This window comes from Anas acuta, chromosome 2 (assembly GCF_963932015.1).
Source record: "Anas acuta chromosome 2, bAnaAcu1.1, whole genome shotgun sequence".
NCBI classification, from domain to species: domain Eukaryota; kingdom Metazoa; phylum Chordata; class Aves; order Anseriformes; family Anatidae; genus Anas; species Anas acuta.
Window position 1 is genome coordinate 129,168,440 of NC_088980.1, and position 65,428 is coordinate 129,233,867.

The following is a 65,428-nucleotide window of genomic DNA, read 5'->3' on the forward strand; positions in this document are numbered from 1 at the left end:
GATTACATAGGCATTTTCCTCACAAAATAGGCTACTCCCTGCAACTTCCAGTCTTTGTCCAGTCTACTGTTCCTTCTTTCCCTACATGGTATTCTATATCTTCATTGTTGTTACCTTCTTATTCTTGCAGATAAGGTAGTAAATGATTTCATAACTTCTTCCCTGGACCTATTTCTATTATTTCTATTTTAAAATCGTGTAAAACAACTTTTAATAAAATAATCTCATATATATAATTAAATATACATATGCATAAATGTATGTACAAGTAGTGTACATATATACATAAATATGTTAAAAGCACATATCATCTAGTTCTTTTATGTATTCTTCAATTTTTTGCACAGGAAAGTTCCCAAAATATGATCAACCACCTTGCTTGAGAAAATAAAACAACAGTTTTGCCAGCATAATCCAAAGGGAACATATTTACAATCTGTCCCCAAGTGTCCCTACACATGCAACACATAGAAAATTATGTTTTCTGATTATGATATGTGCTACTTTGTCATGACTGATGGAAAATGTGCCTCAGAAGTCAATTCACAAGCACTGTTCTTTGACACCTTAATCTTCACCCTGCAGTATTTTACTTTTACCATACCTGGAAGCATTCAGGAAAGTAAAACAACCTAGTTGAGGCTGAAGAGAAGTGCCAACAGGAACCAAACACAGCAGTGCTGGGTCTGCTTCCTGCTCCTTCACTCTGCTCATCCAGACATCCAAAGCCAAGCTTAGATAAGCAAGTTTGAAGTTTTGTAGGAAGTCTGATGATGGTGGGCTGGATTCCCAAAGGCAATGGAAGTTCAGTGCTCTGGTCCTTGGCTGAACAATAGCAAGAAGCAGGAGATGGATGGAAGGTCACATAAGGAGATGTGGGGATACTTAGTAAATGAGAGTTTAAGATGTGGCAGATGAAGGCTTAAGGCTAGTTTACAGTGATGCACAAGAAACAACAAAAAGTAGAGGAAGAAATGTGAGTTAATAAGAAGGTAAGAAAACATGTTTCTGAAAAGTTGATTCCACAGGACCGAAAAACATTTCTGGAGCATCTGAAATACAAAGGGTGTGTGTGTGTGTGAAATATCTGGGAGACTGGGGAGAAAGAGGTTGGAGTTGAAAATGAGGTGGGGGGATTCAAGGATCTGCTGGAAGTAGGGAAGAGATGAGGTCACTTTTGGATGTTAGCAGCAAACACAAAAAGAATAGTACAAGCATCAAGAGCTCTGCTTGAATAGTCTGAGTGGCTGGGGGAAACCTGCCAAACACAGTTTCAAAAATCCCATGAGTTAAAAAGAGCTGGGAGTTATCCAGACAGGATTCAAGGACTTCTCTGTGTAGTTGCTGGAGATGCTGTAGTCATGAGCTGAAAGCTGTCTCTATATATTCAAATAGTAATTAAACTGCCCCTGACTTTTGCTGGTGCTAAATGTTTTTGGTCTGGGTTTTGAACCTGCTTCTCTTTCCACTGCAACATCGGAAGGATGGGGCTGGGAGAGCCGACTGATGGCACTAATCACTGCCAAAGGGGAAAGTCACATCTCAAAGCAGCTTTTAACAGCCTTTCCTTCCTTCCTTCCTTCCTTCCTTCCTTCCTTCCTTCCTTCCTTCCTTCCTTCCTTCCTTCCTTTTTTTTTTTTTTTTTTTTTTTTCTGCAAAGGTCAGCAAGAAGGTGATTGAATGAGATTCCTGTAGAGAAACTAAAGAAAAAAACAAAACAAAAACAACATATTTGCTAAGTAGAAGAGGGGTATACTGAAACATCATGCATGCTTCTATTGCTCCAGTCCTTCCCTGGTGCTAGAAGTGGTAGCTCATTCTGTGATCCTCTACCATCATTATGTGGTTGCTTTTTCAACTATTTGAAATACAACAGGGAGGTAATATCTTTAATTAGACAAACTGAAATAGCTGAGGAAAAAGAAAAAAAAAAAATCCACAACTCTACTCATGTAAGGGTTTTCTTCATATCTGAAATGGAAGTAATGGTCTGGAAACCTAAGAACAGGTTAGAAATAACAATGTTTTCTCATAGGAATTTCTTACTGCTGTTGAGATGTATTTGGTTTTGTTCCCTGCTGCCAGTGAAGCACCATTCCCCCCTCCCACCCTCCCCCCCCCGCATTTTAGGTTCCAGAGTTTTTTATAATCACATAGCACAGTAGAAAATCAGTGTTTCCTTGGGAGTGAACTTGAAGGGTTTTTTTGATGTCTGGGTTACATCAGATCAAACCTATCACTCTATAAAATCTGATGTGATGCTGAGGGTGAGCATAGCCCATCACTGTGGAGGTTTAGGAAGCTGTGTTATGTCTATGCCTGGGGAGAAGGTTTGGGTGACCCTCTTCTCAATCCTGGAGTCACCTGAGGACACCAGTGCAGGCCTTGTGTCCACAGGAGAAGGCTGTCCAGGCTGATCTGGGTAGTCACAGGCACTAACATATATTAATACTCCTGCTGAAGGACTGTAGCCCATTACTCTCTGTAAAAGGACCTAGGAATATCAGGTGTGTTGGAACGTAATCGGTATGAGATGCATACCACTGTAGCTAATATTGGCCTCTTATTCAAGCTACCGATGTATTATTTCTGGTGGCCAGTTCTCCATGCCCTTAAAGTTTCTCTAATCTTCTTTCCACTAAATTCCATTCTAAACAATTACTTAAGAGAGAAAGTGGTACTGGGTAGAGCAGGATTAAAATACTGATCTTCTCAATGAGCTGAGACTTGGGAAAATGAAGGTATCTCACAAATATAAAAGTCACTAAGGCTTAGGCTTACTTCTACTGAGTAGGATTAAAAAGAACTTGACAACCTGCTTATGTTTCACCTAAGTCTTTTGCACCCAGAACACTCCCCTGGATGAATACATAACATAAGGAATTGCAGAAATTTATTGAAGAAATTGAAGGTTACTCCAAATCTGAAGTTTTGAAATGAATCCTTGACTGGTGAGAGAGTGAGAGCTATGGACTTTGCCTGTAAGAAACATTGAGCTGCATCTATCATGGATAAAGTTTTGAGACATGGTAAAAACTTGTTATTCAAGGATACTCCCTTTAAACTGTGGTTTTATTACCCCTGAGGCATAACAGTCCAAATACGGCTTCCCACCCTTTCACAAAGCGTGAGTGGTTTGCCCTTGAGAATATACCTGGAAAAATCCATGCAGTTTCAGTACCTGCTGGAAGTCTTACCTGCGCAGGCAGGGTTGGCTGATAGAAGTCTCACAAGTACCAGCAAGGCTGGCAGATTGCTGCCATAACGCTTTCTCTCTGGGGCAATGAAATTATATAAAAATCCAGAGCGTCTCTTTCTAAAAAAAATGTAATTCAAGTAATGAACCACAGACCTGACAGGAATTGTGAATGAAAATAGCCTTTGAATCCACCTTTGGTGACTGTAGCTGTGTTCTGGAAGTCTTGTCACTAAGGGACAAGGAAAAGGGAAAGGGAGAGGGAAAGGGAGAGGGAGAGGGAGAGGGAGAGGGAGAGGGAGAGGGAGAGGGAGAGGGAGAGGGAGAGGGAGAGGGAGAGGGAGAGGGAGAGGGAGAGGGAAAGGGAAAGGGAAAGGGAAAGGGAAAGGGAAAGGGAAAGGGAAAGGGAAAGGGAAAGGGAAAGGGAAAGGGAAAGGGAAAGGGAAAGGGAAAGGGAAAGGGAAAGGGAAAGGGAAAGGGAAAGGGAAAGGAAAAGGGAAAGGGAAAGGGAAAGGGAAAGGGAAAGGGAAAGGGAAAGGGAAAGGGAAAGGGAAAGGGAAAGGGAAAGGGAAAGGGAAAGGGAAAGGGAAAGGGAAAGGGAAAGGGAAAGGGAAAGGGAAAGGGAAAGGGAAAGGGAAAGGGAAAGGGAAAGGGAAAGGGAAAGGGAAAAGGGTCAGTTTTGGTGATAATTCCCATAACAACTGCACAGAATATTTCTACCCTGCTATGAGAGTTGCCAGTTGATGGGTTTACCTGCATCTCTCAACATCTACTAGCTTCCTTCGTGTCCCATGGGAGACATAACATTTCATTTAAAATCTGAGTTTCTAGCTTTGATGACTTTAAGAAAAAATAAAAATACCTGAAAATGTGTACTCAAAAAGAAATAAAGCCTCATTTATATATTTAAGTCTACAAACCATCTGTACCATCAGAAGGCAAATCAGAAGGCAAATCAGAAGGCAAATCAAATTTTTGCCAATCCAGTTGTCTAAGAGAGTGACAATGTTTGTAAGGACAGAAACAGTATTTATAGACCGTCTGATCTTTAGGAAAAAAAATGGACAAACATCTGAGCACTTCATGTCTTCCATGGTCTTCTTTTGCTGAAGCTCTTGGCCTTCTGTTCCTGCTTGAAAAAGTACAGAGACCAAGCTACTGCCCTCTGATTTTGTTGAGTAAAGGGGCAGGGATTCTTGCATTTCAGAGACAAACTGACAGAGCTTTCAGCAAACAGAAGAGAATAAAACTCAAACTAAAGTTTACTCATGTCTTGTATTCTCACCTCTGTCTCCATTTCCCCAAATGAGATTCCCTTAAAAATAAACTTGAACTGAATTATATAGTTTGTTTTCTTCATTTACCTCTGGGCCTTCAGATTGCTCTGAATTTCTCTGCATTTAGAAGAGCTGGAAATACAATTTTCAGAGAGAAACTATAAGTCTAGTGCAACTGCTTGGCTCCTGGCTCAGTTTTGAAAACAAACAAACAAACAAAAAATGCAAAACAAGAAAACAATAAAAGGAAAGAGGAAAAAATATAAAAAAGAGCAAACATAAATACATGAAAAACTCTGCAGGTTGAGATAAGCACACAGAGTTAGCTGCACAGTGGCCATGAAAGAGGCTGCCACTCTTTATGAAGCCCAGTGATGCTGACGGATTAATGACTTGGGTAGGAAATTAAGGGTTTTGCTTTTTCTTGATAAATATGATGTATGCTATTGCCGAACTGATATACAGAAACAACTAGTAAAAGCAAAGGAAAGGCACTAGAGAATGGTCACAGCTCGCTGTGATGAACAGTTGAAAATAAAAAGGGCTGAACAAGGAAAAGCATTTATGAGTACCGTGAGCGACAGCCATCTCGTTGCGTGAGGGCTGCCCAGTCCAGGCAGAGCACTCACAACTGAAAGTGAACTTGGGTGTGATTCGCTTTGGAAATTATTGCTGTCAATCTCTTTTATGAGTACCTGAAACTGGTATCTGAACAGTGGAAGGGACTCCCATAAACCCACATCTCTACTTTCATCTTGTGCACTAATAGTATTTGTCACACTCAGCATTACCCACTCCTAATGAGCCAGGAGCAACAGATTTTAACAGCATTTTTTAGGGGATTCTCTTTCTAAAAATAACTGAATCTCAAAGATCTTATCCAGTAATCTTTTTCTCTCCTCTTTGGCCCCAAAATATGCCTCATACACAGTCAAACATTGTCAAAACAAAGGATGAGACAGAAACACCCTGCGGCTTTTCAGCTAGGTGATTTGTCTGAAAAGGAGTTTGCTGTGCCAAATTAGGGGTAGAAAGTACCGTAACCTGGGTTTCCCATTTCAGATTATTCCAGTGATGAAGATCCTTGGCAACAGGTTCCTCACTAGCTTCCCCTGCATGAGCAAGAAATGATCCAGCTCTTGAGAAGATTGATCTTTAGCTGGATTGGTGAGCCTTTCCCTGTCCTGGGCAAGAATCAGGTGAATCTGAGCTGCATGGGCCTCCTTCCATTCCTTTACTATTCTGTATTTCTTCCAACCACGCTTAGGCAGAAGACAATTCATGCTCTAGACAACTGGGAACAGGGTCCCTGGCACCTGCTGGGACATGTATTGGTCACCCTGTCAAGGTACAGAACCCATATTTCTGTGTATGTCTGTTCCTACTGTGCAACTTGGGTTGGATCCTATTATTTCTCCGTTTGTTCACTGAGCATCCTCAAGCCATCTCAGCCCACAGGCTGTGAAATCCAGCTGTGCCATAATACTTGTAAAATTCTAGTTCAAGAATTTTTCAAGTGGTCAAGACATGCTTATTTTTACAGAAACTTCTTTTTGTTCTTTTTCTGGATTGCATAACAGGAGGTGTTTGGTTGCATTGTGAAATGCCTGGGCTGGGCTGCTTGCATTTTGCTGCAAACGTGGCTGAGTCTGGAGGGAGGATGTCCAAAAGGCTGAGGTCAGAAATCAGCAGGTCTTGTTTTAACAAGACAGCTGAATTCATTACAGGCTTTTTGCTGAGCATGCAAGCAGCAGCAAAGGAAAAAATTTCCTCTCTCAAGTGGTGCAACTGCTCCTAGCTCTTCTCTGGTGGCTCATGTCTGATATAATGATTTTAACCTGCCATGCTGAAATCTGCAGATGAATGGGACTTCTTCATCCTTTTTCAGGAATATCTAAGAACATTTTTTCCCACCTCTTGCTGGTCAAAAAGCAAATGACAGCATCTGGTGCAGTGTACCTCTTAAAGATGAGGATTTTGTGTACCTGGCTTCAGTTCTACCATTTTGTTAGAAGTTTAATTAACTTTATAATTAATTTCTAAGATCCTGATGGTGCTGCCTCACTTGACTCACTTGACTGCTGCAGTAGTGATGCATACTAATGATTACAGAACTTTGTTCCCATTGCAGATATTGGGAAGCCTACTATTATTACCTGTTGTTGTAAATATTTATACATCTTCCAGCTCTGCTGCAACCCCAAGAATAATAAAAGATTCTGTTTCCATCTTCTAAGTGTCTTTATGCACTGAAGCAAGAGTTTTGTTTTCTGCTTCCATATTTTCTTTGCTTTTTATATTCAGACACTGCCTTGTGGAGCTTCTGTTCTCCTGAGAAACAACAGCGAAAGAGAAGAACCTGCTAAAGGTTTTTAGTAGTTGGATTTTCTTCTGGTTGCTAACATCTCCTGTCATATCTGCATCTGTTTTGTATCTTATCACAGAGGTACAGACAACGTGGCTGGAAGGGACATTAAGAGGTCCTTGTCCCTGAAGGGACGATCACTAACACCTCGTTTCAGATAGGTATCTGCATAACCTGTTCTTGACAACTTGCAGGTACAAGTATTTCCCAATCACTCTAAGCTTCTTTTTTTTTTTTTTTTTTTTTTTTTTTTTTTTTTTTCTAATGAGAATTAATATTTCTTGCTGTAACTTAAGCCTATTATTTCTTGTTCTATCACCAGTCAGTGTTTGTTTCCTTTTCTTTTTGCATCACCTGCATAACCATTTTAAATAACACTAAGTAACTCTTCAGATTTCTCATCCCTGTTTAGCAACCTTCCCTCTTCACAGCCCCAGTGAAGTATCTTCCCAGGTATCTTCCAAACACCTGATCCTTCCTGTTGCCTTTTCCTGAACTCCCACTGGCAAACACCTTGAGACAGGCTTCTCCAACGTGCTTGTTTTTCCATTGCTTTCAATGTAAAGTCATTTTAGTAATGACCAGCAATAAAGGCTTCAATTTTTCAGGAACCAGTTTAAAATATACTTTCATCCTGAGGTGTATAAAGCAAATTTATGAGCATAGTCATGGTCTTCGGCTTTGTTTTCTTAGTTGTCTTTCTGGCAGGAGTACAACACTTGTGCACAAGCAGCACCAGAAGTCTTCCACGTGAAGACCTGCAAGTAGGAGGAAAGGCAAACAACGGCTTATTGACACACGGAAGGTGAAGCAGCTTCTTTGTGAAGGAATTAAAGAGGATTTGGAGAGGTGGATTTCCAGATCAGGCATCAACAGCTGTAACCTGCTTTGGGTGTTGCTGCATGCAGGCACGTGGTGAAGCTGTGCGAGCAGAGGAGAGCTGGGAGCTGGGCTGCAGGAGCACCTCGGCCACTCACACCATTGATGTTCACCTCTCATGGGCTCCGTTTGGCTGGACAGGTGACCGGTTTGGTGGCACTGCCACATGAGGTCTGTCAGCTGCCTCGCCGTGGTGACGCCACCAGTGAATTGGCACCCTGCTCCTGATGAACCTCTCCAGCTGCATTCTGAGAAAAAGTGAGTGTCCGCAGGAAGAAATGTTCACACTCAGCTCAGAACATTTTCTCCGAGGCCAGAATATTTTCTTTTGTCACCAAAAAGCAAAGCAGAGGCTTGTGCTGGCTCCAAGCCTCTTCTCCTGAAACTTGCAACATATTCAGCGATGGTCGAGGTAAGGTGAGCCTTTACAGAGGTTTTATGGAGGTTTTAGATGCTGTTTCCACTAAATAAACTTTGATGGAGCGTGAAGCTACAGGTAACATGACAGGTTTGGCTCTAGTGCTGTAATCAAGATGAAGAGGCTGCTGTGCACGCACAGTGTGAAGCAATCGTTACAGACATAGGTGTCTGAATCATAGGAAATTATGGCTGGAAAGGGCTTCCGCAGATCATCCCTTCTACCTCCCACCCAAACCCTGGATAAACTCCACCTACAACTTCCTGGCAGATATTTGTCTGGTCTTTTGTTAAAATTTTCCAATGATGAAGCCTTTCACAGATTTTCTGAGGCAATTTATTTCTGTGCTTGACTACACTCACTCATTTTCCTAATGTGTAATTTAGGCAGGACTAACATGTAAGTTATCTTTAGACAAGAAAGCAGTATCATCAGAGAAAGGTAATATTTCTACTTATCTGTAGTAGAATTGCAGTTGGAGCATAACATGCTGAAATACCATGAAGGAGCTAAACCAGAGAGACCTGTGTGGATATGTACGTGGGTCTGAGCATGGCAGCAGCGAACTCGTCAGGGAGCTATGTAAATTAGGCAGCTGGAAGTGCTGAGGTCTGATCTTTTTCCAAACTTTCTCCCTCTCTGGCCCCTAGGTGTCTTAGTCAGTCCCATGAAGTGATGCTTCCCTCCATGCTTGTTTCACAGCTCAGAGCCTCTCCTTTAGAGGCAGAGCTCACTCCCATTCTGCAACACATGCTGCAAGGAGGAACAAACTGTATGCATCACACAGTTGTGGAGTACTCAGCAGAATGAGGGAAGTTGGGTTCAAGGTCCTCTTTTGCCTGAGGAGACCGGGTTCACAACTTGCACTGAGATGCCTTGTCCACAGACTGTTTGCAGTCTCCTGTTGCAATGTCCTGCTTGGTGTAAAATAATCAAAGTTTTCATTACGCTGGAAAGCAAAACTGAGATTTTTAGCCTTGCAATTAGATGCCTGCATGAAAGCTTGAAAAAGTGGGTTTGGGCCTGGCCAGCAGGATTGCATCAATACTTTATGCAATATTTGTTTCATGTAGAATGCATACACAAACTTTGGCTCGAAGAGCAGGTATCGCCCTCCACCCCCAACCACTTTTCTCAGGAGCCATGCACGCTTTCAGTGACTCACTGAACATTTCACTTTTCCGCACAGCGGAACAAGTTTAGCAGGTGAAGCAGAGCCTACCCTGCCCTCGGTTACACACCCTTTGGGAGGTGAGTAACGGTGGTTTGAATCCTTTCCCACAAAGGGAAGAACTGAACTCTACGGCCCACTTCTTTGTAGCTACGTAATCCCATAGCCCACTCTCTTCCAGCTCCCCTCATGCCAGAAAGACCCATTCCTTCATGGTGAAGGACCAAGAAGCAAAGAACCTGAGGGCCTCAACTGGATTTAAATTTAAATGACCTCTCCATGAACATGCAAGAAATCTACAGATCTGAAAATCTCCCATGCTCCTGTGTAGTGAACTAACTCACACGTTAAACTTAGTAATGTGTTAAGGGATGTTGACTGCCTTTCAAAATGGTTATCCTGCATCTTAGAGAACAGGACACCAATTAATTAACATTTCCTTCTTGCTATTATTCATCAAAGATTTTTTATCTAACTATGGTAGTTTACTACAAACTTTTCCCCAGGGAGTTTCAGACTGTGGTATTGCTAGGTGTGTTGAATAAGTTAAGGGTGCACATTTCTAATTCAGCCATTCAGGAGTATTTTAGAGTCTAATCCCCATAGATTTTCTTCTCTCTTTTGTTTTAATCTCAGATGTGGTTAAATTAATCCTGTAAAATTAGTTAATAACCTGTAGAGAGAAAATGAGATTGAAAACAGTTTGCATGAATGTGGCCAAAAGAAAGAAGATTCCCAATTAAAAGGAGAAGAAAAAGGGCAACAAGCAAACAAAAACAATAGACCTCAAGAAGGCAGATTTGAGCAAATTCAGGTAATGCATGAATAGAATTTCAGGGGGAGCAAATGAGAGAGAAGGGTAAGTTAAAGAGAATGGCTGTCATTCAGAAAGGAGCGGTATGGAGGACAGGCACAGAGAAATTCCAAGCGCAGAGCTAAGGCAGGACACACAGACCAGTCTGTCTCTGCGAGTCTGTCACTGTACTCAAAAGCGAGTTGAAAAAGAATAAAATGGAAAGGAGGTCATATGAATGAATAGTTACGGGAAAAGAAGAATAGCATGAACAATTAAGGACAGGATCCAAAAGGCAAAAGCATAAAGCAAGATGCAACCTGTAAAAAGATGACAACAAGAAATTTGGCTTTAAGCAGGCTTACTAAGGGAAGAGCCAGGCAAGAGGAAGGCCTCTGCCTCACTAAACAGCTTGATGTAGAGACGGTTGGAATACTCCTCCTTTTTTTTGCTCAGCTTTCCCTAAAAAGTTCGTTGATAAGCAAATCTGTAATAACTAATACCAGCCAAAATATAAGATTTCAGCCTAGAATAGGGGAAAGATGATCTGGAGACATCTTGGAAGGCAAAGTTCTTAGATGTTCGGTGTTTCAGCACGGCTGATAAATTGCCTGGCATATTTAAAGTCAGGCTGTGGCAGTCTCCGTGGAGAACATACAGGAGGTGAACAGGAGCCCAGGATAAGTGACCCTGTAGCACCCATGCCTAGAAGGGAGGGAGGAACAGAAGAGGAAATAAGGAATTAGAGGCCTTACTGACAACTGTTGAAAATCTAATTGGAAGTATCTGGATGATGAAAAATATTATAGTACTTGCCAACGCAGATGTCAAGAACAAATTATGTCAACTCAGCTATATTTTCTTTCAAAGGGGTAATTGGTCTTATGGTTATGGAAGAAGTAACATGCCAGCTGTCCTGACAGCAGCTGTCTACAGGGTTTCTTTGAATACTCTTACAAGGGTGTTAAGGAGACAAAGTTAGGATGAAATTAGTACAGAAGCACAGGGAAAGCTGAATTTCTCTACAATTTATTTTCAAAATGGATTAGCTGGGGTTTCTGTAAGACTCTTACTTAGGTTAAACTGTTAAGTTTTCTATTTAATACAATAATTTTTTTTTTTTTTTACATGCCCACATTTGATTGAACAAGAAGTAATGGCCTTAAGTTTCAGCAAGATTAATTTTAGACATTATTAAGAACTTTTCTAACTGTAAGTAGCACAAGAAGAAGCAGACAACTGCAGAGTTTCCATCGCTGGACATCTTTAATAACAGCCTAAACAAACACCTGCCACGGATGAAAAAATGTAGTTGACCCTGCCTTGAAACAGAGACATAGGTTAGATCTCTCCTCTCCTTCCTTTTTTTTTTTTTTTTTTTTTTTCTGTGATTAAAGGTATTCAAAGAAAAAAAAATAATAATCTTTACTGCAAATGCAATTAAAAAAAAAATAATCCTGACTTTAAAAAGAGAATAAGCTTCCTATTGGTTTCTGAAGTCATGCACTTACACACCATTGAGAATCTAGGCCTCTGTCATATCAAATGCTATTGATGTTTGTGAACATCACCATTTATCTATCTTTTATCTGCATTTCTAACATCTGTAATCATAATTAAATTTCAACATTGCTGCTGTGGCTCATGTTAAAGCTCCTTGCTTTGCATTGTTATTGCTGAGACACTGATCAGTCTCTGGAGCTGTTAATTAAAGGATGAACATTCATGGCAGAGAACTATAAAACATATGTTTGTTGTGGTAGACTAAGTGCTAAATGGAAATGCAGGGGTTTATCAAAGGAAGCAGTAGCAACACAGAGAAAATAATTCCAATTAAGAGAAAGCTTCAGCAAACACAGTTACTGAAAGAAATTATGTCAGTGTTGTCTTCTCGGGTTCAGCACATGCATTGTTGCCTGCTGGGGTGAAGGGCTCTGCTCCAGCAAAACCCTAAAGTTTTGCATATTGCCAGGCACTTGCTTAGTTTCCCTAAGTACTCCCTGATGCCACTGGGAACACATGTAAACTTGAAGGTAAGCATACAACAAAATATTTTTCTGGATATACTTGAAGCTGTAAAAAATCAAAAACATCCCACCAGCTGACATGATCGTGTAGGAGGTCCAAGGAAGGGAAAATACACAACATCTGTGTTAATCAAATGGCTTGTCATTCACTGATGGCCTGTGAGACAACACTGCTCTCTTCATTCACATCAGCAGGGTTGCAGGGTTGGGCTGCTGAGCACCCAGCAACTCACAAGCCAGCTGCACCTGAAGAAGCAGCTGGTGATCCAACAATTGTTCCCCAGAAGCTGGGTTAAAAAAAGGACTGTTTGTCACTGCTGTCTGCTCCTCTTTGACAAAAATACCAGCTGGTCCCTGCTAAGACCAGTCCCTGCAGGCTCAGTGATGTAAGCACTTAGGTGGTAGTGAGCAGAAAATATGTTTTGGCACCTGGTCTCCTAGCCTAGACAAGAAAAAAGCACATTGGTGGGTATAAGTTAAATTAGAATATACAAAGTTAAAGTTTAATAACCTAAGCTTCGTCATAAATGAGTTTATACAAGAATTTTAGCTTCTCCAAACCATTTTTACTTTGATACATGCAAATATTGGCTAGTTAGTACATATATATAATGTAATGTAATATAATATAATTTTATATTAGATATATATGGATTTTGGCTTAGTAACATCAAACATTTTCTCATTATGATATCAGGAGTCACTTCTGTGATTCATAAATCAATGACTTAGGTTTCCAGCATGAAATCTGTGGAGTTACACCAAGAAACCTCCTGACCTTACAGGCTTTCTCCCCTGCTTTCAGTGACCTAATTAGCTCAAATTACATCAACTACAAAGTGGTTTAATATGTCAAAGTGCCTGCCTCATGTCTCTCAGGCACACTTATGGACCTGCTGTGAACGTGCCTGTTTTAAAACGCCAGTGAAGTAAGAGCTGAAACGAAACCAAACCAAGCATCCTTTGCTGCACAAAGCTTTGGTTTCCCTAATGTCTTCCTTGTAGCAGAAGGCTATTACAAAATGTCTTCTCTACCGCTAGCTTGCATGATCTCTGCCCCATAAGAGAGCTCTCACCTGCCCTTTTCAAAAGTAAGTGCATGCTGTTCTTAATGGCACTTCAGTATGAGTTCATTAAGGTCATGTTGCCTCTGAACTCATCGGCAGAAGACATTACAACAGGCGGGGTGGAGCAGATTAAGGGATGTCATCTGCTGTGGTGTGTCTGGAAACAGCAGGGACAAATTTTCACAGACTGGGAGGGAAGAGTCACGTACCTGGGACACTGCCTTCACATATCACCTTGCATATCCCAGAATATATGAAGCAAGCAGGGAAAAAAAAAGTCTTCATATGAAACAATTTTAAAATTTACACAGTATTATCTGGCCTTTGAGTCTTTCTTTCATTATTCAAATATTATTAATGTATTTATAAATCTCACTTATTTTATTTGGTGCTTACATTATCTCAATAGCTGTAATTAGATCTGAGAGTTGTTTTTTTTTATGTAGCTGTATGTTAACCAACATATAGTCACGCAGACAAGTGGTCCTTCAGAGGCCAAAAGCTCACAAATAACTTTTGTCTACTTGGGCCACTGCCTTTCAGATAGTGCTCTCTAAAAACTCTGCTCTGGATTATGATTGCAAGGCCACTCCACAGGGTTCCACATGTGTACGGTCCCCACCTAAGCAGAGCCTCATGTAAAATTGGAAATAACCAGCTCTAGTGTTCATTTTCTAGGTATTTACATGAACTTGTTACCACAGAACACAAGTTAAATTATAAGCACCTGAGAGATTTCATACAGGCAGCCTGTTAAATGCACACGAGCATGCCCAAGCCAGTTGAACAGTCTCACTGCAATCAGGGAGATTTTTCTCCAGTTAAATATGTACAAGTGGCTCTGCTGGATCAGACTGTGGATCTGATCCTGTGCTACTCAAATAAATGGAAAATATCCCATTAAGTCAGGATTATTCCAGAAATGGTTTAATTTAAACAGATAACTATAAGAGAATTGAGAAATAGAAGGGGAAAAAATAAAATCAACCCTTTGTAACGAGTCTGTATCTTGCATTACTTGCACAACATAGACTGAGAAATATCAGCTTTTATACTGTTTATTTGTTCTGTGTATTTTCTTTTCCTTGTGAGTAGAAGGAAAGAAGTCTGTCATAGCTTCTCAGTTCTCAGGAAAAATGCCATCTGTGAACCGTATCAATTAATATCTGTTTTCTAGAAGTGAAGGTGATTGTATGGCATCAAGGGTACACTGACAGACTGCATTTGGCTGCATCGCATTCATGCTGCATCGCATTCATACCGAGTGATCTGAGTCCCCCTGCTGGTACAGGACATCCAGAAGTGACGGCCACGAACAGAGAAGGTGCTGAAGCATCTTCAGCACATTAAAACATATATTTAAGTCTCCTAATTCATTATTTGAATAATATGCTCCTGGATCCCACTGGAGGCACCTAAACTCACTTAGCACTTCACTGTTTCTCTTGAGAGTTCCTGAGGTGCCCAAGAGGTACCCAGCAGATGCCCAGAATTGCCTAGTAGTGTCAGTACTGAATACTTTGGGCACCTCAATTTGGCAAATATTTTACCTGCAAATCTGTTTGAGAATGAAAACCAGACTAAGCATCTTCAGAGACTCTGGAAATACTCAGGAGGTGGCACCAGGACTGGCCTCTACAAAAAACGCAGTTGTGGCCACTACATTCTCTTGAAGTTTAAAGACTGACCCATACTTGTATGGTCTGTTTTTGGCACTTATTGAAGCTGTCTCGCTCTGAAGGGGCAGAGAGGAAAGCATCCCAGCCTACAGAAATCAGCACCATGGTGAAGAGGGCACTTACCTGAGAGAGAGAAAGCAGCTGCAATTTCTGCTCTCAGCTTTCCCATTTTTTTTGCGCACTACGTAATTTTCTCACTTAAAATGCATACCCATTGTTGGACTAGGAACTGGAAAAAAGACTCTCCATCTCATGTGCAGGTGTGCAGCTTAAACAGCAAACTTCACCCCTACAGTCTCTCTTGCTTGTTCTCTAATCCAGTGAACACCAAATTCTTCTTTGCTAGTTAGGGGACTCTCCAAGAATGGAGCCATGAGTCCTCTCAAGCATTGAAGGAACAATAAGAACAGGAGAAACACACACACACACACACACAGATCGCAAACAAACAAACAAAAAAACCCCTCTCACTCCTAGCTATTAGCCATTTTTAGCTCAGGAACTTCCTGAGACAGATATGATTTCTTTACATTCTTTAGCTCAGTGAATTTAATTTCACTGGTGACTTCAGTCTACACTACTTCCTTTTTTGAGGTCTTGTTTTAAGTTTCTGCTAGGAATAGGGTTCAAGAGCTTTGTTTACTGATTAATTTTAAGTACTTTCAACTAAAGAGAGCTCTATTTTGAGGAGTCCCTAGTTCACTTATGTTTATTGCATGTGAAGACTAAACAAACAACTCTACTCTGGTTTCCCAAGGAGACATAATCGACACATCTTCAACTGAGGCACATTGATAAACTTCTGTTGAAGATTACGATGAAAACTACAGAAAGAAAACAAAATAAATACTAGTAACATAACCTTCTGAACTGGAGGGACTAACTTGAGTATGGAGTTGGGCTGACATTTCCTACAACTTCAAGTATTAGGCTTAGTAGTTAGCATGTACATAGAGGACAGAAAGAAATACGTGTAGACTCCGTAAATTATTTTTTTTTTCCACAAAAGTTAAATAAAAGACAGAATAAATTAACTGAACAGGAGCACACACTAGTGGATAACTTATTTTCTCTCTTAATTCATTTGGTTGACTTATTAGCGGTGCTTTTCGGCATCGGACACACAAATGACTGTTGATGGAAATCATTATTTCAGGCTTTGCACTGCCTTTCTGTGAAAACAGCTATTAAGACCTAAGTGTCTACAGAAGTAAAGCTTTTAACCTCCCCCTGCTGTGATAGTTTATCATTATGGATTCCATTTCAACATGGTGAGCTGAAAAAGGTGCACAGATGAAGTGGGATACAATTTACTTTTACACAGCTAATACATTGCTAATTATACCCAAGTAAATATTGAAACAGAAATTTCTGACAACATTAATCATTACTCTTTTTTAAACGTGCTTTGCTGGAGGACTGTTAAGAACTGTAATCACGATTTCAAGTATAATGAGGCATAAATAAAAGGAGTTTTTTACTATTTTTAGCTTTCAGTAGAGAGGTGAAAATAATAAGCATTTTTTTAGCTGTTTGCCTACATGAGGCCAATGCTAACATTCAGTAACATGGAGGTTTCTGTCATTAATAACAAATAAAGTCACTTTAGACAACTTTTTGTTGTTATTGCTAAGGGAAAGCTATAGAAAATCTCTCCAGAGGCTTTCTATGTAGCTGTATAGAAAAACTACCTCCCTAAGATGGCACACCCCGTGCATTCCCCAAGTGATTCTTCATGACACATTCCCTCAGCTGGGCCTCTCTTTCTGCAGCTCTTTGTCCTCAGCCAAGCTCCCCACAACCAGGAATATGAAAATCTTGTCCTGAGAGCAGCTGAGGCAATCCTTGACATAAACAGCAAGCCGTAAGCCTTTGGCATTACTTTATCCACTTACTTATTCCACTACTTTCCTGTGCAAGGCCACAAATACAGAGAAACATTTTCTAGGATGCAGCACATAGACCTGTGAGAGAATGAAATAAGGGGATAAGTTACCCATCCATGCTAGAAGAGGTTCCAAAAAACAGTCTTGGCAATGCAGACACATCTGCAGAAGCTCCATCACATCATCACAAGAAGTTTGGAAGCAAAATAGTTCTCAGTGGGCTTGTGTTCTCTTTGGAAAATAAAACAGTAGCATCTCCAAGATGATAAAGAGCTGCCCATTTGTGTCGGGGTTTGTGGCCCAAGGGCTGTTATCTGCATACAGATTGATGCATGCATACCCTGAAGGTTATCTGGTAGGTTTAAAAAAGGCTTCTAAATGCCATGTCCTAATTTATGACAGCAAAACTCCAGGGGAAATGACTACAGCCTTAAATACAGTATAATCTAATATTTTGTACAGCTTCTGTAAATCAAAGAGACTTTATTTTATTTTCGAATTCAGATTCAAGCTCTTGTGATAAATACCGCAATCTTTCAATACACGTAAGCTGAAAAGGAGGGAATATCAATGCTGCTGGCACAAAACTTCTTGTCACACAAACATGCAGAGAGCAAGTACTCGAGGTATAATTCTTCTGAGTAATTATCAGATATGGTCTTGATTGTATTAAACATTAATTAGGGCCAGCAGAAGGAAAATGGAAGGGAGTGGAAAAGGAACTTTGCGTATAAAGTAGCTGTGGACCTTAGGGTGTTTCCCTGGCGCTGGCTGCCATCTAGTGTTTTGTCAGGCACAGTGAAGCACAGCTGTTTGAGACCGTGTGAATCTCCTCTGAGACTCCATTCGTGTACACAGACAGGATGAATAGTACAGATCCACCTCTCTAAGGGACAGCAGAGGAGGAAGCTTTAACACAGCAAGTGGAGGAAGAGCTGCTGTGACATTAGTTGCCAAGAATTTAAGGTAGCGCCACTTCCTCTGAGTTAGCAGCCTCACATGATTACTAATATGGTTTGAAAATGTAAATTTTGATTTTCCACTGCTTAAAAACAGGGCGGGTTTCTAATCTTCACTACTGCTGTTGCATTTTGTGCTTCTTCTCATTTCACTTAAATGGGTGTACTGATGTCCTGATTCCTAACTGAAGAAATGTCAGTGTAGGAAAAAAAAATAATCTCAGTGTAAAATTCTTGACCACTACTGTGCAAACCAAGTGCAAGTATGACACACAATGTATAGCCTCAGCTTAATGTAGTAGCAGCATTCATTGGCATAGGTGATAAGCTTTTGGAACAGGATGGACCTACACCATCATTTTTAGCATCTTACCAGCCTGAATTGTGATAGGAAATGATTTCTGCTCTACCGTGGGAGACAGCCTCCAACAGGCAAGAGTTTGTAGCTTTCTACAGTGGCACAATGTGCTCTCAGCTGAGTGTGTTCCTCCAGTTTGCTTGTTCTGGATGCTGCATGTGGCTTTGAAGTGTGGCAGTTTTGTTTGCCGTGTTGTTGCAGCAGGCAGACAGCGGGCACAGAGGACATTTCCAAAGATTCCCGCTGATTTTGGGAAGCCACAGAACTGAGCGTGAAGGTTGTGCAAACTGAGGAGCGATGTGACAGACTGCATTCACCACCACTTCTGGTGCAGGACAGGCACTAAGCCAGAGGCTGAACAGATTATGTTGTCCTGGAGATGTGGCTGGCTCTGGCAGAGGCTCTTGAGGTGTCACATCACCAACAATAACCTTCTGATGCCTGGAGCTTGCACAAACGATGGAAGCCATGCCAGCTGCTGTAAATCCAACAGCAATGTGCTGCTGGAGAGTTGCCTGTCAGCGCTGTAACAGCAGGATCAGGCTTGTGAAGCAATTACTTCACTCACAGGTAATTAACAGAGCTGAATTAGCAGCTGGGTTTGAGAGGATGGGAAGCTCAGGAAAAGAAAGAGATCTCCTGTGCTGAAGTTGCTTCATACTGAGTTCACAGGTTGACATTTTGTGTCTGGTCAGAGTATCTATCTAGGTCAGCCGTAGGCAGTAGACTCTGCAGAAGCTCTTTAAAACCATAGCTTTTGGTCACAGATATTAGGAATAATGATCCATATTTTACTTGTTAGCGAAGCCAAAAAAAAGTGATTCTTCAGAGCTGCTTAACAGGGCTGGAAAAAAAGCCTGAAGCATCTTTCACTTTGGCAACATTTTACACTGGGAAAAGCTCTGAAGCATTAAATTTACCAGAACTCCCCGCTTTGAAGTACAGAAGCTCTGTGGCTTGTCATAGACAATTATCACAATCGCCCATTCTACTCTGGTCTTGTGAGACCTTCACCTGGAGTGCTGCATTCTGCTCTGGGGCCCCCAGCGTAAGGACATGGACCTGTTGGAGCACCTCACCTACAAAAACAGGCTGAGGGAGTTGGGGTTAATTACCCTAGACAAGAGAAGGCTCTGGGGAGACCTTACAGCTGCCTGCCAGTGCCTAAAGGGGGCCTGCAGGAAAGCTGGGGAGGGACTCTGTGCCAGGGGGTGGAGTGATAGGACAAGGGGCTTTAAACTAAAAGAGGGGAGGTTTAGATTAGATATCAGGAAGAAATTCTTCACTCATAGAGGGTGGTGAGGCCCTGGCACAGGCTGCCCAGAGAAGCTGTGGATGCCCCATCCCAGGAGGTGCCCAAGGCCAGGCTGGATGGGGCTTTGGGCAACCTGCTCTGGTGGGAGGTGTCCCTGCCCATGGCAGGGGGGTGGAACCAGATGATCTTTACGTTCCCTTCCAACCCAAACCATTCTATGATCCTATACATGGTAACTGGTTTCCTTTCTGATTGTCTGATATGAATTGCTCAGCAAAAGCTACCTTGTAAGTATATGCCCTTATATTAAATTGTATTTTTAGATGATTACCAATTTTAAGATTATTAACTTTGTCACTCTTTCAGAATGAAATAGGTGCTTTATTGTTTTGCATGTTCTGGAAATACCTCATATAAAATATCTCAAAAGCCTTTTGATTACACAGTTATCATAACTTCTCCATGTTACTACAACTTTTGCCAAAATTCCACGCTAGCACAGACCTGGAAAGATAATGCCTCTACACAAAAATAAAATTCAGGTGTCCTTTCACATAACCAAAAGAAGTGGTCATATATTAGATGAAGACTTATTTGAGAGAATTACACTTTACCAAAGTAGGGAACAGGGATTTCTGACCCCCCTGTAAGGGAGACTGAAGTAAAAATAAAGCAGGCAATTCATAAATTACCATTTATGGTCTCCAAAAATTGATAGTTAAATTAGCCTGGTCTTCAGTGTGATCAGAGTGAGAAAGCAAAGACGGGAAATGGCACTTTAAACATCCTCCCTCAAAGAGCATTAGCAAAGCTAATGATGAGAAAGCCACATGCTTCAACCAGCGGAGGGCCTCAGACACAAATCATAAGCAAGGTATCTGCAAAGTTTGAGCTCTGAGGACTGACATCATCACTATTCTGTTATCTCATAGGAAGATGTTCGAATAGTCTCCCTAAAAACCTGGTGCAGGTGTATACACAACCCCACATCTGTAAAGGCTCCACAGCTTATGATGTTTGTGTATCAGAGCCTAAGAAGAGAAAGTGTTCAATTCAGAGAAAGCTTTAAACCCCCAAGACCAGCTTGTTGGGACCCTGCACCAAACTATGAATCATACTTTTCTTCCTAGTAGCTGGTATGGTGCTGTGTTCTGGATTTAGGATGAGAATAATGCTGATAACACACACCAGTGTTTCAGCTGTTGCTGAGCAGTGCTTGCACAGACCCAAGGACTGTTTGGCTTCTCACACCACCATGCCAGCAGGCAGGCTGGGAGTGCATGAGGGGATGCAGCCTGGGCAGCTGATGCCAACTGGACAAAGGGGTGTCTCATAACATATGGTGACATGCTGAACAATATGAATTGTTCAGTGTATTTATTTATCATGATTATTTTCCCTTCCTCTGTTGTTCTAGTGAACTGACTTTATTCCAACACCTAAGTTCTACCTTTTACTTCTCAGTTCTCTAGCCAAGCCCCATGTGAGTAAACAGCTGTGTGGTGCTTAGTTGCTTGCTGGGTTAAACCACATCACCAACTCATTTTTTTTTTTTCTTATTTATTCTTTTTAAGGTATGCCTCTATTTCACAAATTATTAGTTTAAAAAATAAGTTCTGCAGGATTTGCTCTACCACAGAAATGGTATAATAAACATACTTCAAGAAATAATGATGATCCCACATCATTTACAGCAATAAAGTTACAGTGAAATGTTCAAAGAGTTCCTGTCCTTGTCAAATAGTTACTTTAAAAGTTGTTTTTTTTTTTGACAAGACCTTCAAGTATCAGGCAATTGCTGATCTCATTCAAATTAATCATTTGGCATTAGATACAATTTCAAATTAAATATTTCTGAAAAATCTGCATGAAAAACATCACCACACATAGAAGACTCAAATTTACAGTAAGAGTGCTGTTGGAACTTACTAGACAGAGAACATTATTTACCAAAATAAAAGTAGTGGGACAGCAGTACAAGAAGCCAGGTTTTCTAAAGCATTGCTGTGATCTCACTGGACCATCACTATAAGATAATTTTCTTTTGGAAACCTCAGACACAAAAATCAGTCTAAAAATTGAGCTAAGATAAATAATCTTTAAAGTGCATTAATTAACCAGTAGACTGATATTTTTAAATACAAAAATGCAAAGAATCGGTTTTAGAAGTTTAGAACAATGAACACATAGTATTAAATTACTAACACCTCCAGATTTATAAACACTTTAGGTTTATATACACTTCTTTTGTGCCTGTACACAATGGAAACCTGATCGTGCTTGGTCACTGTTTTTATAACTTACAAAAAGATGTAAAAAACCTAGACTATTGGCTTACTTTTTGCCAAATGAGTTGCTGCAAATTCTCTTCAACTTTAAGGATCCCTTAGATTTTGAAACACATTCATCCATGGAGAAACCCAAGCAAGATTAATGGCTGTTATAACTGCCAAGAATAAGACCAAGGACCTAGTATGAGCTGATTTCAAACGACAAATGCAAATCATACTTCATCATAATTTGGAGGAAGTCCATTTGCTGAGAGATGTGCTCTGAACTTACTCTTGAGAAAATCATGTGTTTTTTGGCACAATATTATTTTTCCAACTGTAATGAATTTGCAAGTGTACTGGCCACATACGAGGCAGAAGAATATATTGTGTTTATCTACCATAAGAAAGGTAGAACAATGACTACTAAAACAAAGACAGGCAACAAAGGCTTTAAATTAGAGTCAAAACTACACACAACTAAAAAGGTCTGGAAATGCATGAACCATCTCTAGAAAATACATAACACTGATAACATTGAAGAAAGCAACCATCAGAAGGAGGGATAGAGACTGGAAAACAGTACTGCCTTGATCTTTTTGGGTTTGGGATCAGGTGTCATTATGTGGTGTCTAGCCAGTGAATTTTGTTTTGTCACTTACGGAACTATACATCAAAGAGTCTCTTGCTACGTCTTCCAGTGTAGCATAAAACTTGAAAATTGTAGCTTTACCTATATGTTTCTTTTCATAAATCTATGTGTGATTGTGATGTGAAATAGAATAGCTAGCAGCAAAAGCTTACTTAGATGTTGGTCCAATCTCAAAACACTACTTCGCATCATGAACTACCAGTACTGAAGGACTACCATCTATTTATCTACCTTTTTATCAGGTTTAAGGTGTAGAACAGCCACCACATAACAGAGACAACCATTGCATAATTACATTTAAGGCATAGTTTTGGTATTCAATTAGTTGCATCATCCCTTTTCAGAGGGATTATTTGAAGTGCTTTGGCTATTCTCTCAGCAATAGCTCGACTACTTGCTGCAATTATTCTTCGAGACATCAAGTCAAACGGTCCACCTAAAAATAAAAACAAGCAAAGTAACTATCTTATGGCTGGAGAAAAAATAGAAGTTGATAAGAAAATGAGCAGTTAAAAAAAAAAACGGCGCAAATGATTCAGGACCAAGTTCTGCTCCTGGATAAAAATGCATTTAACTCTACAGAAATTGTATATGAACTATATTTAAGTTTTCTTCAGTATGTTTACTGCCTTTTTTTTTTTTTCCAGGTACTTAGCCAAGAGGGTAAAAGGTTGCACTGTAGATTAAGAAAATTAAATTGAGTCTCTCCATTAACTGGATGAGAACTCTTGTTCAGTAGTGGTAACTCAGATGATTGAAAAACCTCTTTGCCATTTCAGCTGTCTTTTGCTCCAAATTAGCTATTTAAAAGGATGACAGAGTATCGTGCATTCCCCCTGTATTTACCTGATACATCTAGGAGAACACCACCTGCTTCAGTAATAATGATTCCAGCCCCTGCCATATCCCAGCAGTGAATCCCCATTTCATAATAGGCATCAGCTCCACCCGTGGCCACAAGGCACATGTTCACAGCTGCTGTACCAACAGCTCTAATCCTAAAGGAGACATAGTTGGTTTTTAGTTGAGAACAGTTTGTAAGAAAGTCACAATGTCTGTGTACACAGCACAGAGAACACAAAAGCATCATACGCAAATGAAGTGAGATAGAGAAAATGCGATTGAATGCTGCAGTGAAACAAGTATGTGGAACTAAAGTCCCAATTATTTTTTTAGTAGCTTGAACAGCTCTGTGAGTATAGCAAATTTCCAGAAATAACATTTATAAATTTCATTAAATAATTTGGTTTAGAGCAAAAATAAATCTTGAATAACTTCTTAACCTAAAAAAACATATTATGGAAGATACCTACCCATGAAACAATAAGAGATATTGTACTTTACTTTTTGAATACAAGAATTCAGGGTGAGGGCATATTGTTCTCTAACTGCAAAAGCAGTTACTTCAGTTTTTCTGGAGATGCTCAGTACGCATGTTTGACTTGCAAAATATACTAACAGCAGTAATCATAAAAATTAAATTACATAGTATAAATTCAGTCTGGATAGCAATCAAAGCATTGTTGGTGTTCCAAATACCAATTTCTTTTGGAAATGTTGATGTAATTAATAAGCGACTTGTACAAATAATTATATTCACCAGTAAAATTTACATTAAAATGTAACTGTACAGATTCTTGCTGCGACTTGCTAAGCAACTTAAATTTAATATATTTACTCTTTAGATGTAAAATACCAAAGCTGAACTGAAAACTCTACTAAAACGTATTCCCTACTTGTAATTTAACATATATTCTTTAACGACATCAGGAACCTTTTGAAAGTACAAACCGTCCAAATGTTAGATGTTAAAACAAGAATCCTGAGAATCTCAGCATAGAACTACAAATACTTTTAGATTAGAAATGTGAGTAGAATTCATTGAACAACAGAAAACTGTCTACTGAAACTACCTTTTTACAAAATAATTTGTGGAAATATAGGCTTCAGCTTATCTGTAAAAGAGTGAACATGGAATGCACTGAAGTAAGACCAGTTTGTAGGTAATTTAAATTACTTCAACAAATTCAAAACATTGATATAGCACTGAAATAAAAAAGGGAGATCTACTTTTGTCTTCTATATTAAAAAAAATAAAAAATGATAGTCATTACTACTGGGAAAGAGAACTAAAACCTAATACAGCTGCTTTAATCTAATATAACTGCTCCAGTTTTACTCCATGTGTCTGTCAAAATAATGCATTGTTTTTTAACCTACAAAATACAATACTTTTTAGTCCTGCAAACCCAAGTATGCTTCAGTTCTCACTACTATCTGATTGTTAGGGTTTTCTTATCTGTGTCCCAGCCTGAAAAAAAGTTGCAACACACTTAGTTTCTCTGCAGAAGCTACTAGACAATAACATTTAGATCACATTTCACTTTTATGTTTTTATATGGAATGTAACTGACCCATCCTAAAAATGACAGTATATACCATGATCAGTAAAGATCAAAAATAAACAGTATCTTACCCATGAATAGGAATACTGAGAAGTCTTTCCATGTTAGAAAGAATTATTTTTATAGTCTCTGGATCACGATTAGATCCCAATTCTGTTACTACAAGGGATTTTGTGATGTCTGGAAAAGAAATAAAAAACTCTATTTTCCAACAGTACAACTTGGTTACCTAATTACAGTTATTATGCAGGTTAAATTTGAACAGAGTTTACCTCATTGCTTTCTTATACAACTAAATAACAGTAAAGTATTTTAGTGTTAATATTATATATACTGGATGTAAGCATCTTTTTCTTACATGGACAATGGCAGGATAAAATTAAATAAAGCCAACAAAGCTTGAGATGGTTCAACTGTGTATATCCATTAATTTATGCCATTTATTAAATTCTACTGCTAGAAAAATTTTTAACAGTTTTCAGATTTTTTAAAGCCCCCCATTTTACATGTGGATTTTGTTTTGCATATGGTATAGTATACTACAGTGACACTGATTTACACCCATGCTAGTTCACACCTGGAAGAAGTCTTTTTTTGTTTTGCTTAAATTTGTTTCTAAAGACCAAATGCAGAGGGATTACAGACACATAAGGAATAAAATAAATAATAATAAAAAAACACAAAGACACACAAGGAATAAGATCTTCAACTGCTGACTGCTGATCTTGCAAAAATCATAAGCACACTGAGTGCATAAGAGAACATAAAAGCTGTTTCTCAAACCTGAACAACCCATAGTCATAAAAGCCTATCTTTGCAAAGAAAAACATGGATATATTCAAGTTTTTTTTTAGCACAAGTCTAAAAGTGTGGACGCAGCACTTGCAAAATAAATGAAATTATTATTTAAAAAACAAACAAACAACTTTGTTCCACTTACCTTGTTGGCCTGATACTTGCAGTTTCTGACCATTGCAAAATGCACCTTTTCCTTTTCTGGCAGTATACATCTTGTCTTCTACACAACTATACACAATTCCAAACTCTATCTGCAAAATAAAGAAACCGTGAGGTTGGTACTTTTTTCCCCCCTTCATTTCTGTAAAAAATACTGTAAAAATAGGAATCTTAGTAATAACTAGAAACAAGAAATTAACTGGTTTTGCTTGATTAGATAATAAGTAATAAAAAATATACCTTTTTGTTTACAACAAAGCCAATTGAAACTGCCACAAACGGAAACCTACAAAACAAAATATTTCACTAATTTATAGTGAGATACTATACTTCTTTTATTACCATGTTTATGCTTAACAAAAATGATGCTTACTTAAATGTAACATATTTGAAAAAGAAACACGGGAAACGTAGGAAATACTGGTCTTCTGGGATTTGCACCATTTACTACAAAAATAGACTCAACAACACTATTCACCACTGCAAATACCAACTTTTCCACTCACTGAAGTTAGGCACATTGCATCTGGGCTTACGGACTGTTACTATTTTACAGCCAAAGAACACAAGGAAGCCTCTATGCTACTAACAGTTGTTTTTAGAGGGAACAAACTGTCTGCCCAAAACGGTCTCATCAGAATGAGCAAGTCATCTCCCCTTCCTCCCCTCTCTATCAAAGCAATACAGAAGATATTGATATGAGAAGGGAGAATGCAGAGGAAAGAGGGAAGGCAGTGCAAGTGTATACAATATAATAGGCTGCATCCCAGTGTTGCTAAGTCTTTTAACAGTCTAACAATTTTTTAATTTAATTTAAGAATTTATGGTTCCAAAGAATTTGCTTTAATTAACCTCTGCAAAAATTACAGACTTAAGTTCTTTTTTTTGCAGCTTTATAAGCATGTTATTTAGTAGGATTCTAGAGCAGTTTAAAGCTGTGGCCCACATAGTAACAGTCATTTCAAAATGAGAATCAAGTATGTTCAGAAAAGCTCACCAGTGCCAAAATTTAGCATGTTTCAAAGTTGAGGGAATAGGCTATTGTCATTACCCTGAAACTACAGTCATTACCCTGATGAAAAATACCACTAGGCAGTCACTGTTGATAATTCTGCTTTCTTTCATGGCAGCAGCTCATAGTTCTCAGTGAATTTGTGATTTGTTAGAAATCAGCACTGGGAGCTGTTATTGCCTCTCACCAAAACCTCTCTGAAGACGCAACTCAGAATTCTGACTCATGCTGCTTTACTTTTAAATATCTGTTCATCTATCTTTGGCACCTGTGCCAAAAGATAATGAACCAGCACAATACAGGTCTCACATGGAATTTCTGCTCTTGGTTACAGTGAGACTACCATAATCATTACAGAAGTACAAAAATGGTAACAGGAGGTTTGGACAATGTCTCTCATTAAACTCCAAGAACAATTAGTAACCATTAACAATTACACGATATCTCTTTTAAAACTATTTAAAAGTTAAAAAGCACTACTTTCCTGAAACTGAAGAAAGGAAAGTGTTTAACAGTTAAGCAGCTAACATAAAAACAAGGAAGGTGAACCTGTGTACGAAGTTGGTAGTTCCATCAATAGGGTCTATAATCCATGTGGGGTTATCTGTTAAAATGCTGCCCTCCCCAGCAGCAACAGATTCTTCTCCGATGAAGCTGAGGTAGCAAATGCATTAAAAAGATACAAAGAGATTGTTTAAAAAGTCTGAGTCACTGTATTGTCCTTGAAATTACAATTCTTAAAGTGAGATGGAGGTTTTTGCACCATCAGTGCAACACATAAGAAGCTGAGAAATGCAGAACTTAGCTGGAAAGCACCAACTGCATCTGACCAAGCTTGCATTGAAATTTGTAATGTAAGAAATGAACCTCAAATGTGGGGAAATAAACATTATGTTTTAATATCCCTTACCAGAATTTACCATTAAGAACACTTAAGTTTTCATATTTTTTCCAGTAACGAAATCATTCATTTTTGGCTAGAATACTTGCATCTATTTATACCTTTCAGTTTATTTGTGCTATAAAGCATAGGGTTTTGTCTGTACTTTAACTGAAGAAAGCTACTGTGGTCAAGTACCATTGGTTAGACCGCTGCTGTAACTGCTAGTCTGATTTCAACCCAAATATGACAGAAAGTTACAGAGTCTCAGAACTGTTTATTTTTACAAATTCTGTGAAAAAGATAACTTGGTAAAGGTACGAATTCCAAATCAGAGCTCTTCCTAAAGAACAGCATAGTGCATGATCAAACTAAAATATTTTAAAATGTTTATCAGCGTCATAGAAGCTTATTTCATGGCTATTACACACATCTGTAAGCTTAAACTGGTCAGGTTACTGACATTTTTCATGACTTCAGTTCTTCTAGCCCCATACATATTACGTTTCACATATACTGCTACATTAAGAAAATTTCCAGGGAAATGCAAGAAAAATTAGCAAATCTGTTAAAAAATACAGAAATTAGTATTTTGTAGGATAGACTCCCAGTTACCCAGAATCAGAAGAGCCTGCCTTCTTTCAGGGACATCTGATTTTCTACACTGTATGAGATTTGCCAGAGGTACACCCAGTACCATGGAAGCCATCCAGCTTGGACAGTGAGTGCATGCTAGTTTCAACAGCCAACAGCAAGAAATTTGGTACCTTGGGGCCACCCTTGATTCTCCAACACAAACAGTCAAGAAGTTCAGACAGCTGGCTCAGTCTGAAGTGTCTTTCAGCATGAGCCTTGAGCAGGGCTAAACCTATGTCACTAGACATATGTGGATGCCCTGTTTTGTTACTATATTTCTCTAACTTAATGACAAAATTAGTAAACAATTAATTTAGAATAATTTGGGAAAAAATACTTCTTTAAAACACTTAATATATTAAGACTAAGGGAGATTTCTATAATTTTCCAGCATGACAATGATAATGAAATTTTACCAAAGTCGTAAGTTTTCCATTTTGTCACCTCTCCACTTCTAACAAAAATGTACTGATGAGAAGCCATACCTGTGAGAAGGATACTTTTCTCTTATCAAAGAAATAATGAAGTTTTCTACTTTTTGATCAGTTTCAGTCACTAGATCTACAGGTGAACTTTTAGTCATAATGGATTTTTCTTCTTTGAGTGCTCCACAGATTATCTGTTAACAAATGGAGAAAGAAAAAAAAAAAAAAAGCTTTCTTAATTAGCAGTACAAAAAATTAGTTTTCACAAGAATTTGAGCATCATTTTTACCATAATGTTCTGTACTTCACATACAAAACACAGTGACAAAACCTGGATTTAATTGCAGGAGCTGTGACTCACCATTGCATTTTTCTCCAGTGCCTATTCTGCACAAGCTTTTGCATGACCTTTACACTGGTACATGAAGTTGAGCTTTATTTTATTAGAGCAAGTAGTGAATTTACGAATTTAAATACCACAATGTTGAATGAAACACTTAGGACTGAGATTATGTCATGCATTTTTAACTAGGCCTTGCATTTATGATCTTAAAATGGTCAGAATCAGCTTGAATAAGTGCCCATGCCTCACAGCCCAGAAAATGATTTTACTGTGATTTAGAAAGTTTTTCTGGAGGAAGACTTTAATAGGACAACATTCTGTAGAGTTTACACCTGCAGGGGACAGAATTAGTATACAGACCATCTTCTCTGACTGCAAACAGATCTACCAAACAGAACCACCACAAATAACTGAACATTTGCTAACCACACTTACGACAAGGGTGTGTTGAAATGTGGAAGCTATTTCTTGTTCTAAGCCATCTGAGACTGAGAAACAGTAAAGTACTGCCACTTCTTTCTTGCAGATGTAGAACAGTCTTCATAAAGAGAAAACAATACGATATCTTGTGCCAACAAAACAAGACACCACTGTATAAAGCTGACTAAGGTGTTCGCAAAAAAAAAAAAAAAAAAGACTGTCAACAGCTTTTAAGTGCTTAAAAAGTATGGGGGGAAGGTATGGATTAAGGGATAAAACAGATGCTCATTGTTTATCACTATTCAGAAATTATTATTTTTTTTTAAAGACCTACTTAAGAAATAAAAGATACTCCTTCGTCTTTATCAGACTCTGGTCCAAAGAAAGATACAAAGTTGTTTTTTTGAATTAACCAAGCTGAAAGCATGAAAGATGCTCTAATCTTGAATTTGAATATTAGAGAACGATTGTGCTAATTAAAAAAAAAAAAAACTCCTCAGAAGAATATCTCAACAACAAAGCTCACTCAAAAGCTACATAACACAGCTTCAATAAATAATATTATTAGTTATACATAGTTTATCCTTACCTCCCCAGCTTTTCTTGCTAAAGTAACTGCATAATCCATACATTCTTGCCAAGGATCCGCCATGTTTTCTTTGATATATAAACCTACAAAAAGGACATATTTATACAAAAATTATTATGACTTTAATTTATTTTTTTTTTAAATAAATTCCACTTCTTTTACTCCCCCTGATCTGGATTGCAATGTTTTCTCCTGAATACAGAATACAGAATTCCATCCTAGTCTTTACCCTAGAAAAAATAATTTCAAAAATATGAGAATTTTTGTCTAAGTTACATGATGTTTTCTACACTTTGTGATTATAAAGGTGTAACATAAAAACATTATCAAGTACAGAACCTCAAAAGACAGTGTATATACAGAATTCTACATTTAGACACTGACCTCAATGCATATGAATGCTTTGAAAAGTAAGTGTGGTTACAGACAAGCACATTTTTAGATACAGTGTACAACCCAGGGTCTGTTTGTTTAAAAATAGTAGAATCTTCACTGTAATTTACTACAAGACTGTTGACACACAGCTTAATCTATTTTTAAGTGTGGTTTAAATGAATTTAACTACCCCAAATTAGAAGGGAATAATCCCCCCAATTTATTTTTTGATGTTTATTCTGCTATGCTTTTAGGCTTTTATTCCAAACACAAATATGAAATGGTTTTGATTCTACATAAAAAAGCAGGATCCCACAGTCATTTAAAAGTATTATCTATGTTTTTGAGCATTATTAAATAATACAAACTACTACTAATTTATGCATGTCTATTTGGCACAAGCCAGGTGAAATACAAATCAGCATATCACACATTGCGTCTGACACACCCACCACAGAACCACAAGTTCATTCAATGCCACAAGGGCATTCTGAACTTTGCAGGTTTGTTTCCTTTTTGCGACCCAGCCCTTTCATAAGCCTTCCAGATAACTTCCTACTTCAGCGGTTTCGTCTTTGAGATGGGATGACCCAGCTAACAGTTGTGTAACGCCTGAAGATGTGCTCATAAAAAATAGCACTGGGAAGTGTCAAAAAGTAAGTAAATGCAATCGCCACGACCCATGAGCCCCCAGTCCGACCACCCTGATCTAATGGTCCTTGTCTCTCTGGACTGGAGCTGGCTGATTTTTAAGGTCCCTTCAAACTGAGCCGCTGCATGGCTCTGCACAGCCCTCTGAGCACAGGGTCTGTTATGACAGGCACTCTCGAGTGCCTCGACACCCAGCACCATTACACAGCCTCACATACCGGAGGGAAAGTAGGCATTTACATGTAAAAACTCGTCAGAACAGCATTATATACACATTCTAGCTAAACACCGACACTTGCAGTTACAAGAAGGATCTTCACCCAGCTCACTCTCGCCCCGTGACCGCTGCGTCCCGTAAGCTCAGACCCGCACGGAGAGCAGCAGCGGAGCAGCCACCGGTCCCAGCAGGGCACGGGGCACCGGCACCCAGCCGCCCTAGAGGTTCACAGGGCTCCGAAGGGCTCCACAGGGTTCCCCAAGGGTTCCCAAAGCCGAGCCGGCAGGGCTGGAAGCGCAAAGCGCCGCTCAGCCGCGGGGGCGGCAGCGCGCCCACAAAATGGCGGCCGGGGGGCTCGGGGCTCACCTGGCCTGGCAGCGCGCCCCGAAATGGCGGCCGGGGGCTCGGGGCTCACCGCGCCTCAGGGAACCGCCGCTCGCTGTCAGCGCGCTGCCGGGGTGCCACTGCGCATGCACGCCCGGCGGAGGCGGGGCTAGCCCTGCCGCTACACGGCAGGCGCCGGGTTCTGCTGCGCATGCGCGGGGAGGGAGCGGGAACTGCCCTGAGGCGGGGCACAGCGCCTGTGGGGCTCGTTCTTCTTTCTTACGTCTTAATTTTCCCCTAAAAGATGTGAAACGGCCTCTTTTGCTTCCTCTCTGGCTCCCCCTGCTGCCAGGTCTGGTGGTCAGGTTAACATCAAACCAGCGAACTGAAACACCACTGAAGTAGCATACGTTTCTAAAATACACAGTAAACACTAACTTATTTTCCAGAAAAATAACTTTCAAATCATTTTTTTGTTGTTTTGTTTTGTTTTTAATTGCAGTTCAAAAGTCTGCCTTTTCACAGTGACTATGATAAAAGTGGTATAAAAGGGGAAACAAAAATCATTGCTTGCCATTGTAAGGTTGAATGAACAAACCCTCAATTTTCTGTGAAGTCTTTTAATCCTGTTGTCCTTCATCAAATAAAGATAAAACACTGAGGCATTCTCTTCATAGGATCACCAGATCATACAATCACAGGATGCTTTGAATTGCAAGGGACCTTGATCTTACCTAGTTCCAACCCCCTGCCATGGGCAGGGACACCTCCCACCAGACCAGGTTGCCACAGTGGTCCTAGTCACTTCGCCTTTCCATGTTTCATCCTTCCCATTTTGTAAATAGTCATAGAGAACTTTATCAGTATATAACAGTCTTTAAAGAACTGCACAAATACCTTTTCTTTTTTTTTTTTTTTTTTTTTTTTTTTTGCATAACTATTTTGGACATCATTCTCTGTAAGATTATAGTAAATGATTCAGCTTTTGTTGAGACAAGCTTCCAAACATGCGCCATTGCACACCACACAGAACTGCAGTAGTATTTTTAAAGTGGCTTTTTTTAGTGTTAATGGCATACTGACCATCACAGCAAGTTTTACAAGCTCCATAAGGGTATTTCAAATTCTGCCTTGATGTAAAAATCACCATAATTAAAACAAAAAATGCTTGAAATTATCTCCTTGTGAGTGTAAGAATTTACCTAATCCATATCACAGCAAAACGGTAATTTTCATTCTAGATGAAAGAAAACCTTGTTTTTCACGCAAGAGGATGCTATGAGAATTGAGCTGCAGGGCTATGTATTTTTACATGATAGCTGACAAACAAGATAAACAGAGGTGATCTGTTGACAAAAGTCTTCAGACCAGACAGATCGCGCTCCAGGGCACACACTTTTATGTCTTTCTAAAAGACATGCAAAAGAAAAGTGATGCAAATAAAAGTGTGAGAGAGAACTTTCTGCTTTCTCAGTGTGATGTGGTATTGTTTGCTTTGTCATTGCCCAGCTGATCTAACAGGTCACATACCCAGGCAGAGTCACCAATACATGCAAAGAAATTGTGTGTGTGAAATGGCACAAGGCTTGGATCTGCAACCAACAGCACCCTTGGTGGTATAATGTTTACAAAGCCCTGACCTGCATTCACTAACAGTAGATAGCTAAATAATGAACAAGCTTGATGTTCATCTATTTAAGTTTGAGTGAAAGTACTGTTAATTATTAATTCATTAAATATTTTTCTAGACTAATTCATTTGCTCAGTTGAGTTATTTTGACTAGATCCTCAGTATAGGAAATGTATGCAAGGTGTTTTACATCTTATTTATTAATTTTCAAGCAAGAGCTAGTGATGGAATACTGGGAGGAGTAGCTGATACTGCAGAGGGCTGTGCTGCCATTCAGAGGGACCTGAACAGGCTGGAGAGCTGGGTGGTGAGGAACCTTCTCAAGTTCAACAAAGGCAAGTGGGTCCTGCACCTAGGCCAAAATAAGCCCATGAACTAGTATTGGTTGGGGGCTGATCTGTTGGAAAGTGCTCCATTCCCAACTAAATGAAATCTGTTCTTGTAGATTTCGAAAAGATGCTGCAAGAGTATAATGTGTTTCCTTCCTTCGCGGAACCAACATACTCTTTCACAGAAACCAACATAGTCTTTCACAGAAACCAACATACTACAAGTTTATATTTTCATTATTTGTTTTTAATATACATTTCTCTAGTAATTTACACAAATATAAATAAAAAATTTGGAAAACATTATTGATGTCTTACAGTTAAATAAAACAAATTTATTTTAGATAGTATCTGTAATATTAGTTAACATAACTAATATTCCTTTTAGGACATAATTCTTCTGCCAGTTATGCAACTGAGGAATTGATAGGACCTGTGTCTTCACAAGTGAGGGCATATTCTGACATAACAGTGATATAAAAGGAAAATGGCTTGGTTTTAATACCAGAATTCTAAAAATAAAAATTAAAAAAAAAATCAATCTTTTGTTGTTTGCAATAATTTATTAATTAACTTACGTATGACTCTGTGTCTTCTATAAATAGCACATCATTATCAAGATACTCCAAAATTATATTTCCACCATTGAATAATGGACATTCTTTATCAGATAGCCATTTTTCCAATGTGTCCTCAAATGGCAAGGCTTCTCCAGAGGTAGTATGGCATAACCTCAATTTCTGCAAGACAGATAACACAGAAATTAACATCAGGATTTCCCTAAGATGCAAAAAGCGGAGGATGAGGGAAGAGGGAGGAAGGGTTAAAGAAGAAAAACAACCTGGAAAATGTTTATCATCATCACTGATTTACCTGGGCTGTTGATTTGTTGTTGTCATTTTTAAGGCTTGCTAAGGAAGCTGCGAAGTCTACTACTTTGCCAATACTCCACTTACTACAAAAGAACATAGGCTTGCTTTTCTCTTTGTTTCCCTTTGGTAAATATACTTGAAAGTAAATTCTCTCCGTCTAGAAAAAAAAAATAAATAAAGCAAAACAAAAATCACAGAAGAAACACGTAACTACATACATACGCATTTTTCAGTTAAAAAAAGTATATTTCAACCCCCAAATTCTAAAATTTAGTTGTTCTATTCCATCAGGACAAAGACCCCATTCTAACGCAGAGTAGAAGAAATAGCTGAGACCGTCAAGTCCAGTCTCCTCCAACTGCAAGCACATATTTGATGGACCATAAGTTCAGAAAGCGGAAAGAATGTCTTTCAGACTTCAAGAAGTAGAGAGTATTACATATAGACAGACATTAGATAGAAGTGACTGCTTTGAGGAGAAAAAGGTGAATTTAAACAGGCAGTGCTGGCTTCTTGCAGCAGTACAATCTGTCTCAAATTGAAATGCAAAACCTGTTGAAACAGAAAAATTTAATGTTCTAGAAATGTCTGTTTCACAAATGAACACTCCAATCAGTGCCACCTACTCACTTATCCCGTTTTTTATCCTTTTATCTACTAATAGTTCTTTCAATATCTGCTAGGCTGAACCATTTGTTTAAGAAACTTCAAGGGTAACCTATGAGAAAGAGATTCTGAGTAGGAATGAGACAGCCCCTTCTTCAGGTTTATTTTTCTTGGCACTCATGCCTAGACACAAGCGCAACTGGTATATCCATCAGTTGACTGCCCTTTATGAGTCCAAGCCAGACACTATCAAATAAGAAACAAGTCTTCTTTAAGATTTATGCATTCCCTAGAAAAGTATGGATCTATCCTCCCCCTCAGTTGTGTTCATAAAACTGAGAACAAATTTCAATCTTTGAATTTTTCCCCAAACCTAAGTGCTCTACACACACAAAAAAAAAAAATCTGTAACGCTCAGGAATATTACAAAGGGGCAAGGGAAGCAGGACATGAATTTTCCTAAATTGTAAACCACAGCTTGTGAAACAGATAGCACAGCCATCCTATTACAGACACGTGCTAACAACTCATCTGCTAACAGTGCCCTGGTACCTTCCTCCAGTTCTAAGGAGGATGAGACAGTTTCTGACAGCTGACTGGAAAATAATTCACAAAACCGCTCATTCTACTGTTGCATCCCTAACAATGGGATATGCCTTGTAGAATTTCTGTGCACTACCCAAGAGATTATCAGTCAATCAAGGACACAGCAACTAACATTACTTTGCAGCACGGCCCTCCTGTTTTGAGCCAGTCTGTCTTGAAAGGTGTACCCAAAGGAAGCAATTATCTGCAGAAAACTAACCGCAACAAAGAGGTCAGATAAAAGATGTGTCCAATTTAGCCTGATTCTCCTGATCACAGAGTAAGAAAGGTCAGGAAGCACTGCTAGGGTCATGTGGTCCAAACCACGCTCAAAGCAGGGCAAATTTCAAGATGGACCTAACTACAAATCAGGTCACTTCAAGTCAGATTCAGTCAAGTTCTGAACATCCCAAAGATATCACGTATTTTCAGAGCAGCTTATTCAAATGTCTGACCACCCACACTGCAAATGTTTTTCCGAGTATCTAATTGGAATTTCACATATTGCAGCTTGTGCACATTGCCCTCTGTCCTTTTGCTGTGTGCACCTCCAAGAAACATTCATCAGTCTTCACTATATAGTGATGAGAGACCTAATGTGCCTAAGAGGCAATCCAGAAACTTCATATTAAAAAAAAAAATAATAAAAAATCTGTTAAACTGGAACAAGCTGGGCAATAGAAGACACTAAAAAATGATAGCCAGAAGGAGTCTAGGAGTCTAGCAATTTAAACAGTGAGAGGTGCTGGAGGATAACAAGCTTATTTATCAGTGTTAAAATTATCACCGTTCTACATGGTTGAAGAATTAACATCCAAATAAGAAAATTAATGAGAGAAATTAGCATATCGTAATTTCTGCTACACTTGTTAGAGCTTACTGGCTTTGGAATTAGGAAGCAACTTTAATTTTCTTGGAAATATTAAGGGCGGATTTTTTTTTAATTATGCTCCACAATGTTTGAAATGAATCACTCTCCCTCCAGCATACATTTGTTTAAGTGGCACTATCTGTGATGAGTGGTACAAGTAGGTCTTTGTATTATGTCTTCTGCCTAAGTAGAATTGTCTGATTTTTCAGCACGTCAAAGTATAGAAAAGAGAAATTCATAAGAGGTCTCAGTAATTGAATAACTGTAGTTGTTGTAAAAACAATTAAATGTATCTAACAATAAAATTATCACGTAGAATGTTTTCAGTATTATAAATTTAATATAAGAGGCCTAAATTCAGTGTGCTCCAGCCCAACAGCATGGTCTAAAGTAATTTAAAATAGTTATTTTAAGAGAATGCCTAAGTACAGATCTAAAGTGAAACTCTAGATGAAGGAATTAAGTTGTTTCCAAACCAAACACAATCCGCAAAAAAGACCTACACACCATATTCAACTGGCCACTGTAGTGAAAAACACTAAGGAATCTGAAATACTTCAAGATTCAGAGAATTTAAAGGCATAAAATACACAAAACAACTGTCCAGACCCTCTTCCAATACAAAGGCAGGAACAACTGACTTCAGATCTCTTCATACTTCAACCAGAAACGTAATAAATGTGTCTTCAATCTGAGCTGCAAAGCTTCATTCTTATTTGTGCAGAACGCAGAGCTCAGTTTAGTATGAGACAAGTTCAATCTGACTGATACAGAGCTGTGCAAACTGTATTGTCAGTCAGAAGCCTCTTAGTACCCATCACAAAAAGTATCTCACGAAATGGGTTTGCCCTATGGCAGGCAAACATGTTTCTGCTATAAAGGAATTTGTCCTGAATGCTGTGAGCTCTATATTGGTATCTTATATAGGTCTATATAGGTATCTTGGCCTTACATGAGACTAGTGAGATTGATTTTTGGATGCCTGGCTGAAATCTATGTATAAGTGACCATGGGCTTAGAGAATTAAATCCAAAACCAAACTGAGGGAACTAGATGAAGAACCAGAAATTTAGAAAGCTTCTCTTTCCTTTGAGAAGTCAATCACTGACAGCAAGTATAACTGACCTGAGGCAACGACTTGTCCCCACACGCGTGCATTTTCAGCTTCATTAACGCCACTTTTGCTGCTGTTTCACTGTTTTTTGCTCCTTTACGTTTTTTGCTTTTTACTTCTTCATTTTTTTTAGAATCTGAGAACAATATTATTCCTGTTAGCATGAGTCACATTTCTCATGAACATATTTTGGAATAAGTCTATTGGGCCTCACTATATTTCTAAGGTGTCAACCTCTGTCATGCCCTCCTGAGGCCTTGATATTAGGGACTCCCATTCAAGAATATCTGGAACGTTTACAGTCCTAACAGAACCCCTTTGCACAGAAAAGCAGATGAGCACTGGTACCAGGTAAATAGGTCACAAAAGCTGAAGAGATACAAATTCCAATGCTTCTGTACCTGTGGCAATCATGGTATTCAAATAGCAACAGGTTCAGGTCCTCCTTTCTACACTTAATACCTAGCGTCCAGTTGTTCTCTTTCCTGCCCCAGATCTTGCTTAAAAGCTACAAAACATTACATCAGTCAAATTTTTTTTTGCCAGTTTGGTTACATATGCATAAACTCAGCACACTGACATGTGCACCCATTACAACTACGTTATTTGCATATGAATTAATATGCAAATATAAACGACTAGCTACAATTATAGTAGTACAAGAACAAGACAACCATTCTGAAACTAAGCCCCATTTAATCTTCAAAGACTGTCTTCCTAGACATCTGCTACTGCTGTTTTGTGTGAGTCTCAACAAACACAATTACATGTTGACATGGGAATTTAGGGTTGTTAAAACAAAGAGCTGTCATACTTTCTCTTCTTTTGGTCAAAGCTAGATCCTTACAGGAGGTCTCAAGGCTTCTGAAGAAAACTAAGATATATATCCATTGTACTTGCCTATAATATGTTTAACTAGCTGTTGGGTGGCAGCCATTCGAGGTTGTGGCGTGTCCAGTTTCTCACACTCATGGTCTGATTGATGCCGGTGTCTGTAAACAGCAGTGAAAAAATTGTTCATTAATGCATAGGGGAAGAAATTAATACAAGTATTTATATTCCACTCACCTTAGGCAAAAATGTTTTTCACAGTAGGGACACAGAACTGGTAAAAGCTCCTTTGCATTGCAGTCCTTATATGAGCATGGGTAAGATCTGTGCTGGTCCGGTTTCACAGAATTGTTTTTTATATTCACCTAAGAATCAGTACAAAATAGTCTGTCTAAATAAACAGCTATTACAGACAAATCTCCACCACAGCTTCCCAAAAGAACTGTGCTTGCCCTCGATTATATGGGCAAAAGTAGTTCAGTAACTCTCTCCTACTTTTCTTGCCCTGGTTAAGTTTAGCTCAGTTAGAAAAAGAACCATCCTCCTACTCAAACTTAATTAAATTCTGACACACAGTAAAAGAGTGCATTCATTTCTTAAGCTTGTCACATACTAAGTTGGATAATTCATACTTATATACTGTGCATATATGTCTAATAGCTAGTTAAGCTGTATGTAAATTTAAGGTAGTCAGTTATTATTACATTACCTCAGAACACCCATGAGCATCCCGGCTCCTGTGCTGAAGGCTTAGTGGCAAAAGAAGAAAATACCACACCATCAACAACATTTCAAGAGAAGAAAACTGCATGTGAAAACATTTAAGTGTCTTAAGAGCTATCTGACAAGTTTTATCATGGCAACACAATTAAACTTTCTTAGAATTTGTTCTAAGCTATAGATTTCACAACTTGAATGGATTGGTTATGCTATTCCTCATTATATAATTTGTCTCTTAGGATTTCTGCCCCATGCTAACAAAGTACTACAAAAGGATAAGGTCATCAGCATGCTTACAAATTTATCTCAAAGCAACTGAAATTTGTCCATTTTAATATTTTTTGGATCACAAATGCCTTCTAACATTTTAAAGAGAAATTTTAGATCTGCTCTCAATTTTAGGCTGCTAATTTTAAGTTTAAATCAAAGTGCAGGCTCTGATTTAAGACTGTGGAAGAAATTTAGGTTTTCTTCCTACACGGAAGCAACAAAAGCAAAACAACCAGACACAAATCAGTACAATCCAGGCTCCCATACATATGGCTTCCATAATAAGTTATCTGTATTCTGGATGTTCCCTCTGATTTCAAACCTCCACAACAGCCGCTCGGGAGCAAAGTTGCAAGGTCAGTGAACAAATTATTATTTTTTTTAACTGAATGTATCTACATTGAGTTACAGCATGTTTCATACAACATTTAGGCCTACAACAACTGCCACACTAAACTCTATCAGGGAAACTCACCAAAAGACACCTGAACAGCCATCACATACAAAGGGAAGAAAATCTGAAAGAAAAAGAGGTTTGTATTAGTTGGGCAACATGGTTGTTGTTTTGCTCACAGTTTTTACTTTTTAACATGATTAACTTTTGCTTTACATGATTTACTTTTGCATGGAGAAGTTGTCTTTACAAAGATGCTTAACAACTGCATCTACACAGTACCTAGGCTTTTGTAACACAGTCACGCTGCTAACTCCTCTAGTTAGTATTACTGAAAAATACACCAGGAGGTAAATTATATACATTCTGGAATTATGCTTTAAATTCCTAGAGAAATGCTTCTTTCATTGTCCTGCTCCTTCCTATCTTTTACACCATGCATACTGCCCTTGTGTATTTAAATTGTATGTAAGTTTTTTAAGTCTGCACACATTCCCCATCTACTGTATCAATTGTTACAGATAAAACCATGTCACCGTATGCTGAACTCAGTCATGTCAACTATGACAACGAATGCCCACTTCTAGGCCATTACTTGAGTTTTCCATCCTTCAGATTGGATCTTGATGGACCAGTATGTAACTGGACTACAAAGCTCAGATCACAAAAACTTTGGTCAATTAATCTAAGAAACTCACAACCTGCCTCAGAAAAACTTTAATACGAGTACTTTTGCTTCCCAGTAAAAAGAAGTGTATTTTAGTGGTTATGTTTTCATTAACATCATCTCCTGATAGCAACCAAGGCCAGCCAAGGGGTAAGAATGGAAAAATTGAGCAACAACAATTAGCAAAAACAAGGATTAAATAACTAGTGATGTCACTAAAATGGCAGGCAATGGCAATGCACCATGTAGGGCTGCTGCATGTCGTACCAACAAGACCTGGCTTTGGGAAATCTACCCTAACAACTAAAACTGGATTTATTTTTTTTCATTATGCAGCTTTTCTCGTCTTTTTGACTGTTCCTTTTAACAACATCCCTCTCAGACACGCTGCCCAGCAGCGAAACGATCTCTTCTTGGCTGTATCTCCCCACTACAAGCACTAATACCAGGAGCCAAGACACCGCACGATCCCTTGTGACAATCCCAAAACCAACAGGAGCCAGGCCCCGAGCCAGCATCGGGGACACCCCAAGAGGGAGCTCCCACCTGGGGGCCCCCACAGCCGCTCCTCTCCCCGCTCCGCCAGCAGGGGGGAGCCGAGCCGTGCCCAGCCCCAGCCGCCCTTACCGAGCTGCCGGCAGCCCTCCGCCTCGCAGTGCCGCCCCAGCTCCAGCTCCGCCATTTCCCTCACGGGCAGGCGGGGCTCAGCATGCAGACAGGGCGGCTGTCCCCGCCCCGGGGCGGTGCTGTTGGGTGTCCCTGATTCACGGACACCTCGTTCCTAGCCCAGCCCCTAACGCAGCCCCGCTCCGCCCCGCCGCCAGGTGCGGAGCCCCGGAAGAGCCGCGGCGGCAGCGGGGAGCCCCGGCCCGAGCTGAGGCCGCCAAGATGAGCAAGATCTCCAAGTTCTTCAAGGGGGGCGGCGGCTCTGCCGCCCACAAGAGCCGAGGGGGGCCCACGCCGCAGGAGGCCCTGGCCCGGCTGCGGGAGACGGAGGAGATGCTGAGCAAGAAGCAGGAGTACCTGGAGACGCGCATCGAGAGGGAGCTGGCGGCCGCCCGGCAGCACGGCACCAAGAACAAGCGAGGTGAGGGAGTCCTCTGCTCCTCTGGTCCTCTGCTTCTGAGGAGAGGGTACTAAGGGATAATAACGTTCAGATCTCGCCTACGCCAATGTTGTCATCTCTAGTAAGCAATTTGAACTGCAGGTAGGCAGTGTCTCGGGGACATGCAGGCCTTTGAGAAGCAGGGTAATTACTTGCTAAAGTCACCTGGAATCCTGTTTTGTCTGCTCTGAGATCTATTGTCCCGTAAATGCTTCAAAACAGAAGCAAAATGTTTTGAATTCAAGGCTCACAATGTAACAAGAAACTTTCCTGTGTTCTTTCTGGTGCTGGATACTTTAGAAAAGTTAATGGCATGTAATTTAGAGCTTGTGTGGAGCTGCACCTTAAAGGTGTTCCGGTTAGCCCTTTAATGTATTTGGAAATACTTTAGCACTTACTAATGGTTAGCAAAAAGCACTTAGTTAGGATTTAAAAGCATCAGTAGGGACTTAAGGCACAAACAGTCTGAGGGAGTAAGGCCAGTTCAGCAATCGAGCCTGCCAGCCTGCAGCACATGTGCTGTTGGGTTGTCCCGTTTTGGCTTGTCGCGGCCCCATACTCCTTACTTCTCTGGCTTCAACCCAAGCTTCTCTTGTCCCTTTGTGCAGGTGCTGGCACTTGTGAGCTGGCCCAGCGATCTAGATCAGGGAGGTGACGCAGCTGCAGCTCTCCTGCAGGACGAAGTGACCGGATGGCTCCCGGAGCTGGCTCACTGTGCAGTTGCACGAGTGGCGGGGCTGACTCAAGAGATCATGCTCCTTCTGGTGTCTGTAGCAACTCCTACCTAGGTCCAGACACGCTAGTGTAGGACTTGATGCCAAGTCTGCCCTTCAGGCTGGTGTTGCTGCAGGAAGAAGCAGTGTTTCCTGCCTCGTTCCTGCCCCATGCTACTCCCTTCCTTCTGTTGACAGAGCTCCCTGAAGGGTGTGTTCTAGAAAGCTGGGATACAGCATTAAAATGTCTTGGTTTTGTTATTTTTACCCAGGGCTGGTTAAGTTTCTCTGACTTCACAGCTGCAAAAGAGCTTGCACACCTGTGAAGGTGCAGAGGCTGCAATGAGGACCCATTACTGGGAGAAGGTGGATCTGCTTTAGGATTCCCCTTTAACCTGGCTGGCCTGTGCTGGTTCCAGGTGTTAGCCTATCACCTTGTGCTTCAGGCATGCAGCATTCAACACGTGACTTTTTCTCCCAGGTGTTTGTGTCCACTGCTATGCTCAGTATGCAATTCCCCTGGTTTTATCTATATAGCTTTTTGCAGAGTTGTGCTACAAACTGGATTGCTGGGCTGATTGTGGTTAAAAATAACTCCCTTTTTTTCCTTTCTTGTCATTTGTGCGTGACCTACAGTTAGGGACAGTAAAAAGACAGTAAGGCAATAAGTACAGTGCGGGAATTTTTTAATAAAAAAAATTGGCTATAATGCCCAAACTGGATGATGAAACTACAATCATGAGAAACAAGAGAAACTCACCTTGCTGTGCTGAAATGATTGAATTTGGCAGGCTAGTGAGTGAGCTTAATTCCCCAAGGATACCCCTTGATACGACAGTTGTGCTAGTTTAATCACTGTTGACTAGTGTATTAGCAGCTTTACCATACTGTAGTTCAGAAGAAAGCTGTACTAGCCTTAAGTAGCATTATGTAAACATACATGTAAATGGGAGAATAAAAGTTTTAATTTGTTAAAACAAATATTTCAAAAGGACCTAGTGGCTAATCTTTGATTTATTCTTTCCATAATTACATCTGTGGAGAAGCTTGTGGAACCTAAAATGGGAGTGTATGGGACAGAAGCAGGATGTATCCAGGTGTAGAAAATGCACCAAATTAGTATGATCTCATTTGATTTTTAGGTGCATGTGTGTGAGTCAGTTACACTGACACAAGTGAAATCATCTTCAAGGACTAACAAGTTTTCATGAGCTCAAATGATTCTTGGATGGGTTCATGTGACATCAGAAGACTTGACTTAGACCCATAACATATTAGCTATGCAAGTACATGTGAAACATCACTTAAATATTTTGGCTCCTCCTTTGTGGAGTGTGCATCTCTGTAGTTCCTGTGCCTAATTTGAAGTTAGCTGTGCTTTGGGGATGATACATTTCCAGTATTCTCTCTTAATATTTTACTGTAGCTAAACTAGCTCAGGGTTATCTGAAGAGTGATTTGTGTTGGAATTCCCCTTGCAGAGGTTATACCATGATAAGTATTTATATATATATATATATATATATATATATATATATAGTCTTGCTGTATTTTTTTGGGTATCTCTTGATTGGTTTTGTCAAGTGCATACCTGCTAACTCCAGCAACAAATTGGCCTTCATCTTTACTACTGTGAAGGTCATGCAGGAAACCTTAAAAGACAAAGTGATCCCAAATATCAAAATTTATGAGGCTTGAGGCAAGAAATTGGGACTAGTGCTATGTAGGTGCAGGCTCTTACGTTTTCTTTGTGCTTCTCTAGAACACCATATCCATGTTAGTAAGGGCAATAGCAGGTTTCTTTATGGCCCTGGGTTAGGACAATAGCCATCACATTGCAGTTCACCATATAGAGAACTGTTTTCATCTAGGACTTCCCACCTTCATGGTGGTCAATCACTTAGCATGTGGAAGGGTTCTGCCTCCACGTGCTGACTGAACAATGACCGTAGTGGCTCTTTGTTTATTTGTTTAAAGCAAGTTCATCAGCAATGCTGGATTTATGGGTAAGCACAAAGTACAAGAAAATATTACTACATGGTAGTCCTGGGAAAAGTTTATCCTCTGTTCTTCAAAAGCTGCCTTATTTTTATTTCTTACTCTCTCCCACAATAATCCCTATGCTTTTCAATCTTCCTTCCCTGTCCCATCTCACACCCCATACACCCACTAGGCTTTTGATTTCTAGTTTGCTGTGTGAGAACTCCATTTAAAAGGAAATAAAGGAAATGGGTTTCCTGAAGTGAACCTGTGCTTGTGAAAATAACATAAATGTGTGTGTTGCCTCAGCCTGGCATCTTTCACAGATCCTAAAAAAAAAGAAAAAGCTAAATGAAGAGAGATTAGAACAAAGTTAAAAGAAGCCATAGTTTTTGTTTGTTTGTTTTTTGTTTTTTTTCCCCATCCAGAGTAGGAATAAAGCTTAACCAGGGAGAGCCACACAATATTACTGAGGACAAAACCTAATGGAAAAAGTTGGGATAACGTAGGTTTTCACAAGTAGGTGCTGTAAGTGTGCTGTGTAGTACATTTGGGCAGGGTTGGTGTAGCCGCGTAGCATTCCTTTACAATGAGCTAGTTGTGTCCAGAACACTACTGAAACTGAAGTAGTTGCATGTTGACACAGACAGGGCTGTCATCACTGTAGCGGGGTGTGTGACAGGTAGGGACCGAAGGCAGGGAGATACAGGGAAGCCTTTAAGCACATCTTTGTTCTGTGTTACAGCCATTGTTCTCTGCTCTTCTTGATCGCATTTCAAGTGTCTTGCTGCCAACTGGAGTGGTTATAATGAGTCAAGAGCATCATTATTAATGAATTACTGCTTCAGTTTTAACTGTACATGCCTTCCCCCACAAGTTTTTAAGGATTATGAATGCTGATAATGATCTTGCTTAAGGTGGTCTGATTTTTGTGGCCTCAGCAGCATTTCTTCTGGTTGTTGCTAGCGTGAGATCAGATTCTGTAATCCATCAGTCCTTTACAGGGACTGAAGCAGAGGTTTTGTTAACTGTATCCAAGGATGAGATCCAGTATTTTCACGGTGATGTCTTGTGAAGACATAACCAGTTTTTCCCTGGGAATTTTAAGGTCTTTTGGATAACGTTCTTATCTCTACTTCACGATATGAGATTGGCAATTCCTGTGCTGATGGGTATTGGTGGTGGGCTGACGGTGTTGATTATCACTGTGCTTTCTCATTTTATTCTGATCTGTCATGAGACCATGATGAAGGTGTCTGACTCTTTCTGTCCCAATTTTGTTCTCTGTTTTAGAAACCTGGATATATTCAGTGTGGTGAGAATTACTATTGCCATTGTCAGATATGGCCAGGATCAGTCATTTCTCCTTTGTTACTAAAGCATAAGTTTAGTGGTGACACGGGAAATGTGTTTGTATGTTAATAACAATAGTTCTTAATACATGTGCTTAAACTGACGTAATAGTCTACAGTTGTTGCAGCTTGAAAATAAAATTTAAAAAAACAAACTTGAAAATGAAATAAAAAATCAGTTTAAAAACAGTGGCTCCTAATCTACGATCGCTATCCTGCTTGCTGGAGCTGGAAGTAGAGCACAAGAAAAGTGCTAAAGCAATTGCTGACCACTCCATTATGAAATGCAGGAGCTGAATCTGCTTCTTTGGAGCCCATCAGAGAGAATGTCTGAGATGACTTGTTTTCCTGGGGAAGGTCTCTACCTCTTCTTGGTTAAATCGATATTACTCTTGCTTCCTCAGACTCTGCCCCTGCTTAGACTCTTCCTACCCGGGCTGTCTTCCTTTTCTGAAATCTTGGAAGTGGGCATACCTTCTTTCAGTGTCGTTCTTAGACCTTCAGTGAAGTAAGTTGATGTTCTCTCCTCAGTTTCTTTTTTTTTTTTTTAATATGTTCTCTTTCAGTTTGGTTATTATGTGATAGCTTTTCTGTAGCATTTAGATTTTGTTCTTCTGAGAAGCAGCACACAGATTTTAAAATGAGTGTATGTACAGTAGAAAAGCACTTATTATAATGAAATTCACTTTGATTCTGTACAACAAGAAAAAAGCAGACTGCAAATAACAAGGAAATTCTCCTTTCTCAGCAATGGGAGCTATGATTGCAATGGACCATGCAAGGAAAGGGATTCATTTAATATAAATGAGAAAATCATATAGTGTGGTGTAGGAATATGTTATACATCGCTTGATAAGCGAGGATTATGAATTGATTTGCTATCAAGTGCTTTGTTCTATAAGTCACTGGTAAAACTGCAGAGAACTAAGTAAAATGGTGTTGTGGTACAATAATTAGGAAAAGCTGTTTATGATAGGGGAAGTCTCACAGTTGACCTTCTTCTGAGGTTTCTTAATTCGGGTGTGGTTTAATTAAATATTTATACAGGAACCTTCAGGATTTTGAAAACAACTGCTGTGTGTGTAACTGAGGAAGTCCATTTTCTCTTTGAGCAGTCAATAAGAGCAGTACCATTGCAGAGTCCCATTCCTGAAAAAGACTGTCTGGAAATATTTCCCCATGGTAGCTGCTTCCTTCAGTTGAAGCCTTTCTGCACCATCCAGTTAGAGTTCCTCTATCCACAGAGTGTCGGGAGCCCTCTCTAGTACAGCCAGGCTTATGCAAATTCAGAACATTAAATTTACCTGGAATCTCTGGCCTAATCTGAGAATACAGGATCAAATTTTGATCGAATTGAAGCTGAGGAAGGAAGTGTCTGGTGTCATAACAGTACCAATAATAACCATAAATAAGGAGGGAAAATAAGCAGGTAGAAAGACTATTTGGGTTAAGTTAAACTGCTATACTTTAGAATTGCTACAACAGTTAGAATTCTCACGTTTGCCATTTGCATGACTTTGAAAATATGCCTGAACCCCAGTCAAAGTATAAATGATCACAGAATCATAGAATGGTTTGGGTTGGAAGGGACCTTAAACACCACCTACTTCCAACCCCATGTCCTGAGCAGGGGCACCTCCCACCAGACCGGGTTGCCCAAAGCCCCGTCCAGCCTGGCCTTGGGCACCTCCAGGGATGGGGCATCCACAGCTTCTCTGGGTAGCCTGCGCCAGTGCCTCACCACCCTCTGAGTGAAGAATTCCTTCTTGATATCTAATCTAAGCCTACTCTCTTTTAGTTTAAAGCCATTCCCCCTTGTCCTATCACTCCACCCCCTGACACAGAGTCCCTCCCCAGCTTTCGTGTAGGCTCCCTTTAGGTACTGGCAGGCAGCTGTAAGGTCTCCCCAGGGCCTTCTCTTCTCCAGGCTGCACAACTCCAGCTCCCTCAGCCTGTCTGTATAGGAGATGTGCTCCAGCCTCTGAGCATCTTTGTGGCCCTCTGGACTCACTAACAGGTCCATGTCCTTCTTGTGCTGGGGACCTCAGAGCAGAACGCAGCCAGGTGGGGCCTCATGAGAGCAGAACAGAGGGGAGGAATCACCTCCCTTGACCTGCTGGCAATGCTGCTTTTGATGCAGCCTGGGATGTGGTTGACTTTTCGGCTGGAAGCCTGCACTGCTGGCTCATGTTCAGTTTTTCATTAGCCAACACCCCTAGGTCCTTCTCCTCAGGGCTGCTGTCAATCCATTCATTGACCAGACTCTATTTGGTGCTAAGGACTGCAAATCTGGAGAGCATGCCTCAAAAGCTGGGAAAACGTTCAATTTGAATACCGTATTTTATCTATTGTGACTATGGTTTGCCATCACTACAGGTGCTAAAGACATTCTGTATTTCAAAGTCTCTGCAAATACCTGTCCTTGTGTGACTAATGAGCAGCAATTTTGACCATATTGACTGCTTTTCTGCAAGTGTTTGAATCAATATTTTAGTATGTTGCTACACACCGTAAATCAGTGTCCCCTCTTTGGAGGGATCCTAGCTTCATTTGGAAACCCTATTGTCTAGATTCGGTGTTGCTGCATTTGGGTAATCGTTTAAACAGAACACCAACAGTAATTGCTGCTGTTTTTCAAGCATGGGGGGCTGCATTTGCTTGCTGGCTCTGAACCTGATTAAAAAATTAAAGCAAGAGATAGGAAAAAAGATCCAGGTATTAATTAAAATTGAAAAAAACAATGGGTTAACTCAGTCTCTTTTTTTCTTTTTTTTTTTTTTTGCCTGGCACATGTACAGTTTGGAAAGAACAGAGGTCAGGAAATACTTGTGGCAAGATTGTGTGTTCCACACACAGAGTCTGAGTGAAAGCCTTCCTCCTCCTGCTTGTCACACGTTTATGCTGGTAATGATTTACTCTGGGCAAAGTATTCTGCTTATAACTTATCAAATGCAAAACAGTAATCTCGCTGATTTACAGAGGTAATTGAGGGTTGCAAGATTTTATTGTGGCCCTTTACAAAGGCTATGTATCTTCTATATATTTTCAAGTTCTAAGGATTAAAGATCATGCTCCTCAGTGAGTGTTATGGAAAATACGACTGAAAGCCAGAGGAGTCCTTCCTCTGATCTAACCTACCTGCGAGGTTAGGTCCTTTGGGCTTTCCATTATACCTGACACTCTCTCCTGCTGCAACAAAACTTAGAAAGCAGCATTCATGGAGATGTGGTCATCATGACAGATCTTCTCGCTCTGTCTTCGTTAGCTTTTACTCAGATTTTGCCTCAGGTTTACCTCTTCCTTTGATTCTCTCTCACGTCCTTTCTGATTTCTGTCTGATGTTTTTCTTTTCCTTTCCTGTCTTCCCTGTTTTGCCCACGTACACATGATGGAATTCAAGATCTCCTGTAGTGGAGGAAGAAGCTGCTCTTTCTTGTGCTTCTAAAAGGAGTTAATCTAAATGAGGTTTCCTGCTTATGCACACTGCATGTTGGTGGTCTGGTGTGGTCAAAGTTTGCCTTTCTACTAGTCAGGTAGGAGGGTGAGAATTATAACTTCTCCAGGTTGTATTGTTAATGAACTACTTGTACTTGCATTTTGCTACAAAAATACACAGTGTACTGTGCTCCTCTGCATTACAGCTGCCTTACAAGCACTGAAGAGGAAAAAGAGATATGAGAAACAATTGAATCAAATTGATGGGACGCTCTCAACCATCGAGTTCCAGAGAGAGGCACTGGAAAACTCACACACAAACACAGAAGTGCTCAGGAATATGGGTTATGCTGCACAAGCTATGAAAAAAGTACATGAAAATATGTAAGTCCTTTCTACTAGCTTTCAAGATGAGCTTGGCAATAGCTTTTAAACTATTTCATTGCTATGTACCAAGTCAGCCAGTTTTGACTTTGTTTTGGTTCAGGCATTTAATGTTAGGAATGCTATTGGTGCTGTGATGTTGTATTTGGCAGAAAAATACCTTTTCTTAACAGCAAGTCTAGAAGGAAATCCAACTACCTTAGGAGATCCAGCTGGTACTAGTTTTTATTAAATCTGCCTTGGCTTCTGCCCTTAATTTTTCCAGAAGAAAACTTAGTTGAGGAAACTGTGTGCACTTCTTCAAAGTCCATAAGCTAGGTTGCGATTCAAAGTACTAATTGGACTTGAATAAAAGAGAGGGTAATTTTTTTGCATATTATTTTTATATGTCCTATATTGTTTTATTGGCGTATTCTCCTGCCTGAATAAACAGAGTTAAATCAGAAAGGTTGTCCTGGCAGAAGTAAACAGGAATTGAAACAATACTGTAGTTAACAATAAGGGGAAGCACTTAAATGGGGTCCTGTTAAGCTCCCCCTAGTTCTGATGAATGCTTAACATCAGAAAAGATCCATCTAACAAAGATGCTGACCTCGGGAAGGAGATACAGTCTGCCTAAAGAATGTGACTATTGGCTGATGGATCTATAAGCGGCACAGAGGTGGGGAGAGGCACAGGCTGCTGCATTATGGCTTTCGTTATAAAGCCAAAGTGGAAGAAATTGGAGTGGCTAAAACATACAGAAGCTTGCCAGGAAATATTAAGGTTTAGGTAAGGAAATTTGTTCCCCATGAGTTCTATTGTTTAAACATCCATGGGCATAAAATAAAATAGGGTCTGATCAGCTGTTTCTGAGCCTCTTCTGTAGGATTTCATTTATGTACTTTTAAAAACTTTATTATTTTGCCAGGGACTTGAACAAGATTGATGATTTGATGCAAGATATCACTGACCAGCAAAATGTTGCTCAGGAAATTTCAGAAGCTATCTCAAGCCGAGCTGGATTTGGTGATGAGTTTGATGAGGTCAGTACTTTACTAAAGACTGGGTGTTTTGACTATAAAATAGTTATTTTGTGGTGCAGTGGCTTGTTCCAGAGACTGCAATTTCACATCCTCACCTTTTGAGAAATCGTTGTTCTAGCTTACCGTATCTAGCACATTTTATATTTATTTATATATTTATAAAAAAAGAATTAAATATATAAAATGAAAATGAGGGGTTTAGCTGTATTCCTGTAGTTAGTATTTTCAATTGTAGTATTTTCAGTTGTACCATGGAAGGAGGTCACTAAAGCATATAATTTGTACTTCTCCAAAGGAACACTGAAATATATAATTTGTTGTACTCAAAATAGAAATAGGGCATATTCCTTTCACTACACCATGAACTGGCTGCCATTCACAATTTTGGATATATGTGCCAAATTTAAGGGGTTTTATTTTGTGCTTGGAGATTCCAGTTCTTTCATTATTTTCCAAATTTTCCAAAAAAATAAATTAATGAGGTAGAAGTAATTGCTGTAAGAAGCAACAAGGATTCTGTCCTCAAACACTTCTTCTGAAAACCTCTCAAAAAAGGTATCTAGGACCTTCTAGAAACTTGCTGCAGTAGCTTTCATCCAATAGTGCTGGACTTGATTTTGTGTATCTAAGGAGGACATAGTGTTCAAGGTCTGAGTATATGCAGAGAGGCTCTATATGAGTATGTGAGACTGTACATCCTACAGCCTGTGGGATGCAGAGCTGAGGATCAAACCCAGTAACACAAACAGTTAACTATGTGTTAAAATGACCAAGTGCTAGGAATCATATGAATAATGCCTTAAAGAATCAAACAGTTCCCACCCTTCCCAATTAATTTATTCTTACATACCCAAAGGGACAACAGAGAAAAATACATATGCTATATTTTTTTGCTTGATTAATATTTTGCCTTATCATTCACAAGTTATCCTTTGCAGTTTTTGAAAATAGTAGTGATTCTTTGTATATTTCTTTCCATTATCTGCTTTCCTATTTTTGTACTTCAAATGAAAATCAACTTTTCAAGAAACATTTAATCAATACTGACATAAGGAATGGCATTTATCTGGCATAAACTTGTCTTCAGACAACTTAAACATACTGCCATCCTGAACAGTGTCGCTTTCTTTTTGTCCGTGCTTAACTTATTGAGTCTAGACTCAGTAATGATGTTGCAGATTGACCTGAAAGCTTCTAAGCGATGCTTGTTTGTCCAAGTTAATGGATATGTTTCCTGTTCTGGGAAAATAAGCCACACTCACATGAAGTATCACTGTGCCAGCACCTACTTTTTCATATGAGCCTAATAGTTACAGTACTTGTTCGGTCATTGGGAAGCCTGGATTGCATAACACTTCAGCTTAAGAGTGCTAGAATTTGTGACTTAATCACTAGTTTTTGAGGTCACTTGTGTTGGAGGAGGATGCTTAGTTTTTATTTATTTTGAAGAATTTTTTGACCACGCGCTTGATTTCCTTGTTACATGTGTGCCATGGGTGTAAGGAGATCATTGAAACATGTAATTTATGCTGCTCAAAATAGACATGTGAACGTAGGGCTCTCTCCCTGGGATGACACTGTATATGTAATGAATAATAATAAAAAAAAAAAAAAAGCTCTGCCCTACCTGAGCAGGATGCTCTCAGGGGAGAGGAGGGGGTGAATCCTTGCCTGGAGACATGTTTTCTGATAATCAGATGTGAAATAGACACATTCCAGTGCGTGAAGTATAGCCCCTGAGAGTTTTGATCCTCTCCACATGGTATCTGCCCTCTGCTTCCTTTTTGGCCTCAGTTCAAGAGGAGGAAGGGGATTATTTATTGTAGCTACTACAATGCTCCACAGCCTTGTTGTACAGCAGTTCCTGAGTTATGGGAAACACAAGTTAGATCCATGCTTGAGGAGAACTTGAAACTTGAGTCTCCCACTTTCAGAACTAATATTCTAGACATTGCATTGCTATGTTAAAGATTATGGCCACTGTTTATTCCACTATTCCATCTCTCTCTCCCTCTCTATTTTTTACTTTTATTTTGCTTCATTTTTTTTTAATTTTAATAAAGAGCCTGTCATGGCTGATGCTACCTCTTGATATTTTATACATTCAGCAGGGGTTGCTGAGGCTTAATTTGGTCTTGGAAAGGGTTAAATGGTCATCTAAAGGTCTTCAGGAATACTCGTTTCCATTGACTACAACAGCTTGGACACTAACTTCTGAAGATGATATTCACACCACTGACAGAAGTACTTAAAGTACAGCTACCTTTGCACCTAACTAAATGCATTAGACAGACGTGGGGCCCCACCCTGCACAGCTCTTTGAGATAGCTGCCATCGATTGAACATCTTCAGGTGCAGACCTGATGCTGAAATTTTTAATTTTTAGATTTTTAATTCTAGGGCTTGCATTGTGAACTAGGTCAGACTTGTGAACTGTAGCCTTTTTTGGCCTTGTATATATAAAATAAAAACTTACTTAGGCCTGTGCTGGCTACATAATCATCATCTTAGTGTCTACATTGGTGATAAGCAAGGTATAAACGGGTAGGCAAAGCCCATCTTGAACCCTAGATCTCACTTTGTGCCAACCACTCTTGCCCAGCCCCATTTGCCCAATAGTGGTTCTTTCTGAACCATTTTATCAGTGTGGCAAAGGTCTGTTTCTCTACACTGTGATTGATAGATAGTTTCCTGTCTTTGGGAAACTCTAATGAAGGAGTAAGCCCCTGGTTTTTTTAAAAATGTAAAGCATTTCTATTTTTAGTATTATACAATGAGATTTGATCATCTGTCCAAGTTAGGTTCTGCAGCTAAAAGCCTAAGGGCGTTATGTGCTTCAAGAGTGAGTAACAGGACTCACGAGATCTGTGCTGCTTTGATATTAGATGTAATCCAGGACTTAGTGTGATAGAGCTGAAGCACAACATTCAATGACAGTCTGTCTTACACCCGGTGGAAGTTGTATGGTTTTTAAAATGGGAAAAGTCACACACTAAAATTTGAATCTGCTTAAAATGTACAGACTCTAGATTTGGAAAAAAAAAATGATGAAGGCGGTTGGATTTTTTCCTCTGTTTGCTTTTGACATGAATACTAACTGCACTGGCATTTTTCTTTCTAATTTTATTCCTTGTCCTGTTTCTAACTTTCATTGTCCTTGTTTAAACTTTCAGTTAAGTTTCACTGTTTTTCCCCACAGTTGGTGAAAATTATACTTGCGATATGCTGACTTCTGATATGACTGACTTCTGACTTTGTTTTCAAGCATAAACTGTTATTTCAGTAATGCTTTGCTTTATAGCGGTTACAAGCGCTCTTGACTCAAATTGCTGTCAGGACAATGAATTTATTAACATTTTCTTTGAATTTAGGATGAGTTGATGGCAGAATTAGAAGAACTGGAGCAAGAAGAAATGAACAAGAGAATGGCAGATGTGAGACTGCCAAGTGTTCCATCCACCTCGCTACCTTCTCGCCCCGGTAAACTGCTTACTTTCCATTTCAAGTTTCTCTTTATTAAGCCATGCTGTGAGTAGGAGGAGAGGAAGAAAGAATCATAGATATGTATTTAGCTCTTTTAATTTTTAAAGCATTATAGATTCCTTATCCAAATTTTTGCATGTGACTATTAGAAAAAGCAAAGTGGAATTCCAGTTTCCTGTATGAAAATATTTAGGACCAAATTTTCTGTAGATTAGGGGAAGCCAATTCAGGGGACTTGAACTTCCAGGTACTGTGATGTGGATCAGATAGGTCACTGGGGAATGGGAAGATCTATTTTGTCTTCAGGCAATTTAAATCCTCAGTCTTTTTTAATTAAGAGGCTGACCTAGATTCAAAATGTTTGCATGAAGAAGTTTCAGCTTTATAGTGTAGTGGTTTGATACTTGCCACTGGTATTTTAAGTAGAGATGAATGTGGTAGCAGGAAGTACAGATTTAAAGAAATATTGTCTGTCATTCCTTTCTTTCTATAGAACAGACATTCCTGGCATTAAGCAGTAGTCTTGATTTTCTGTAGCTCTGCCCTGTTTGGAATTAAGCCAGAGACAGTCAACTTTTAACTCTATCTTTCACTGTGTCCCTCTTGCTCTGTCAACTGAAAGACTTGCTGTATACGGATGCTCGTAAAAAGAATATAAATATTTGGTGGCAAAGATAGCATACACGTAGCACAAGCTGCGTGGTGCATTCTGCTGCAGAACAGGTTGCCCAGATCAGCTCATCCTGAAGGCTCTTGTGCGTGTTTTGGCAGTCAACACTTAAATTCCCGAGAAGCAGTTTAAAATATTCAGACTGGGACTGTGGCCTCATCTACTTATGTAAACTGTAGAACAGCTAGTAAAAAGTGGATTTAGGAAAACTCAGTGCAAATTGCAGTCTGGGCACTTAACGACTTGTTCATGCATTATTTTCCAGATCCAGCTGTGTCAGCTGACATTTTTATTAAACCCAGGCCATCTCCATGTGCTTCTCACTATCTCAGATTTGCTACCTCATCTCTCTATATGACTGCTTCAGGCAAAATTAGTTAGCTACGTTTATACAGTTTAAGGCCTTGTAAAACTGGCTAATCTTTTCTGTAACTGTATGCTTACAGAACACAGAAATGACAAAATATGAACAGTTAATGGTCCTGTAATGCTTCTAATTGGACATGCATGTTAACCTCCTGATTTTAGAGATGGGGAAAATAATGTGGAGCAAGGCACAATGACCTTCCCCAGCTGCACAGTAAGCCAGTGGCACTTGCAGAGTAGTGACTGGACCCAGGGTCTCCCATGTCCTCCCAGCTTTAGCCCTCAGAAATGGTACTCTCAGTCTCCCTGGAGATGGTGGCTCCCAGCAGCAGGGCTGCCACAGGCAGGAGCCAACTGGTTGCTGTAAAACATACACACAAGGGTGGTGCCACCCAGTAATGCAAATCCTGACGCGCACAGCACAAAGCTGGGGAGAGCCCAAGGCCAAACCTGGGCAGTAGGGCATGCAGTTTGTAGGTTGCTGAATGAAGACTGTTTATATGAGGTTTTCATTCAAGTAATGTGAAGAAGTGGGGTGTGGTTTGGATTGGAAAAAAAAAAAAAGTGAGAAAGTGTGTGTGGGACCTGGAACAGAGTTGGGAATTGCTCCTACTGTGACCACGGCAGTTACCTGAGTAGCCACAGATACTACCTCAGCAATGTAAGTTCAGGATTTTTTTTCCCTTTTAATAAATGGTAACTCTCGTTAAAATATGTTGATTCCATTTTGAGACTGGACCTGCACATGCAGAACCCTTTAGTACTCTCTGTGTACAGGTCAAATAAATTTTCTGTGGGAATCTTTCAGTAGGAGGTAAATCAGACCTGTAATTTTTAACATCAGGGTTATGTGTGAGCTAGCGGTGGGACATGCTAGTCACAGCATCATCGCTATGTTACCTACATTTAGCTTGCTACTCAGTAAAGTGACTTGAGATCTTCAAACTGAGCGCTATAGAAGTCCTAATGTTAACAAATAAAATGTTTGTTTCTGCTCCTATTAGTTGATGATTATTGTTAATCTCTTTCTCTGCAGCATCAACCAGGAAGAGAGTGGAGGATGAAGAAGATATGAAACATCTAGCTTCCTGGGCTTCATAAGAGCATGGTGCTTTTATGGCATGGAACATTACAGTAAAGATGTAAAGAGCTACAATGCTGTTGTTAATTTGTAATAGTTACAAATTTAGTGTGGTTGTGTTTCATACGGACTTTTTTTTTAATGGCCAATCTTGCTAAAAGTGTAACTTCCATATTTCAAAAGTAGTTTATGAACAAACAAAAATAATAGTTGCCAAAACCTCCATATTTTTTTTCCAGCCTAGGCCAGAGATCTGTTCTGCTATCAGTATCAGGTTTTATGATGTTACGTCTTGTGGTTTTGTGAGACCCGTGCCTAGCTTGTGCATAGAACTGGATGCATTGTCGAAATGAAAAAGTTAAATAATTGATCAAAGCCCTATCCTTAGAGAGTCCAAAACAGCTTTATACACATCCTTTGCACCCAAGAGCTAACGGCCATTCATTCAGGCATGGAGATTTATCCAGTTTGCCTGGAGCACCTTGTGGTGTCCTAGATATTAAGAGGAGACTCTTCTGTAGATCTTCTGAAGTGCAATAATTTATTAATTTTTGTTATTGTTTTAATTTTGGCAACACTATCCCACGCACATGTATATGGTCTATTTGAATCACATTTCAAACTGTTTCCAACGTGGTTAAATAACAGCTTTGCTATGACAATGACTAAGATTTTATGCACCCCTGACAAACAAAATTGATTTCCGCTAACCATGTCAAAAAGCCAGAAGAGATTTAGCCTCTCTGTCTTCCACCATGACTTTCTGGGGTGAGTTTTTACTTTGTATGAAAATACCCATTCTCAAAGGAATTAATAACACAAATTTTAATTCTGCATTTTCAAAATAATTTTGATTTCTGAGCATTTGGTTTCTGAGTGGAAACTATAAATATGTTGTCTTTGAAATGCCTTTTTAGCTATGTTTAAAAGCTGAATCTAAATTATTTGTAAAGTTTATGTATTATTGTCCAGCTAATGGCTTTTTAGCTTAAGGAGCAAATGCCACTGAGTGCTGAACTACTATATGTAGGGAGAAATCACTGTTCACGTATAAAACAAAAATTAAATATGCTGCTTTGTACAAAGAAATTTTATTAAGCAAGACTTAAGCTCTATGCTAGTAGCTTGCTATAAATCACAAGGATGTAGTAAAACACTGGAGTTCCAAGGAAAGTGGGAAGCAGAGTCACATTGACCTTGATTTCTTATTTTCAAATTAATTTATATATGTATGATTGAACCACTTGGGGAATGATGGGAGACTTGGATTCTGTAGATCTACAGCATCAGAAGACTGATCTGTGGGGCTTTAGCCTTTGATTTGCTGAGTGTTAATAGCTTACAACAGGCTCTAGCCCATCATATTTTATGTTAAGCATAAGCTAACGTGTGTTTCTGGGCATGGCATTCTGTTGGGCTCAACCTGTTGAGTTGAGTTCTGTGAATGAAACACAAAATTTACTAGCACATTGTAAAACTTTCAGGACTTCATTCTTTGTAGTGGAATTGCTTTTTGTTTACGTCTGTTTGAAAGGAGAGCTAAGCCTTGTCACTTTGTATAAATTGCTTGTGGAGAAAAAAACCTTTGTGATTCTACTACAGAGTTTGGAGGTACCAGGAAAATTATCCCTTGCTGTTGAGAGTCAAGTAAAAACTGGAAGTATTCCCTTTTTGTTAAAAACAGAAATTAAAGCACTTCCTTAAATTTGAAAATGTTTTTTGAATTCTCAGTAGGGAACCAAACACTAACAAAATGTCATTCAGTTTTAATGCTTACTGAAATTCAGGATAAGATGCCAGCTGAAAACTTCCTTGACAGGTGTATTTAATAAAATAATAAATATTCTGAGTTACCTAGAATCAATTCCCTAGTCCTGTTGGCTGAAATCCCGTTTTCAAGGTGCAGTATATACAATTCTGAATTTGGTACAGAAAGAATTAGCATACACTGATTTGGTAAGTCTGCAAGGCTGTGTGCTGCTGGACACGACTTGTATTTCTAAATGTAAGTCCATGCCAACATAGTCGTGTGCTTAGGTTGGGAAAGCTGTATTATAGCATCTGTTCTTGGTCACACTAGTAGTTTTCTGATACTTAGCATATTTAAAGGGTTCTGTAGCCTAACCAAAACAGGTGTCTAGGCTTCCAGTTTAAAGTGATTTTTCAGTCTGCTCTGGAAAATGTGTGCCTGCAAGTTTTTATGCAAGAACTTTCTATGTGAACACCCTGCAGGGAAGAAGAAATTCTAGGGAAGGCCTTCCCTTTGCAAACAAGTGTCAGACTGCTAACCTCTGACAGTGTTTTGGCCACATGTTGATCCTGGGGAGCTTCTGCTTATTGACTTTGGACTAGGCACTTAAGGAACAAAGTTCGTGGATGATGAGGAATAAAAAACATGGTCATTTGGGTGAGCTTCTCAAAAAGCTGGCATGTAGTGGCTGCCAATTCTGGAGGACAGTCACATACCAGTTCACGGGCTAGGATGTGTCTGGTCTAACCTTCATGGTGAAGCTACTCTTAGAAATACTATAGTCATGTACAGAAATCAAAATACATTATAGACCCTCAGAACTGGAGTGCTTGTATTTGTTTGGGAGACAGTAGATGACTGATTTTCTTCAAAGGAGTTTTAGGGATTTAATTCAGCTGAGGAGGTGGCTCTTTCCTGTGTAAATTCAGATGAAGCTGTGACAAATGCTTCTTTCTTTTTTTGAACATATGTCTCTCTTCATGCCAAGATGGTATTTGTTTAGCACATAAGCAGACTAGAGTGAATAGTGTCAATGTGTTATTGTAAATGCAATTGACTATTAACTCAAACATATTTTACGAGAGGACTGTGGAAGCAGATGGTGTACTGTAGCTGACTTTATTTCCTGACTCTTATTTATTTTGAGAATGTTTTCTTCTCTTAACAGGCTTGGGCATTTTAAACCTGGATAGCTTTACAAAGGGGAAATATTAATTGAAGAATTAAAAAATAATATATACATATCCTGTAAATAAACACTTTTTGTCACACTTGTGCTATCTGTATTATTTTCCTGTTAGGGAAAACTTTATGTGCTCTTCTTACACCATCATTAGGATGCAGTAGTCTCTTTAGCAAGTGCAAAGATTGTTGGAAACACTTTTTAATGTATTGGTCTTTCTATACCAGCTTAGAATTTAATAATTCTTCAAAGGTAATCTGGCTTTACTTTAGGAAAAAAAAGGGGGGGGGGGGGAAGGAGAATAGAAATCAGATTGTATGCAACAGTGTTTGAGCTTCATTCATTTGCACACAGTATTTGTGTTACAATAGATTTTTATTTCAATGTGTCCAAAAATTCTTTTTTTTTTCTTTTTGCAAAAGATCTCTTCATCGTTTCAGAATTGTGTATTTCTAATTTTCTAGACCCCAGTTAAAAGGTAAAAGGGTTGAGTTTTTGTAAAAAGAAAAAATAGTACAGGAAATGATGAATTTAAGTAAATATATATATATATTTTTATGGATATGAGAATCTCCTTTAAAGTAAATGTGTGTATAGTGTCCTGCAGTTCATATACACACATGTACACAAATACATATAAAGTGTTGGTGCAGTACTTAAAACCATTGCTCATTATCTGGTCTGGAAAGATTTCCATTGCTTGGGCGGCTGATCATGTCAGTTTGTAAAGCATAAGGCTTCATCATGTAACACCAAGGAACTGCTCAGTACGTACACATGCCCCATGTCTGTATAGCCATTGGGAGAGAAGGACATAGGCATGTATAGGGAATAGATTACTAAGGACTAGCTTGGACATCTTAAGTAATGCCAAATATCACAAGTTAATCTCACGTAGCTGTTGTATTTTTTCACATCTGTCCCAGTTGCAGAGATTTGCAAAGGCTGCCAATGCAGCACTGTTCAGTAAAATATGTATTGTAGGCAAAACCTGCCTAGTTTGCATGATTTAAATCAAATTGGGATCTGAGGGGTTTACTGGTTCCCTAACAACACATAAGTAACTGGCAATTGATGATACACTTGGGACCAGTGTTAGGAGTGCAACAGATAAACTAGTTTTTACCAGAAGTCTCTTGGTAACCCCTTATCTGCTGTCTAACCCAGCTGATGGTCGTCATTGCTTTACCAAAATGAGTTTTGGGCAAACATCCTCTCACCACACCCTTACCCCTGCTGTGCCATCTGACCTGATGGTGCTGTCCTGGCCCATTTTGAGGCAGCCGGGCTGCACTAGTGCCCCCGCAGCTGGCTTCAAAGAGTAGCCACTGGCCTCTCCTACATTTTAGTGGATTTTATTGTGTTTAAATTGAGCAGCTGAGCTTTGTGAGCTAGTAAATATAGGAAAATTAGTGGAGGGGTAATTGTTCAGAGCTAGAGGTCTGTGACCACACAGGTGACAGATCTCTATACCTCTCACTAGTATGACATCAGCTTGCAACAAAATAAAATGTACGCTTCATATACAAAGATATATACATCATATTCTGTATATACCCGGGCATATGTGTATGTCTGGGTTGGACTCGGCACACCAAAGGGCACCGCCGCTGAAGGAGCCACAGGCGGCCGGGCCTACCCCGGTGCCGCCCATGGCAGCGCCGAGCTGCGCCTCAGCGGCCTCCAGGCGGAGCTCTGGGCTCGGCGTTCAGCGAGACACCAGCGAAGGCTCAAAGGCTGCGAGTCTCACACAATAACCCCGTTTCAGGCTTTCTTATTGCTCGTAGTGGAAGGAAAAAGGCCTGCTAGAAAGTGCTGCTTGAAAAGGATACACCGCCTCCTCCCCCCCTCTCCCCCCCCCCCCCCCCCCCCAATTCGGCAAATTGGCCCCATCTTCAAAACTGGCTGCACTGGGTTTGTGCTCTTTGACCACTAGGAACAAATTCTGCAGCTTGAAATCTAGTTCTGGGGCAAGAACTATGTGCAATTAAGGCCATTTACAGGCTTCTCCATAAAAAGCTTCTCTAGACTCAAAGAAGTATTGCTGTGCCCTGGAGCACCTCGTGTATCCCAATTCATGTACCACAGGAGTAGCTGAAGTAGGGCACTACAGTGTTCATCCTGAAGGATCATAATAGTCCTCAAAGAGAAAACCATAATAGGAGAATACCAACAGGGAGAATGAATCATACACATAGTGCTTTAATTCTTTCACTGTGTGTTACGAGTGTACTTTTTATGCTATATCCGCAAGAGTTTGAGAGAACAAGCCCTTCATCTGCAACAAAAGGCTGCTGGAGTGTCTTGGTGTTGTGGTTTAACACAGCAGGCAGCTAAGCACCACATAGCTCGCTGCCGCCCAGTGAGACAGTGAGATGGGGGAGAGAATCATGGAAACAGTAAAACTTGTGGGTTGAGATAAAGACAGTTTAATAGGACAACAAAGGAAAAGAAAATATTAATAATTATGCTGAAGGAATATACAGAACAACTGATGCACAGTGCAATTGGTTACCACCTGCTGACTGATGCCCAGCCAGACCCCAAGCAGTGTCCCCCCACCCCTTCACTGTTCAGCATGTCACCATATGTTATGGGACACCCCTTTGGCCCAGTTGGGGTCAAAAACAAGGCACTTGGCTAAGGTAGGAATTGTGGCCATTGCAGATTTGGTGGCAAGAGCAGGTAGCTGAGGCTCCTTAGCAATGCTCTGAAATCACCCTGCTTAATCCCTGTGCTTGACTTTCTTCAGTGGTATTATGAAGGCAAAGAGTTAGTGCTCCAAAAAAATGATGCCCTTGGTTCAGGTAATTTCCTGAACCTGTAATACAAACAAAGAAAGGAGACCATGTATGGATGACCTAGTTAAATGGGTTGTGTTATTAATGACTTTCCTATGGCTGTAATAACACTTCAAAAGTTAATAGCTGGATGTAAGTAGCAGAGATCACCTCATATTTCATGGGTTAAAACCTTCAGCTCCCAATGCCTTGGAAGCCCTGCCAGAAAATAAAACAAAACAAAACAAACACAACACCACCGACAATCAATCAAACAAACAAACAAAAAACAAAACAAAACAAAACACAGGTCTAATTGAATAAGCTTCCTGAGCTGGGAGAAACAATCTTACTTTGTGGATGGAGAAATTCTAGAAAATGTTGGTAATACGGCATTAACTTAACTGTGGATCTTATCTCTGTTGTATCAGATATTGTGGTTGAACACAAAGGGTTTTGTTTCACAAAAACTAAGAGAAAAAAAATTGATGTGGGAAAATGATAAGTAGTCAGGACATTAATTTATGTAAACTGAGAATCTGTCTAGAGCACATATTGTGTCTGAGTAAACTGAAATCTGAGCCAACATTTGCTTCACCAGAGGCAGAACAGAGAAGTCTCTTTGTTGAGAGGAGAGATCTTGCGCTCTGACCTTTGGAATATCATGAGTCTTTTGTAACTCGTCATTTGGGAAGTGAAATATATTGGCCTTGTCATGGATTTCTAGATGCAGAACTGAAACATTCATGGAGCACACAGAGGGTGCCAGTAGGTGATAAGATAAAAGATGAAAAAGATAAAAGTAGTCATTTGCACATGCTGTCTTTCTCAAATTAACTAACACCAAGATTGAACTTATTTTTTTGTTAATACTCCTTCTTAACACATCAGCTTGCCATTAATTTTGTAACACTCGCCTTATTTTTTAATTGCTCGTTTAAGTAGGGATGATTAAGCTGGATCTGACTGGCAACTGAAAAAGAAATGATTGCCACAGAAGCTTGCTTATCTGGGCCCTACTTGCACATGCAAGCAGAAACAAAACCTCCTCTATAGGCACCATCACCATTTTATTGACTGTCTGGTTTTGATTTTTCTTCCAAAAGATTCCACACAATGACACTGTTTTCTCACCTGCTTCTTACCATGGAAGTTATGGAGAAGGGGATACCCTTACTCAACTCAAAGAATTGCATACTGGTTTTATCAGGTTAACATTAGCCTACAAGCTAAGTTTTCTATGTTAACACATCAACACATGAAAAAAACTCAGGGCAAGATTTTCTCTAAATGTACAGAATAACTGCCATAATAAGGTGATGCCTCTGCTTATCTCTGTAACAAAAGTATAGGTACTACAGAATGAGGGAGCCTTTCCAATCATGAACTATCCAGTAAGATGGTTATTAAAACCACTGGGGTCTTCTAGGGAAGAGTCACAGTATATCTGAAAAGAAAGATTCTGTAGAAGGTTTGCCACATAGTGCAAATCCTTCCTCAACTGCATTTTTAAATTTACTTATTTATTGTGAAACATGCAATGCTGTGATGAGAACTTGAAAGGTCAATGTGCAACCATCTCCCATTAGGCACTTGCTAGATGAGCAATACCTGACAAAACAACATTAATTGCAAAACAAATGACCGAGAAGCATTTCATAGTCATCCTCAATATTTCCATAAAACAGCTGCGATTTCTTATAGATGAGAGGTATTAATTCCCAGGGGATTCAGACAACAAAGGCTTGTTTCTCCACCACATTAAAGCAAACGCTCTAGCATTCTGTTTAATGTGATGGAAGAAAATAATATAAAATTTAGAACAAGCTAATGATTTACGATCTGGGATATTTAGATTTACTTGAAATTCAGTCAAGACATCCCAAGACGCAGTTCCTGTATACAGACAGTAGACTCACCAGATCAGCGAATCATCTAATTTTAACCTGCTGACAGTCTATGGGATCAGCAGTAACACTAGGACAACACCAACTGTCTTACTATGCAATTAGAGTGAATCATGTAATTGCTTTCTTCCTCATTTTCAAGGTAGAGGTAATACAATACCTCCCAGATACAGAGCTGGGACAAATTCCTGTTTTGGAGAGCACTGTGATGACTCTTGAGTCACAGCAGTGCTGAGCGTGAAACAACGAGCATTTAAAATCTCCATGAGGGTTTTAAAAGGGGTGAAAGGCATAAAGGTCTCTGCAAAGATCGTGTGGACAAACAAGACAGCTCAAAATACTACTCCTGATTCTATTCCTGAAGACTCAACAAAAGGTTGTGCAGAACCTACCAAACTTTCGTCATAGCTGAGACTCAGCCAACACTGGGAGCTGAGCCCAGAGTCCTATTTCCATTTATTAGGCCAGTGCTTTCATCAGGCAAGGCAAGGCCCAGTGCCAGGCAAAACCCACCCTGATGGTTTCAGCACTGAGGGGGTGAATTTCTTCTCTAATGTTACAATATCCCGCATCGGAAGGGACCCACAAGCATCATTGAGTTACCCCTTCCCAAAGTTCAAAGAAACATGGATGTGAGGACACAGTTCCTATACCCTAGCATCAATTAAAGTATGTCTTATACTTCATAGCAATAATACTTACCTAGTTTTCAATGTTGCATCTGACCAGAAATCTGAATGCTCTCACTCTGGGACAAAGATTTAACTGAAATGCAGAATGAAATAATAGGAAGAAAGATCCCCTAGACCTAGTATTTTATGAAGGGAGGGTCGCTTGCATCTTTCTTCCCTTCCTCAGTTGTTCGTAACTGTGGACTAGTTCATAAAACAAACATCAAATAAACAAAATAATAAAAAAAAAAGCAAGCAACCAAAAACAATCCCCCAAAACTGCAATAGCAGAAACTTCAGAACTTCAGAGCTCAAATCTTCGAAATTCCTCCCTAATAGATTTGCTTTATGTAGAAAAACAAAAACATTTAAAACCTCTGTAGAAAATTTCACTTGTTATCACTATTCACTATTACTAGAAATTTAGATACCTGGTAGGATAATTACTATTTCTTCACAGTTGTATTTCAGTGAAGAAAATAGAAACCAGAGATGGAAAAAAATCAAGCAGCAGTTTAATACAGACTTACAAGGTAGAAGCAATTTGGGACAGACATACTTATAGAATACCAGCTTCCCACATCTCTTTCCTCTGCAACCATGAACCCCCAGAGCAACAAAGAGATGCTTAACACCAAAAGATGAGGACAGCAGTATCCTAGAAAACAGACTGGGTAGGCTATTCTATCTTCCAACCGTCAGGTTCAATTCTGAGTAGTAGTGAATTTGCTTCCTTCCTTAAGCTGGTTCAATGAGAGTATTATACCCACAGTAACGCAGGGGAACAGTGGGAAAGGTATGAAGTGGGAGTTTTACAGGGACTCATTCTTGACTGCATACAGTCAGCATTTTTATTAATTTGGGAGTATACAAATCAAAAGCGGAGAAGTGGTGTGGGCAGGCTGCAAGTGCTATGGAAGAACAAAAATGTGGCAGGCCTATTAAATTTAAGTAGTAGCAAAAAAAAAATTAAAATGCCCAGTTTAAGACAATCACTGTTACTGCTTGCAACCCTCGTAATTATTCACTCTGCTGCAATTTCAGTCTGAGCACTCCTTTGCTCCTTGTGAAGACCACAATTCCACTGTCACATTCTAATGAATGAATTAATTGAAAGCTGGCTTCTTTTGTACTAAAATCACGAGGAAACAAATAGGAAATAGTGCCA

General features: G+C 39.6%; 3 protein-coding genes across 4 annotated transcripts; 1 reads left to right on the plus strand and 2 right to left on the minus strand.

The window, feature by feature from the left end:
* Nucleotides 1-19,690: 19,690 nt before the first annotated feature.
* Nucleotides 19,691-31,684, minus strand: IMPA1 (inositol monophosphatase 1). Of its 2 annotated transcripts, none has more exons than XM_068672174.1 (9): nucleotides 31,529-31,684; nucleotides 29,920-30,002; nucleotides 28,628-28,761; nucleotides 27,176-27,280; nucleotides 25,855-25,900; nucleotides 25,598-25,706; nucleotides 24,729-24,837; nucleotides 23,099-23,250; nucleotides 19,691-22,688 (listed from the first exon to the last, which is right to left on the minus strand). In XM_068672174.1, exons 2-9 carry the CDS (start codon nucleotides 29,980-29,982, stop codon nucleotides 22,570-22,572), a joined length of 837 nt encoding a protein of 278 aa, XP_068528275.1. In that variant the 5' UTR covers nucleotides 29,983-30,002; nucleotides 31,529-31,684; the 3' UTR covers nucleotides 19,691-22,569. The 2 variants fall into 2 exon arrangements, with proteins under 2 accessions (XP_068528275.1, XP_068528276.1); XM_068672175.1 differs by lacking the exon at nucleotides 31,529-31,684 and adding an exon at nucleotides 31,266-31,440.
* A 1,986-nt stretch (nucleotides 31,685-33,670) lies between these two features.
* ZFAND1 (zinc finger AN1-type containing 1) lies at nucleotides 33,671-41,146 on the minus strand. Its single transcript, XM_068672176.1, has 8 exons — nucleotides 41,003-41,146; nucleotides 39,790-39,832; nucleotides 39,034-39,073; nucleotides 38,562-38,689; nucleotides 38,394-38,485; nucleotides 37,505-37,629; nucleotides 34,319-34,474; nucleotides 33,671-34,185 (listed from the first exon to the last, which is right to left on the minus strand). Exons 1-8 carry the CDS (start codon nucleotides 41,055-41,057, stop codon nucleotides 34,015-34,017), a joined length of 810 nt encoding a protein of 269 aa, XP_068528277.1. The 5' UTR covers nucleotides 41,058-41,146; the 3' UTR covers nucleotides 33,671-34,014.
* On the plus strand, nucleotides 41,118-58,990 carry CHMP4C (charged multivesicular body protein 4C). The gene is made up of 5 exons (XM_068672177.1): nucleotides 41,118-41,462; nucleotides 49,167-49,344; nucleotides 50,255-50,369; nucleotides 53,741-53,849; nucleotides 55,925-58,990. Exons 1-5 carry the CDS (start codon nucleotides 41,264-41,266, stop codon nucleotides 55,987-55,989), a joined length of 666 nt encoding a protein of 221 aa, XP_068528278.1. The 5' UTR covers nucleotides 41,118-41,263; the 3' UTR covers nucleotides 55,990-58,990.
* The last annotated feature ends 6,438 nt before the right edge of the window (nucleotides 58,991-65,428 follow it).

Excerpts from the sequence above, each read along its gene's own strand:
- IMPA1 (XM_068672174.1), bottom strand. The coding sequence starts at position 29,982 with ATGGCGGATCCTTGGCAAGAATGTATGGATTATGCAGTTACTTTAGCA. Across the intron at positions 25,901-27,175 it reads ACTACCAACTTCGTACACAG|GTTTCCGTTTGTGGCAGTTT; the intron begins GTTCACCTTCCT and ends TTTGTTTTGTAG. Across the intron at positions 22,689-23,098 it reads TGTTCTCCTAGATGTATCAG|GTGGACCGTTTGACTTGATG; the intron begins GTAAATACAGGG and ends TTTTATTTTTAG.
- ZFAND1 (XM_068672176.1), bottom strand. The coding sequence starts at position 41,057 with ATGGCGGAGCTGGAGCTGGGGCGGCACTGCGAGGCGGAGGGCTGCCGG. Across the intron at positions 38,486-38,561 it reads GAAAAACATTTTTGCCTAAG|ACACCGGCATCAATCAGACC; the intron begins GTGAGTGGAATA and ends TGCTGTTTACAG. Across the intron at positions 34,186-34,318 it reads ACAACAAATCAACAGCCCAG|AAATTGAGGTTATGCCATAC; the intron begins GTAAATCAGTGA and ends TCTGTCTTGCAG.
- CHMP4C (XM_068672177.1), top strand. The coding sequence starts at position 41,264 with ATGAGCAAGATCTCCAAGTTCTTCAAGGGGGGCGGCGGCTCTGCCGCC. Across the intron at positions 50,370-53,740 it reads TTGGTGATGAGTTTGATGAG|GATGAGTTGATGGCAGAATT; the intron begins GTCAGTACTTTA and ends CTTTGAATTTAG. Across the intron at positions 53,850-55,924 it reads CTCGCTACCTTCTCGCCCCG|CATCAACCAGGAAGAGAGTG; the intron begins GTAAACTGCTTA and ends CTTTCTCTGCAG.